At 48.2% G+C, this 72,089-nt stretch overlaps 1 protein-coding gene across 1 annotated transcript; it reads right to left on the reverse strand.

Moving 5' to 3' along the window:
* Positions 1 to 7,638: 7,638 nt before the first annotated feature.
* Positions 7,639 to 60,476, reverse strand: LOC140719872 (uncharacterized). Its single transcript, XM_073034797.1, has 8 exons — positions 60,374 to 60,476; positions 38,906 to 39,083; positions 38,508 to 38,579; positions 37,133 to 37,252; positions 35,074 to 35,190; positions 24,635 to 24,802; positions 7,996 to 8,138; positions 7,639 to 7,707 (listed from the first exon to the last, which is right to left on the reverse strand). Exons 2-8 carry the CDS (start codon positions 38,970 to 38,972, stop codon positions 7,639 to 7,641), a joined length of 756 nt encoding a protein of 251 aa, XP_072890898.1. The 5' UTR covers positions 38,973 to 39,083; positions 60,374 to 60,476.
* Between the last annotated feature and the right edge of the window lie 11,613 nt (positions 60,477 to 72,089).

Below are 72,089 nucleotides of genomic sequence, written 5' to 3' on the forward strand. Positions count from 1 at the left end.
TTGGTATATCACAACTCTTGGGCCGAAGGGTCTGCTCTGTTGTGTGATTTACGTTCTCTGCTCTGCAGAAAGAGCAGAGTGATTTGAGCTCATCGGCTGGGAAGAGCAGAGGCTTGGGCAGAACAAGGAAATCGACGATTTATTGACAAACAGAGGGAACGGCCAATTCACTGATGGTATAGTCCGTGAAAAAGACACACACCGACGCCATCTTCAAAGGGACACTGAAAAACCCCTTACAGCATTTCTGTGTCACCGACACAACCCTCGTCGAGATACAAACACGCCCCTCATAGTGACACCCACACACTAACAGACACTGCACTGCAACAAGGAAACTTCCTCGCTGTGTTCATAACACCTTCCCTCTACAAATTCCCTCCCCAAATCCGTAAAACACTCCCTCTCCAACACTACTCCTCGTGCCAGTCATACATTCCCTCCATAACACCACACCGTCACCCGTCCCTCCCTTACAATCTACCCCGTCTCCGTGACACAGTCCCTACATTGCACACATTCTCCGGCTGGGTCATCTACATCATTCACTACGTCCCTCCCCTTCCGCGTGATCCACCCCATCACTTAAACCCGAACCCGTCTTCGTCAACCTCTCCTTTACCTGCACTACTCCCTGTCTCTGTCACACACTCCTTACACATTATCAACTCACTTTCAGTAGCCCCCTACCCTTACAGGCTACCACGTCTCCGTGACCTATTCCCTCCCCTGCACACGTCCCGTCTCCGTTATCCCCTACCTTCCTGTGGCACCTCCCACGTCTCCGTTACCTCCTCAATCCCCTAAAACTATCCCCATCTCGGTCGCCGCCCCATTCGCCTCCCTTACTGCATTCACAGGCAATTGTGGGGTCTATGAGGGAGAGATGACGTCTGTTGCTACACCTCCTGCCTTTCAGCGGATATCTCTCACCCTTAGCAAAAGTTATATTACTGTGGATACTGTCGGAGAGGTGACCTAATGATGGAAAATGGCAGTGGGATCTTTCAAGGAGGGTGTGACATCTACAGGCGAGACTGTTTCACCGCATTTCAATTCAACTCAATTTAAGCTTTAGACATCAGAAAGCGGAATCAATTAAAGGAGGAGGGGTGAAAATCCTAGGCAGAGAAAATGTCACCGCCCTGCTCAGTCACGACAGACATGAAAACTCGTCTAAGTGAGGCCCTATGGGTGGAAATGAGGAATAAAAAATAAATGACCATTTCCTTGGGGCTAAATTCTATATTATTACGAGAGACACAGATAGACCAGACAACCGGTAAATTTTCCTGGAGCGGCGTAGTGTGGAAGGTGGACAGATACAGGTCTTTCTCATTTCGAAAGACATAGACAGACGATATTACCTGTACATTTCTCCCCTAGGATAGAAATTTCGAATGCAGCAGACTTTAAGGTGAGAAGAGTTTAAGGAGAGATGGGGTATGCTTATATGAGCTGTGATGGGCAAGGTCTTGTTTACACAGACAGCGTGGGTGACTGGAGTGCGCTGCCAGGATTTGTGGGTGAGACAGATCGATAGAGGGGTTTAATTGCTTCTTTGACAGGCGCGTGGATGTACAGGGAATGGAGGGAGATGGACATTGTGATGCCAGAGAGGATTTCATTCAACTCTCCCCACCCTCTCAGATTCAGCCCGCAGCCATGGAGGGGAGAGTTCGCCATGACAGAGCTGGTTGGGGAGAGGGACGTTAGAGGGGCTCGTTCACTGCCTATATCGAGACGTCGTTCCCTAAGTTTCTCAATGCAGCCTCATATTCCTTCAGCTACCCTGCCCCCTGAATTTCCCATCCCATGAGTTCAAAACACTTCTTGCCCCTCTTGTAGAGCCAGTGAAACGTCTCCATCGATCTGCCCTCCCCACCGTCTCTGGTAGCACAGTACAATCACCCACCAGTCTCTGTGTGAATAAAAAACTTGCCAACCTCATCTCCTTTGAACTTACCCCTCTCACCTTAATGCATGCTCTGTGGTATGAGACATCTTCATCCTGGGGTAGAAACACCCGCTGTCTGTTCCATCCGTGTCGCTTGTCGCGATATAATCATCTACCAGTTGTCCCCTCAGCCTTCGCCGCTACAGACAAAAATTCCGGCTACTGCCCACAGATAGTGCTCTGCATTCCGGGCAGCATCCTAATGAATCCCTTCAGGATCCTCTCCAAAGACCCCCACACATTTCCTTTATCAGAACGTCAGAAATTAATCAGCGAGCTCCGAAACTTCAAACCCAGTCCCAACTGCTATCTGTTCCGCCCCGGGGTTTCCCGGCACTCTTCCCCATTCACAGTGTGTGAACCCCAATCCTCTACATTAAAGTCCCTCTCTCCTTCAACACCTCCCATTATTAAATTACGGGCCCTTCCCTTCCACACTGAGGTTAAACAGCGACTGGGCTCCAACGTAGCAGGTACATCTTTGCCAGAAAACAGCCTGGCCGAATCCGCACTTGCCAGATCATTCCGGACCCCAATAAAGTCGGCCTTCATTCAATTTAGAAACTAAACCCGGTCAGAAATATCCTTTTCCATAATTAACTTGTATCTAATGCCATTATCATCAACAGATGATAATGTGGTCGCCTGCACAAACTTCTTTCCCCTGCCTCCTCCCATTCTATCGCACCCTCCCGTTGGGAATTTTTACCTACTGATTAGGGAACTATTTGACAATCCATCCCACTGGTCCTTTCACAGTATGGGACTCACAGTCAATACCGAGAAGTAAAATCACCGAATATCACAACCTAACGTTTCTTTACAGATTTGTTCCTCTGAATCCCCGGGACTATTCGGTGATTTACAATATAATATATAATACAATTTATAATATAATATAATGTATTTATAATTTATAATATTTATAATATCGCTCCATTATTCCTCAGTTCCTCCCAAAAAACCTCACCGGGACGGGTTCCCCAGTCTGTCCTGGCTGAGCACCGCCGTGACATTTTTCCTGACTGCAAAGTTGCCTCTCACGTTTGCATCATTTGCGCATTAGCACGACAAGGATAGCCGAATCCCGGAGTATCAAGCGAACGGTCCTGCCTCTCCTGCAACAAGGTCTCACTATTGGCTGCAATATCATACTTCCAGACATTGGCCACTGTCCTGAGCTCATCCGCCTTTCGTACAATATTTCCTGCATTGAGAGGCACGCAGCTCAGAACATGGGTCCCAGCTGGTTCAATCTTTTTCTTCCTGAATTTGTCTGAGGTCTTAACTACATCTGTCCAACAAGCTTTCTTCTATCTGTGATGGCATTACAGTTTTCATCCCCCTGCATCTCTAGTTTAATGTCCACCCCATCCCTCTTTTATGGCAAATATTCCCGCTGAGATATTATTTCCACTCAAGTTGATGTGTAAACTGTGAGAGCCTTTAGCTGGCAGAGGAAGTGAAGGAGCTGCGCACGGCAGGCAGGTTTGGCGTGGCCTCCAGGCAGGAGTCTGTGCTGCCCCCCAGTGTTCGCTCGATAGAAGACAGGCTCTGTTGTGGTCAACTGCAGATATCTGAGGTATTCAGTTAACCCAGGGCCTCAAGATGCGTTGGTATTTTTCTCTTTTATCCATAATATTTGTGTTTTGTTCCGTGTTTGAATGTTTTGCACCTTGTTTCTGGAGTAACGCTGTCACCTTTGGATTCATGGATGGTCATATGTCGTCCTGACCTGGGCGACATACCTCGACTTCATCATTTTAACCTGTTCTCCCGCCCAGAGCATATAAACTGGTGAACCTGTTATTGAGCCGCTTGGCCACAGGGGGACGCTGTACTGTGCCTGGAAGTTTAACCCCTTTGAATCTCCGGACAGTCACCCAGTTTCCTGCGAACTGAACATTCGGTCTATTTTCCTCCCAATATGACCTGACAGAGAGTCATCGTATAACGACAAGATGATGAGAGGCATTGATCGTGTGGATAGTCAGAGGCTTTTTCCCGGGGCTGAAATGGTTGCCACTAGAGTACACAGGTTTAAAGTGTTGGGAAGTAGGTTCAGAGGAGATTTCAGGGGTAAGTTTTTTTCTCAGAGAGTGGTGAGTGCGTGGAATGGGCTGTCGGTAACGGTGGTGGAGGCGGATACGATAGCGTCTTTTAAGAGGCTTTTAGATAGGTACATGAAGCTTAGAAAAATAGAGGGTTATCGGTAAGCCTCGTAATGTTTTTTAGGTAGGGACGTGTTCGGCACAACATTGTGGGCCGAAGGGCCTGCATTGTGCTGTAGGTTTTCTATGTTCCTATGTTTCTATCTTTATTTTCTCTTGCTGATGAACCCGCCTTGCGGATCGGTTGTTGTTCAAACAAACGCGAGGCACTGGTTTATAATCCACACATTTCCCGTTCCCGAACTCTGATCGGAGGCTGTCCGAAGTGGAAAATATATATGAGTCTCTGACACCGTCAGTCAGACCCTGAGCGAGACTCCTCCATAGCATCCCATCATACACACCCGGAGTCAGACGCTGAGTGAAGCTCCCTCACCAACATTACATCACACGTTCGGGGTCAGACAAGGAGTGGAATTCCCTCCACGCTGTCCCAACGTTTTGGAAAAGGAGTGATGCTTCCACTCACAGTCGTATAACGCATTTCCGGAGTCAACATTGAATGAAGCTCCCTCCCCAAAGTCCCATCACACATTATGCCATCCCAGTCGTCTGGAATTCTGTCCCGGACACTGTGAGTGCGCGTGATAGGATGTGGATTATTCAGCGCGCACGTGCTCCCAGTTTCAATCACCGACTCCAAATCCCGGGCTGGTGTCCGTCCCTCTGCAACGGGATGATAGACTCCCTCATCCGGAAACCACAGTCGGTAGCAACGTTACCGAGCGACAGGTTTTGCTGAGGAAGCAGGGGGGCTGCAGAAGAGCTCAGAGAGATTAGGAGAATGGTAATATACGCGGCAGATAGAATACCGTGCCGGGAATTGTTTGGACAAGCAATTAAAAAAATAAATAAAAACGTAGACTATTTTCTAAATGGAGAGAAAAAGATATTTGCGGTGCATCAGGATTTGGGAGACTTCGTATAGCTTTCCCAGAAGTTTAACCTGCAGCTTGAGCCGGTGGTGATGAAGGCTAATGCGATGACAGCATTCATTTCGAGGGACTGTGACGTAAAAGCAAGGACGTCATTCTCAGGCTTAATACGTCACCGTTGAGGTCAAATTTGGAGTTTTGTGAGCAGGGTTTCTATCGCTTATCTCACAGGGGATGTGAGACATTGGGGAGGGTTCACGGGAATGAAAACGGGATTGGACGTCGTATTATAGGAGGAGTATTTGACAGCTCCGGGAGTCACAACACCCACACACAGCGATTCAGGAACAGCTTCTTCCCCTGCGCCATCACATCTTTCAACGCGTCAGTACTAAATCGACATTTCTGCGGTGTTTATTAATATTTGTAATTTACATTAATTGTACATCTTTGTTCCGTACTGATGCTTCAAAAGAACAAATCCCTGGGGTTATAAGCTTCAGATAATAATTGAAATAGCGATTTCTGTGGAAAACATCCGACAAGGTGGACAGGACACGTAGCACGCTGGCCCTCACCAATCAGGGCACTGAGTACAGGACTCTGGAGGTGACGCTGCCGTGGTACAATAAGTCGGTGAGGCCGCCCTGCTTTACGAAAAATGCCACTGAACTGGATATATTGTACAGGGAGTTCTACGGGGATATTGCGGGAACTCGGAGGACTGAGTTATGATGGGAGGGAAGGAAGATTGGCACTTAATTCCCTGGAGAGTAATTATAACCTTACAGAGTTCCATAAACCCGAGAGGGGCACAGACAGAGCGAATGCGCACAGACTTTCACCCAGGGTTGGGTTAGCGAGAACCAGACCGCACAGGATTGACGTGAGAGTCAGTGGAAAACAGAAAGAGAGAGAGAGAGAGAGAGAGAGAGAGAGAGAGAGAGAGAGAGAGAGAGAGAGAGAGAGAGAGAGAGAGAGAGAGAGAGAGAGAGAGAGAGAGAGAGAGAGAGAGAGAGAGAGAGAGATATCAGGGAGACGGAGGGTTTAGAGAGAACGGGGAGGGGAGATATAGAGTTCCTGAGGAGGGAAGGGGAGATAGGTGAAAGAAGAGTGCCGAGGGAGCAGAGAAAGTGCGGGCGGAGAAAGTTGGAGGGATTAAGGGGAGCTGAGGGGTAGAGAGGACGGTAGAGGGAACTAGGAAGAGCGGGACGGGGAGAGTGGAGAACGAAGGGGATAGACGGCGAGAGGGGTTTGTCGGTGTCTGGTGGGGAGCATATGGTTGCGACAAGAGGAAGAGATGTGGGTGGGAGGGCAGACAGGGTGCAGAGAGAATTTGACAGGATTTAGGAGCGACAGTGAAGGGGAGAAAATGAGGAGAAAATGGGGGGTAGTCACCAGATTCATGTCGACTCCACTGGCTGTTGACAGAGACCCTGGATCTTTTCAGGAACATCCGGGAACAAAGGTGCCGACTTCTCACAGATGAAACGCCGATCACTATCACAAGGGTTATACATTCCGCACTGACTGCAGGCGGGCATCGCAGAGGACACCTTGTACAGGAGACTCTGACCCACATTCCTATCCAGGAGGGTTTGAACAATTTCAACAGAGAAAAAAACAGCTTCAGTAGAGAACCTGAGCGGAGTCCGTCCCCAAGCTAATCCCATGAATTCGATCTCTCCTAATTGTCTGTGTGAGTCCCCGAACTAATCCCATTCAACCACTCTCCCCCCACGGCAGTGCCAGTACCCAGGCAGACACTACGGCCCCAATGTCTCCCCATAATCCTGTGTCAGTTCCCTAACTAATCGTACTGACCCAATGTCTCCCCAGAATCCCGTATCCCCCAAACTAATCCCACCGAACCGCTTTCTTACTAATCGAACAGGCCGACCCTCCCCACTCTGATCTGTTTCAGTCCCCGAACAAACCCCACTGTCCCACCGTTTCCCCACAGAGTTATGGCTGACCCGACATGAATCCCACTGTTCCACCCTCTTCCCTCAGTCCTGTGTGGTTCCAGGTTCATCTCGTTGCCCCTTCCTCTACCCAGAGCTTCGTGTCTGAATCCCAACATATCCCACTACACCGCGCTCTCCCCACCGCCTCTGGTCCGCCTCCAGGCTTATACCACTGGCACCCTCTGTCCCCCACATCCTTGCGTCAGTTCGCAAACTAATCCCGTTAACCCACTGTGTGCCAACGCCCTGTATCGGTCTCCAAACTAATCCAGTTGTCCTACTCTCTCCCCTCAGATCCATGTCACTCACTGAACTAATCCCACTGTTGCTCCCTCTCCTCACAGCCCGGCGACTATCTCCAAAATAATCCCACTGCACCGCGCTCTCCTCTCTGACATGCGTCAGTACCAAAATAATCCCTGTCACTGATCTCTCCCCACTGCCTGTTTCCGAAATATTCCCACTTCCTTGTTCTTCCCCGACAGACACGTGTCGGCCCCAAATTGTTCCCATTGTACCACCATACCCTCTACCACGTACAGTCTACAAACAAATCACAATGCCTCTCCCTTTTACGACAAAACTACTTCAGTCCGTAAACTAATCCCATATTCTCCCGTCAGGACGATGTCAACAACCAATCTTCACCCCACAGATTAGTGATAATCTCACCCGTTTTCGCATTTTTCAATCCAGTAAGCAAAGTTGTTGTCCAGAAGATTGTCGGATGCAAAGCGCTGTGAAGTTAAATTTACTTGATTAATGCCAAGAATTGAAAACTATCTACGTACCTTCCTTCTATTGATTATAACAGGATACTGTGATGGGACGGTGTGGAGGGAGATTCACTCTGAGTCTGACCCCGGGAGTGTGTGACGGGACGGTGTGGAGGAAGCTTCACTCTATGTCTGACCCCGTGAGTGTGTGATGGGACGGTGTGGAGGGAGGTTCACTCTGTCTCTAACCCCGGGAGTGTGTGATGATTCCTATGTTACTGTGGGATCTTCTCGTGCTGTGACACATACCGCTTCATCACTTGAATTGATTTCCATCAGCCTTGAATGACGGTTTGAACATTCTTGAATCGCTTTTTGGAAAGATGTTTCTATCGTGGATACGTAATAACTCCGGTCTTTATTTGTGACCCAGTTCTTGGAACACGTTTGCTCTGAAAATCAAGGACAAGGAACAGTGAGACAAAGAGTGAATCTCCCTTCACACTTCCCCATTACACACACCCGGTGTGACACACAGAGTGAAATTCCCTGCACGCGGTCCCATCACGCACAGCTGAGGTCAGGCACAGAGTGAATATCCCTCTGCAACATCCCATCGTAAATTAACAAGGATCAGACACAGTGAGGTTCCCTCCACACCATCCATCACACACTCCTGGGGTCAAGACACAGAGTGAATAGAACATAGAATAATTCAGCACAGTACAGGCCCTGTGGCCCACAATGTTGCGCCGACACTTAAACCCTGCCTCCCATATAACTCCCCCCCCCCCACCATAATTTCCTCATGAACCTGTCTAGTAGTCTCTTAAATTTCATTAGTGTATCTACCTCCAACACAGAATCAGGCAGTGCATTCCACGCACCAAACACTCTGTGAGTGAAAAACCTTCCTCTAATACCCCCCTTGAATTTCCCACCCATTACCTTAACGCCATGTCCTCTTGTGTTGAGCAATGGTGCCCTGGGGAAGATGCGCTGGCCAGCCACTCTATCTATTGCACTTAATAATTTGTTTACCTCTGTCATGTCTCCTCTTCAGGCATGCGTCACCGTTCCCTGTGTCAGACACACGCATGACCCCACACCCAATACCTCTCACCCACACCCCCTCTTCCCGCCATAGCTTCTCATCCCATGCGCACTGGGTCAAACACCGAATTCAATCATACATACACGGGGTGAAACACAAATTTAAGATATCTGCACCGTCCGATCTCACACTAGCACGGTCAGACGCAGATTGAATCTCCCGCTGCACTGACCCATCAGACACTCCAGGCGTCAGACGTGGAGTGAAGCTCCGTGCTCACTGTCTTTTATAAACGCCCGGGGTCAGACGTGGAGTGAAGATCCGTGCACACTGCCTTTTATTAACGCCCAGGCGTCAGACATGGAGTGAAGCTCCGTGCACACTGCTTTTTATAAACACCCGGGGTCAGACGTGCAGTGAAGCTCCGTGCACACTGACTTTTATAAACACCCGGGGTCAGACGTGGAGTGAAGCTCGGTGCACACTGCCTTTTATAAACGCCCGGGGTCAGACGTGGAGTGAAGCTCCATGCACACTGCCTTTTATAAACGCCCGGGGTCAGACGTGGAGTGAAGCTCCGTGCACACTGCCTTTTATAAACGCCCGGGGTCAGACGTGGAGTGAAGCTCCGTGCACACTGCCTTTTATAAACGCCCGGGGTCAGACGTGGAGTGAAGCTCCGTGCACACTGCCTTTTATAAACGCCCGGGGTCAGACGTGGAGTGAAGCTCCGTGCACACTGCATTTTATAAACGCTCGGGGTCAGACGTGGAGTGAAGCTCCGTGCACACTGCCTTTTATATACGCCCGGGGTCAGACGTGGAGTGAAGCTCCGTGCACACTGCCTTTTATAAACGCTCGGGGTCAGACGTGGAGTGAAGCTCCGTGCACACTGACTTTTATAAACCCCCGGGGTCAGACGTGGAGTGAAGCTCCGTGCACACTGCCTTTTATAAACGCCCGGGGTCAGACGTGGAGTGAAGCTCCGTGCACACTGCCTTTTATAAACGCCCGGGGTCAGACGTGGAGTGAAGCTCCGTGCACACTGCCTTTTATAAACGCCCGGGGTCAGACGTGGAGTGAAGCTCCGTGCACACTGCCTTTTATAAACGCCCGGGGTCAGACGTGGAGTGAAGCTCCGTGCACACTGCCTTTTATAAACGCTCGGGGTCAGACGTGGAGTGAAGCTCCGTGCACACTGCCTTTTATAAACGCCCGGGGTCAGACGTGGAGTGAAGCTCCGTGCACACTGCCTTTTATAAACGCCCGGGGTCAGACGTGGAGTGAAGCTCCGTGCACACTGCCTTTTATAAACGCCCGGGGTCAGACGTGGAGTGAAGCTCCGTACACACTGCCTTTTATATACGCCCGGGGTCAGACGTGGAGTGAAGCTCCGTGCACACTGCCTTTTATAAACGCTCGGGGTCAGACGTGGAGTGAAGCTCCGTGCACACTGACTTTTATAAACGCCCGGGGTCAGACGTGGAGTGAAGCTCCGTGCACACTGCCTTTTATAAACGCCCGGGGTCAGACGTGGAGTGAAGCTCCGTGCACACTGCCTTTTATAAACGCTCGGGGTCAGACGTGGAGTGAAGCTCCGTGCACACTGCCTTTTATATACGCCCGGGGTCAGACGTGGAGTGAAGCTCCGTGCACACTGCCTTTTATAAACGCTCGGGGTCAGACGTGGATTGAAGCTCCGTGCACACTGACTTTTATAAACCCCCGGGGTCAGACGTGGAGTGAAGCTCCGTGCACACTGCCTTTTATAAACGCCCGGGGTCAGACGTGGAGTGAAGCTCCGTGCACACTGCCTTTTATAAACGCCCGGGGTCAGACGTGGAGTGAAGCTCCGTGCACACTGCCTTTTATAAACGCCCGGGGTCAGACGTGGAGTGAAGCTCCGTGCACACTGCCTTTTATAAACGCCCGGGGTCAGACGTGGAGTGAAGCTCCGTGCACACTGCCTTTTATAAACGCTCGGGGTCAGACGTGGAGTGAAGCTCCGTGCACACTGCCTTTTATAAACGCCCGGGGTCAGACGTGGAGTGAAGCTCCGTGCACACTGCCTTTTATAAACGCCCGGGGTCAGACGTGGAGTGAAGCTCCGTACACACTGCCTTTTATATACGCCCGGGGTCAGACGTGGAGTGAAGCTCCGTGCACACTGCCTTTTATAAACGCTCGGGGTCAGACGTGGAGTGAAGCTCCGTGCACACTGACTTTTATAAACGCCCGGGGTCAGACGTGGAGTGAAGCTCCGTGCACACTGCCTTTTATAAACGCCCGGGGTCAGACGTGGAGTGAAGCTCCGTGCACACTGCCTTTTATAAACGCTCGGGGTCAGACGTGGAGTGAAGCTCCGTGCACACTGCCTTTTATATACGCCCGGGGTCAGACGTGGAGTGAAGCTCCGTGCACACTGCCTTTTATAAATGCTCGGGGTCAGACGTGGAGTGAAGCTCCGTGCACACTGCCTTTTATAAACGCCCGGGGTCAGACGTGGAGTGAAGCTTCCTGCACACTGCCTTTTATAAACGCCCGGGGTCAGACGTGGAGTGAAGCTCCGTGCACACTGCCTTTTATAAACGCCCGGGGTCAGACGTGGAGTGAAGCTCCGTGCACACTGCCTTTTATAAACCCCCGGGGTCAGACGTGGAGTGAAGCTCCGTGCACACTGCCTTTTATAAACGCCCGGGGTCAGACGTGGAGTGAAGCTCCGTGCACACTGCCTTTTATAAACGCCCGGGGTCAGACGTGGAGTGAAGTTCCGTGCACACTGCCTTTTATAAACGCCCCGGGTCAGACGTGGAGTGAAGCTCCGTGCACACTGCCTTTTATAAACGCCCGGTGTCAGACGTGGAGTGAAGCTCCGTGCACACTGCCTTTTATAAACTCCCGGGGTCAGACATGGAGTGAAGCTCCATGCACACTGCTTTTTATAAACGCACGGGGTCAGACGTGGAGTGAAACTCCGTGTACACTGCCTTTTATAAACGCCCGGTTTCAGACGTGGAGTGCAGCTCCGTGCACACTGCCTTTTATAAACGCCCGGGGTCAGACGTGGAGTGAAGCTCCATGCACACTGTCTTTTATAAACGCCCGGGGTCAGACGTGGAGTGAAGCTCCATGCACACTGTCTTTTATAAACGCCCGGGGTCAGATGTTGAGTGATGCTCCGTGCACACTGTCTTTTATAAACGTCCGGGGTCAGACGTGGACTGATGCTCCGTGCACACTGCCTTTTATAAACGCCCGGGGTCAGACGTGGAGTGAAGCTCCGTGCACACTGCCTTTTATAAATGCCCGGGGTCAGACGTGGAGTAAAGCTCCGTGCACACTGTCTTTTATAAACACCCGGGGTCGGACGTGGAGTGAAGCTCCGTGCACAATGTCTTTTATAAACGCCCGGGGTCAGACGTGGAGTGAAGCTCCGTGCACACTGCCTTTTATAAAAGCCCGGGGTCAGACGTGGAGTGAAGCTCCGTGCACACCGCCTTTTATAAACGCCCTGGGTCAGACGTGGAGTGAAGCTCCGTGCACACTGCCTTTTATAAACGCCCGGGGTCAGACGTGGAGTGAAGCTCCGTGCACACCGCCTTTTATAAACGCCCGGGGTCAGACGTGGAGTGAAGCTCCGTGCACACTGCCTTTCATAAACGCCCGGGGTCAGACGTGGAGTGAAGCTCCGTGCACACTGCCTTTGATAAACGCCCAGGGTCAGACGTGGAGTGAAGCTCCGTGCACACTGCCTTTTATAAACGCCCGGGGTCAGACGTGGTGTGAAGCTCCGTGCACACTGTCTTTTATAAACGCCCGGGGTCAGACGTGGAGTGAAGCTCCGTGCACACTGCCTTTTATAAACGCCCGGTGTCAGACGTGGAGTGAATCTCCGTGCACACTGCCTTTTATAAACGCCCGGGATCAGACGTGGAGTGAAGCTCCGTGCACACTATCTTTGATAAACTCCCGGGGTCAGACGTGGAGTGAGGCTCCGTGCACACTGACTTTTATAAACGCCCGGGGTCAGACGTGGAGTGAAGCTCCGCGCACACTGCCTTTTATAAACGCCCGCAGTCAGACGTGGTGTGAAGCTCCGTGCACACTTCCTTTTATAAACGCCCGGGGTCGGACGTGGAGTGAAGCTCCATACAGACTGCCTTTTATAAACGCCCGGGGTCAGACGTGGAGTGAAGCTGCGTGCACACTGCCTTTTATAAACGCCCGGGGTCAGACGTGGAGTGAAGCTCCGTGCACACTGCCTTTTATAAACGCCCGGGGTCAGACGTGGAGTGAAGCTCCGTGCACACTGCCTTTTATAAACGCCCGGTGTCAGACGTGGAGTGAAGCTCGGTGCACACTGCCTTTTATAAACTCCCGGGGTCAGACATGGAGTGAAGCTCCATGCACACTGCTTTTTATAAACGCCCGGGGTCAGACGTGGAGTGAAGCTCCGTGTACACTGCCTTTTATAAACGCCCGGTTTCAGACGTGGAGTGCAGCTCCGTGCACACTGCCTTTTATAAACGCCCGGGGTCAGACGTGGAGTGAAGCTCCATGCACACTGTCTTTTATAAACGCCCGGGGTCAGACGTGGAGTGAAGCTCCATGCACACTGTCTTTTATAAACGCCCGGGGTCAGATGTGGAGTGATGCTCCGTCCACACTGCCTTTTATAAACGCCCGGGGTCAGACGTGGAGTGAAGTTCCGTGCACACTGTCTTTTATAAACGTCCGGGGTCAGACGTGGAGTGATGCTCCGTGCACACTGCCTTTTATAAACGCCCGGGGTCAGTCGTGGAGTGAAGCTCCGTGCACACCGCCTTTTATAAATGCCCGGGGTCAGACGTGGAGTAAAGCTCCGTGCACACTGTCTTTTATAAACACCCGGGGTCAGACGTGGAGTGAAGCTCCGTGCACAATGTCTTTTATAAACGCCCGGGGTCAGACGTGGAGTGAAGCTCCGTGCACACTGCCTTTTATAAACGCCCGGGGTCAGACGTGGAGTGAAGCTCCGTGCACACCGCCTTTTATAAACGCCCTGGGTCAGACGTGGAGTGAAGCTCCGTGCACACTGCCTTTTATAAACGCCCGGGGTCAGACGTGGAGTGAAGCTCCGTGCACACTGCCTTTTATTAACGCCCAGGCGTCAGACATGGAGTGAAGCTCCGTGCACACTGCTTTTTATAAACACCCGGGGTCAGACGTGCAGTGAAGCTCCGTGCACACTGACTTTTATAAACACCCGGGGTCAGACGTGGAGTGAAGCTCCGTGCACACTGCCTTTTATAAACGCCCGGGGTCAGACGTGGAGTGAAGCTCCATGCACACTGCCTTTTATAAACGCCCGGGGTCAGACGTGGAGTGAAGCTCCGTGCACACTGCCTTTTATAAACGCCCGGGGTCAGACGTGGAGTGAAGCTCCGTGCACACTGCCTTTTATAAACGCCCGGGGTCAGACGTGGAGTGAAGCTCCGTGCACACTGCCTTTTATAAACGCCCGGGGTCAGACGTGGAGTGAAGCTCCGTGCACACTGCATTTTATAAACGCTCGGGGTCAGACGTGGAGTGAAGCTCCGTGCACACTGCCTTTTATATACGCCCGGGGTCAGACGTGGAGTGAAGCTCCGTGCACACTGCCTTTTATAAACGCTCGGGGTCAGACGTGGAGTGAAGCTCCGTGCACACTGACTTTTATAAACCCCCGGGGTCAGACGTGGAGTGAAGCTCCGTGCACACTGCCTTTTATAAACGCCCGGGGTCAGACGTGGAGTGAAGCTCCGTGCACACTGCCTTTTATAAACGCCCGGGGTCAGACGTGGAGTGAAGCTCCGTGCACACTGCCTTTTATAAACGCCCGGGGTCAGACGTGGAGTGAAGCTCCGTGCACACTGCCTTTTATAAACGCCCGGGGTCAGACGTGGAGTGAAGCTCCGTGCACACTGCCTTTTATAAACGCTCGGGGTCAGACGTGGAGTGAAGCTCCGTGCACACTGCCTTTTATAAACGCCCGGGGTCAGACGTGGAGTGAAGCTCCGTGCACACTGCCTTTTATAAACGCCCGGGGTCAGACGTGGAGTGAAGCTCCGTGCACACTGCCTTTTATAAACGCCCGGGGTCAGACGTGGAGTGAAGCTCCGTACACACTGCCTTTTATATACGCCCGGGGTCAGACGTGGAGTGAAGCTCCGTGCACACTGCCTTTTATAAACGCTCGGGGTCAGACGTGGAGTGAAGCTCCGTGCACACTGACTTTTATAAACGCCCGGGGTCAGACGTGGAGTGAAGCTCCGTGCACACTGCCTTTTATAAACGCCCGGGGTCAGACGTGGAGTGAAGCTCCGTGCACACTGCCTTTTATAAACGCTCGGGGTCAGACGTGGAGTGAAGCTCCGTGCACACTGCCTTTTATATACGCCCGGGGTCAGACGTGGAGTGAAGCTCCGTGCACACTGCCTTTTATAAACGCTCGGGGTCAGACGTGGATTGAAGCTCCGTGCACACTGACTTTTATAAACCCCCGGGGTCAGACGTGGAGTGAAGCTCCGTGCACACTGCCTTTTATAAACGCCCGGGGTCAGACGTGGAGTGAAGCTCCGTGCACACTGCCTTTTATAAACGCCCGGGGTCAGACGTGGAGTGAAGCTCCGTGCACACTGCCTTTTATAAACGCCCGGGGTCAGACGTGGAGTGAAGCTCCGTGCACACTGCCTTTTATAAACGCCCGGGGTCAGACGTGGAGTGAAGCTCCGTGCACACTGCCTTTTATAAACGCTCGGGGTCAGACGTGGAGTGAAGCTCCGTGCACACTGCCTTTTATAAACGCCCGGGGTCAGACGTGGAGTGAAGCTCCGTGCACACTGCCTTTTATAAACGCCCGGGGTCAGACGTGGAGTGAAGCTCCGTACACACTGCCTTTTATATACGCCCGGGGTCAGACGTGGAGTGAAGCTCCGTGCACACTGCCTTTTATAAACGCTCGGGGTCAGACGTGGAGTGAAGCTCCGTGCACACTGACTTTTATAAACGCCCGGGGTCAGACGTGGAGTGAAGCTCCGTGCACACTGCCTTTTATAAACGCCCGGGGTCAGACGTGGAGTGAAGCTCCGTGCACACTGCCTTTTATAAACGCTCGGGGTCAGACGTGGAGTGAAGCTCCGTGCACACTGCCTTTTATATACGCCCGGGGTCAGACGTGGAGTGAAGCTCCGTGCACACTGCCTTTTATAAATGCTCGGGGTCAGACGTGGAGTGAAGCTCCGTGCACACTGCCTTTTATAAACGCCCGGGGTCAGACGTGGAGTGAAGCTTCCTGCACACTGCCTTTTATAAACGCCCGGGGTCAGACGTGGAGTGAAGCTCCGTGCACACTGCCTTTTATAAACGCCCGGGGTCAGACGTGGAGTGAAGCTCCGTGCACACTGCCTTTTATAAACCCCCGGGGTCAGACGTGGAGTGAAGCTCCGTGCACACTGCCTTTTATAAACGCCCGGGGTCAGACGTGGAGTGAAGCTCCGTGCACACTGCCTTTTATAAACGCCCGGGGTCAGACGTGGAGTGAAGTTCCGTGCACACTGCCTTTTATAAACGCCCCGGGTCAGACGTGGAGTGAAGCTCCGTGCACACTGCCTTTTATAAACGCCCGGTGTCAGACGTGGAGTGAAGCTCCGTGCACACTGCCTTTTATAAACTCCCGGGGTCAGACATGGAGTGAAGCTCCATGCACACTGCTTTTTATAAACGCACGGGGTCAGACGTGGAGTGAAACTCCGTGTACACTGCCTTTTATAAACGCCCGGTTTCAGACGTGGAGTGCAGCTCCGTGCACACTGCCTTTTATAAACGCCCGGGGTCAGACGTGGAGTGAAGCTCCATGCACACTGTCTTTTATAAACGCCCGGGGTCAGACGTGGAGTGAAGCTCCATGCACACTGTCTTTTATAATCGCCCGGGGTCAGATGTTGAGTGATGCTCCGTGCACACTGTCTTTTATAAACGTCCGGGGTCAGACGTGGACTGATGCTCCGTGCACACTGCCTTTTATAAACGCCCGGGGTCAGACGTGGAGTGAAGCTCCGTGCACACTGCCTTTTATAAATGCCCGGGGTCAGACGTGGAGTAAAGCTCCGTGCACACTGTCTTTTATAAACACCCGGGGTCGGACGTGGAGTGAAGCTCCGTGCACAATGTCTTTTATAAACGCCCGGGGTCAGACGTGGAGTGAAGCTCCGTGCACACTGCCTTTTATAAAAGCCCGGGGTCAGACGTGGAGTGAAGCTCCGTGCACACCGCCTTTTATAAACGCCCTGGGTCAGACGTGGAGTGAAGCTCCGTGCACACTGCCTTTTATAAACGCCCGGGGTCAGACGTGGAGTGAAGCTCCGTGCACACCGCCTTTTATAAACGCCCGGGGTCAGACGTGGAGTGAAGCTCCGTGCACACTGCCTTTCATAAACGCCCGGGGTCAGACGTGGAGTGAAGCTCCGTGCACACTGCCTTTTATAAACGCCCGCAGTCAGACGTGGTGTGAAGCTCCGTGCACACTTCCTTTTATAAACGCCCGGGGTCGGACGTGGAGTGAAGCTCCATACAGACTGCCTTTTATAAACGCCCGGGGTCAGACGTGGAGTGAAGCTGCGTGCACACTGCCTTTTATAAACGCCCGGGGTCAGACGTGGAGTGAAGCTCCGTGCACACTGCCTTTTATAAACGCCCGGGGTCAGACGTGGAGTGAAGCTCCGTGCACACTGCCTTTTATAAACGCCCGGTGTCAGACGTGGAGTGAAGCTCGGTGCACACTGCCTTTTATAAACTCCCGGGGTCAGACATGGAGTGAAGCTCCATGCACACTGCTTTTTATAAACGCCCGGGGTCAGACGTGGAGTGAAGCTCCGTGCACACTGCCTTTTATAAACGCCCGGGGTCAGACGTGGAGTGAAGCTCCGTGCACACTGCCTTTTATAAACGCCCGGGGTCAGACGTGGAGTGAAGTTCCGTGCACACTGCCTTTTATAAACGCCCCGGGTCAGACGTGGAGTGAAGCTCCGTGCACACTGCCTTTTATAAACGCCCGGTGTCAGACGTGGAGTGAAGCTCCGTGCACACTGCCTTTTATAAACTCCCGGGGTCAGACATGGAGTGAAGCTCCATGCACACTGCTTTTTATAAACGCACGGGGTCAGACGTGGAGTGAAACTCCGTGTACACTGCCTTTTATAAACGCCCGGTTTCAGACGTGGAGTGCAGCTCCGTGCACACTGCCTTTTATAAACGCCCGGGGTCAGACGTGGAGTGAAGCTCCATGCACACTGTCTTTTATAAACGCCCGGGGTCAGACGTGGAGTGAAGCTCCATGCACACTGTCTTTTATAAACGCCCGGGGTCAGATGTTGAGTGATGCTCCGTGCACACTGTCTTTTATAAACGTCCGGGGTCAGACGTGGACTGATGCTCCGTGCACACTGCCTTTTATAAACGCCCGGGGTCAGACGTGGAGTGAAGCTCCGTGCACACTGCCTTTTATAAATGCCCGGGGTCAGACGTGGAGTAAAGCTCCGTGCACACTGTCTTTTATAAACACCCGGGGTCGGACGTGGAGTGAAGCTCCGTGCACAATGTCTTTTATAAACGCCCGGGGTCAGACGTGGAGTGAAGCTCCGTGCACACTGCCTTTTATAAAAGCCCGGGGTCAGACGTGGAGTGAAGCTCCGTGCACACCGCCTTTTATAAACGCCCTGGGTCAGACGTGGAGTGAAGCTCCGTGCACACTGCCTTTTATAAACGCCCGGGGTCAGACGTGGAGTGAAGCTCCGTGCACACCGCCTTTTATAAACGCCCGGGGTCAGACGTGGAGTGAAGCTCCGTGCACACTGCCTTTCATAAACGCCCGGGGTCAGACGTGGAGTGAAGCTCCGTGCACACTGCCTTTGATAAACGCCCAGGGTCAGACGTGGAGTGAAGCTCCGTGCACACTGCCTTTTATAAACGCCCGGGGTCAGACGTGGTGTGAAGCTCCGTGCACACTGTCTTTTATAAACGCCCGGGGTCAGACGTGGAGTGAAGCTCCGTGCACACTGCCTTTTATAAACGCCCGGTGTCAGACGTGGAGTGAATCTCCGTGCACACTGCCTTTTATAAACGCCCGGGATCAGACGTGGAGTGAAGCTCCGTGCACACTATCTTTGATAAACTCCCGGGGTCAGACGTGGAGTGAGGCTCCGTGCACACTGACTTTTATAAACGCCCGGGGTCAGACGTGGAGTGAAGCTCCGCGCACACTGCCTTTTATAAACGCCCGCAGTCAGACGTGGTGTGAAGCTCCGTGCACACTTCCTTTTATAAACGCCCGGGGTCGGACGTGGAGTGAAGCTCCATACAGACTGCCTTTTATAAACGCCCGGGGTCAGACGTGGAGTGAAGCTGCGTGCACACTGCCTTTTATAAACGCCCGGGGTCAGACGTGGAGTGAAGCTCCGTGCACACTGCCTTTTATAAACGCCCGGGGTCAGACGTGGAGTGAAGCTCCGTGCACACTGCCTTTTATAAACGCCCGGTGTCAGACGTGGAGTGAAGCTCGGTGCACACTGCCTTTTATAAACTCCCGGGGTCAGACATGGAGTGAAGCTCCATGCACACTGCTTTTTATAAACGCCCGGGGTCAGACGTGGAGTGAAGCTCCGTGTACACTGCCTTTTATAAACGCCCGGTTTCAGACGTGGAGTGCAGCTCCGTGCACACTGCCTTTTATAAACGCCCGGGGTCAGACGTGGAGTGAAGCTCCATGCACACTGTCTTTTATAAACGCCCGGGGTCAGACGTGGAGTGAAGCTCCATGCACACTGTCTTTTATAAACGCCCGGGGTCAGATGTGGAGTGATGCTCCGTCCACACTGCCTTTTATAAACGCCCGGGGTCAGACGTGGAGTGAAGTTCCGTGCACACTGTCTTTTATAAACGTCCGGGGTCAGACGTGGAGTGATGCTCCGTGCACACTGCCTTTTATAAACGCCCGGGGTCAGTCGTGGAGTGAAGCTCCGTGCACACCGCCTTTTATAAATGCCCGGGGTCAGACGTGGAGTAAAGCTCCGTGCACACTGTCTTTTATAAACACCCGGGGTCAGACGTGGAGTGAAGCTCCGTGCACAATGTCTTTTATAAACGCCCGGGGTCAGACGTGGAGTGAAGCTCCGTGCACACTGCCTTTTATAAACGCCCGGGGTCAGACGTGGAGTGAAGCTCCGTGCACACCGCCTTTTATAAACGCCCTGGGTCAGACGTGGAGTGAAGCTCCGTGCACACTGCCTTTTATAAACGCCCGGGGTCAGACGTGGAGTGAAGCTCCGTGCAGACCGCCTTTTATAAACGCCCGGGGTCAGACGTGGAGTGAAGCTCCGTGCACACTGCCTTTCATAAACGCCCGGGGTCAGACGTGGAGTGAAGCACCGTTCACACTGCCTTTGATAAACGCCAAGGGTCAGACGTGGAGTGAAGCTCCGTGCACACTGCCTTTTATAAACGCCCGGGGTCAGACGTGGAGTGAATCTCCGTGTACACTGCCTTTTATAAACGCCCGGGGTCAGACGTGGAGTGAATCTCCGTGTACACTGCCTTTTATAAACGCCCGGGATCAGACGTGGAGTGAAGCTCCGTGCACACTATCTTTGATAAACGCCCGGGGTCAGACGTGGAGTGAGGCTCCGTGCACACTGACTTTTATAAACGCCCGGGGTCAGACGTGGAGTGAAGCTCCGCGCACACTGCCTTTTATAAACGCCCGCAGTCAGACGTGGTGTGAAGCTCCGTGCACACTTCCTTTTATAAACGCCCGGGGTCTGACGTGGAGTGAAGCTCCATACAGACTGCCTTTTATAAACGCCCGGGGTCAGACGTGGAGTGAAGCTGCGTGCACACTGCCTTTTATAAACGCCCGGGGTCAGACGTGGAGTGAAGCTCAGTGCACACTGCCTTTTATAAACGCCCGGGGTCAGACGTGGAGTGAAGCTCCGTGCACACTGCTTTTTATAAACGCCCGGGGTCAGACGTGGAGTGAAGCTCCGTGCACACCGCCTTTTATAAACGCCCGGGGTCAGACGTGGAGTGAAGCTTCGTGCACACTGCCTTTCATAAACGCCCGGGGTCAGACGTGGAGTGAAGCTCCGTTCACACTGCCTTTGATAAACGCCCAGGGTCAGACGTGGAGTGAAGCTCCGTGCACACTGTCTTTTATAAACACCCGGGGTCAGACGTGGAGTGAAGCTCCGTGCACAATGTCTTTTATAAACGCCCGGGGTCAGACGTGGAGTGAAGCTCCGTGCACACTGCCTTTTATAAACGCCCGGGGTCAGACGTGGAGTGAAGCTCCGTGCACACCGCCTTTTATAAACGCCCTGGGTCAGACGTGGAGTGAAGCTCCGTGCACACTGCCTTTTATAAACGCCCGGGGTCAGACGTGGAGTGAAGCTCCGTGCAGACCGCCTTTTATAAACGCCCGGGGTCAGACGTGGAGTGAAGCTCCGTGCACACTGCCTTTCATAAACGCCCGGGGTCAGACGTGGAGTGAAGCACCGTTCACACTGCCTTTGATAAACGCCAAGGGTCAGACGTGGAGTGAAGCTCCGTGCACACTGCCTTTTATAAACGCCCGGGGTCAGACGTGGAGTGAATCTCCGTGTACACTGCCTTTTATAAACGCCCGGGGTCAGACGTGGAGTGAATCTCCGTGTACACTGCCTTTTATAAACGCCCGGGATCAGACGTGGAGTGAAGCTCCGTGCACACTATCTTTGATAAACGCCCGGGGTCAGACGTGGAGTGAGGCTCCGTGCACACTGACTTTTATAAACGCCCGGGGTCAGACGTGGAGTGAAGCTCCGCGCACACTGCCTTTTATAAACGCCCGCAGTCAGACGTGGTGTGAAGCTCCGTGCACACTTCCTTTTATAAACGCCCGGGGTCTGACGTGGAGTGAAGCTCCATACAGACTGCCTTTTATAAACGCCCGGGGTCAGACGTGGAGTGAAGCTGCGTGCACACTGCCTTTTATAAACGCCCGGGGTCAGACGTGGAGTGAAGCTCAGTGCACACTGCCTTTTATAAACGCCCGGGGTCAGACGTGGAGTGAAGCTCCGTGCACACTGCTTTTTATAAACGCCCGGGGTCAGACGTGGAGTGAAGCTCCGTGCACACCGCCTTTTATAAACGCCCGGGGTCAGACGTGGAGTGAAGCTTCGTGCACACTGCCTTTCATAAACGCCCGGGGTCAGACGTGGAGTGAAGCTCCGTTCACACTGCCTTTGATAAACGCCCAGGGTCAGACGTGGAGTGAAGCTCCGTGCACACTGCCTTTTATAAACGCCCGGGGTCAGACGTGGTGTGAAGCTCCGTGCACACTGTCTTTTATAAATGCCCGGGGTCAGACGTGGAGTGAAGCTCCGTGCACACTGCCTTTTATAAACGCCCGGGGTCAGACGTGGAGTGAATCTCCGTGTACACTGCCTTTTATAAACGCCCGGGATCAGACGTGGAGTGAAGCTCCGTGCACACTATCTTTGATAAACGCCCGGGGTCAGACGTGGAGTGAGGCTCCGTGCACACTGACTTTTAGAAACGCCCGGGGTCAGACGTGGAGTGAAGCTCCGCGCACACTGCCTTTTATAAACGCCCGCAGTCAGACGTGGTGTGAAGCTCCGTGCACACTGCCTTTTATAAACGCCCGGGGTCAGACGTGGAGTGAAGCTCCGTGCACACTGCCTTTTATAAACGCCCGTGGTCAGACGTGGAGTGCAGCTGCGTGCACACTTCCTTTTATAAACGCCCGGGGTCGGACGTGGAGTGAAGCTCCATACAGACTGCCTTTTATAAACGCCCGCAGTCAGACGTGGTGTGAAGCTCCGTGCACACTTCCTTTTATAAACGCCCGGGGTCGGACGTGGAGTGAAGCTCCATACAGACTGCCTTTTATAAACGCCCGCAGTCAGACGTGGTGTGAAGCTCCGTGCACACTTCCTTTTATAAACGCCCGGGGTCGGACGTGGAGTGAAGCTCCATACAGACTGCCTTTTATAAACGCCCGGGGTCAGACGTGGAGTGAAGCTGCGTGCACACTGCCTTTTATAAACGCCCGGGGTCGGACGTGGAGTGAAGCTCCATACAGACTGCCTTTTATAAACGCCCGGGGTCAGACGTGGAGTGAAGCTGCGTGCACACTGCCTTTTATAAACGCCCGGGGTCAGACGTGGAGTGAAGCTCCGTGCACACTGCCTTTTATAAACGCCCGGGGTCAGACGTGGAGTGAAGCTCCGTGCACACTGCCTTTTATAAACCCCCGGGGTCAGACGTGGAGTGAAGCTTCTTTCTGCAATGTCGCATCAAACACTCTGGGAGTGAGACACAGACACTCATTCCAGCGGTCAGACGCGAAGTGATGTTTCTTGCACACCGTCCTGTCACACTCTTCCGTGGTCAGATTCTGAGCTTTACTCCTTGCACACAGCCTCTCACACACTCCCTGGATCAAACACAGAGTAAAGCTCCCTCAACACCGCCCCTCACACACTCCTGGTTCAGGGAACAGAATTCAGATACCCCACCATGTCCAATCACACACAGCTTGATCAGACATAGTTGAATCTCTCTCTCCACGGCCCCATCACACACTCCAGCGTTCCGACACAGAAAGAAACTCCCTCAGCGCACACGACGAATATCGGAGTGAGAGCGATTCTCCATCGTCTGCTTCTCAACGCACCACATAGAAAATTTCAGACACAGAGTGAAGCTGCCTCCACACGACCCCATCTCATACTCCCGAGTCTAACACAGTGTGAATCTCCATCCTTACGTCCCATCATACACTCCCGGGGTCAGTCACAGAGTGAATCTGCCTCTACACGACCCCATCTCACACTCCCGAGTCGAACACAGTGTGAATTTCCATCTTTACGTCCCATCACGCAATTCCTGGCAGATCACAGAGTGAGGCTCTCTCTGATCCGTTCCATCACACTCACCTGTGTTCTCACACAAAGCGAAACTCCGCCCGCACCCTCCCATGGCAAACTCACGTGGTCAGAATCCCACCACAATATCCAATCAGACAATCCGGTGTCACATAGACTAACCATCCATCTGCACTGTCCCATCATACACTCCTGGAATCAAACACAAACGCTCTCTCTCTCTACAATCCCATTACACACTCCGGGAGTCAGACACAGAGTGAAGCTCCCTCTGCAATGTCCCATCACTCACTACACGAATCAGACACATACTGTAGCTGTCTCTCCACGATCCCATCACACACTCCCGGATTCAGACGAAGATTGAAACCCCCTCTGCAACGTCCCATCACAAACTCCCGGATTCAGGCACAGACTGAATCTCCCTCCACACCGTTCCCATTCCACACGCCCGGGGTCAGACACAGACTGAATCTCCCTCCACACCGTGCCGTCAAACACTCCCGGATTCGGAGTAAAAATATCTCTCCACGGTGCCATAACACACTTCAGGGGTCAGACATGGGGTGTATCTCTCTGGGCAGTGTCCCATCAGATAATCCCGCTGTCAGACACAGAGTGAAGCTGGATCCGTACTGTCCCATCAGACACTCCCGGAGTGAGACATAGAGTGAAGCTGTAATGTTACGTCTCACACTCCCGTGGTCAGACACAGAGTGGATCCACCTCCACAACGTCCCATCACACACTCCTGGTTCAGTGATAGAGGGAAACGCCCTCCATGCAGCCCCATCACGCTCGCCGGGTCAAGCACAGAGTGAATCACCCTCCATACCATCTCTTCACAAACTCCCGATGTCAAGCACAGAGTGACGCTTCCTCTCTCTATGCCTGCCCTGTGATGAGGAGCGGGTGAAAGAGGGGGATGATGCCTCACCTCGTCTGCTGGTCAATAATTCACAGATTTGAGCCTTGGTTTCGTTGACAGATCTGTACTTCGTTTCCATCTCCGTGAACTGGTGACGGAGATCGCTGTGCATTCGTTTGAGAACGGACAGATTAGAGTTCCGGTGACATGTTTCGTACGACTGACGAATCTGTGATACTGAGAGAGATGGTGAAGGATGTTTAGCGTTTACAGTGACGTGTGAATCAGCGTCATGCTACCGAACGGGTCACAGAGAGTGTTGTGTCAGTGTCACGGTGAAGCGTGTCACAGTAAAAGATGTGCTGGTGGCACAGTGGGAGGCGTCGGCGCCACCTTGAGGGGCGTGTCTGTATCACACTGTGTGGTATAGCAATGTCCTGGTGAAGGTTTTGTTGTTACCATGCGGGTCTGCATCAGTATCGTGCGGGGCATGTCCGAGTTTCAGTGGGGAACGTGTCGGTGTCACTGTGATAGGAGATTCTGTGCCCCGGCCAGAGTTGTGCCAGATCACAATGAAGTGTATCTCGATGTCAAGACGTGGAAAATGTCAGGGCGAGGGGGCTTGTTGAGACACGGTGGGTGGAGTGTCTGTGCCATGGTGTGAGGTGGGCTGGTTTCACAGAGAGGGGTGAGTCTGTGTCACGGTGAGAGACGTCATGGTCACGCTGTGTGTGAGAGGGTCACGGAGAGGTGTCACGGAGAGGACTATGTCGGTGTCATTGTGAATTTAGGTGTCGGTATCTGTTAAGGGGTTTGCCTGTGTCAGGGTGAGGTGAGGGTAATTGCCTCAGTGAGCGGTGCATTGGTCTTATGTTGAGAAGCTAAACTGTCTCGGTAAGGGGTGTTACAGTCACTTCTGAGTCTTTTTCACGATGCGGTGCGGAGCTGATCACATTGAGGAGCGTGAAGATGTCACGGTGTACGCAACCTCAGCGTCACGGTGAAGAACGTGTGGGTGTCATTGTGAGGTGGGTTTCGGTGCTTCCTTGAGGAGTTTATCAGAAACACCATCAGGGGCATATCGATATTACTGAAGGGTACCATGCGGTCAGTGTGACAGCCATAGGCGTGTCCAGGCGATGGTCGTGTCGGTGTCGGGTTAGGAGTGTGTCTGTGTCTCGTTAAAGGTCGTGACCGTAATAAGTTAAGAGGATTGTTGATGTTATTGTGAATGGCGTGTCGGAGTCAGCATGAGTCTGGATTGTGTTTTTAGTGTCCCTGTTATAGAAGATAGAGCATAGAATTGTACAGCACAGTACAGGCATTTCGGCCCACAATGTTATGCCGACCCGTAAACCCTGCCTCCCATATAACTCCCCACATACCTGTCCAGCAGCCTCTTAAAATTCACTGGTGCATCTGCCTCCACTACCGACTCAGGCAGTGCATTCCACGCACCAACCACTCTCCGAATAAAAAAAAAAACTTCCTCTAATATCCCCCTTCAACTTCCTACCCCTTACCTTAAAGCCAGGTCCTGTTGTATTGAGCAGTGCTCCCTTGGGGAAGAGGCGCTAGCTGTCCACTCTACCTATCCCTCTTAATATCTTGTATACCCCTATCATGTCTCCACTCATCCTCCTTCTTTCCAAAGAGTAAAGCCCTAGCTCCCTTAAACTCTGATCATAATTCAGACTCTCTAAACCAGGCAGCATCCTGGTAAATCTCCTCAGTACCCTTTCCAATGCTTCCACATCCTTCCTATAGTGAGGCGACCAGAACCGGACACAGTACTCCAACTGTGGCCTAACTTGAGTTTTATAGAGCTACACCATTACCTCACTTTCCTTTGGAAAGTGGTCTGTGAGTGAGTGGGCCAGTGAAGGTGTGTAGATTTGAGGCTTTGACTCGAGAGACATCGACGAGAAGAGGCGGAGGACGAGCTTGTTCCCAGTTAGTCTTTGCAATGCCTCCTGAGACGGTGATGTACCTCTCCTGTGAGATGTGGCAGTCTTGGGGGAACTCCCCTCTCCCGCAGAGTCACATCTGCCAGAGGTGCTTGCGGCTGGCCGTTCTGCAAGACCGTGTGAGGAATCTGGAGCAGCAGCTGGATGACCTTCGACTCATTAGGGAGAACGAGGCAGTCATAGCCGAGAGCTACAGGGAGGTAGTCACACCGAGGCCGCGGGAAGTAGGTCGTTGGGTGACAGTCAGAGGGAGGAAAGCGAAGGAGTTTAGACAGTTAGTGCAGAGCACCCCTGTAGCCATTTCCCTGAATAATAAGTTTACCGTCCTGGATGCTGTTGGCGAGGATGACTGACCAGGTGTGAGCCACGGTGGCAGGGCCTCTGGCACTGAGTCTGACCCTGTGGTGCAGAAGGGTGGGACGGAGAGGAGGAGAGCTGTCGTCATTGGAGACTCTATAGTCAGGGGAGCAGACAGGAGATTTTGTGGACGTGAGAAGGAAACCCGCATGGTTTGTTGCTCCCGGGTTCCAGGGTCCGGGATGTCTCTGACCGGGTGCACGACATCCTGGTACGAGAAGGAAAGCAACCAGAAGTCGTGATATATGTTGGTACTAACGACATAGGCTGAAAGTGTGATGAGGTCCGAAAGTGTGAGTTTCGGGAACTAGGCAGAAGGCTGAAGAATAGGACCTCAAGGGTGGCGTTCTCAGGATTGCTGCCAGTACTACGTGATAGTGATGGTAAGAATTGGAGGAGATGGCAGTTGAATGCGTGGCTGAGGAGTTGGTACAGGGTTTTAGATTTTTGGATCATTGGGATCTATTCTCGGGAAGTTAGGACGTCTGCAGATTAGATGGGTTGCACCTGAACTCGAGTGGGAGCAATATTCATGCAAGTATGTTGGCTAGCATGGTTCGGAAGGGTTTAGACTAATTTGCAAGGGGGATAGGACTCGGAGCAACAGAACAGTGAAAGAAGTGCATGGAGTAAAGCCAGATCTAAAATATAGAGCGACATTGAGGAAAGAGAAGCAGAATAAAGGGTGTAAAGGTAGTAAGGCAGAAGGGCTAAAGTGCGATACTTCAATACAAGAAGCATCAGGAACAAAGTTGATGAACTGAGAGCTTGGATACATACATGGAATTCTGATGCAGTGGCCATTACAGAGACATGGCCGACACCAGGGCAGGAATGGATTCTCAATATTCCTGAACTTCAGTGCTTTAAAAGGGCTGGAGATGGGGGAAAGGGGGAGGAGGGGTGGCATTGCTGGTCAGGGATACTATTACAGCTGAAGAAAGGGTGGGTATTGTAGCAGGATCCTCTTTTGAGTCAGTATGGGTCAGTCAGGAAACGGAAGGGAGCAGTTGGTGATAAGTGATGTGGAAAATCTAGACAGGTAGAAGAAGGCAGCATACATGAGGTTTAGGAAGCAAGAATCAGATGGGTCTATTGAGGAATATAGGGTAGCAAGAAAGGAGCTTAAGAAGGGGCTGAGAAAAGCAAGAAGGGGGCAAGAGAAGGCCTTGGCGTGTAGCGTAAAAGAAAACCCCAAGGCATTATTTATCATGTGAACAAAAAAAGAGTGACAGAAGTCAAGATAGGACCGATTCAACGTAAAGTGGGAAGATGTGCCTGGAGGCTGTGGAAGTGAACGAGGTCCACAATGAATACCTCTCCTCGGTATTCACCAATGAGAGTGATCTTGATGACGGAGAGGACAATATGAGTGAGGTTGATGTTCTATAGCATGTTTATATTAAGGGAGAGGAGGAGTTGGATTTGTTAGAATGCATTAGGACGGATAAGTTCCCGGGGCCGGACGGAATATTCTCCAGGCTGCTCCACGAGGCAAGGCAAGAGATTGCCGAGCCTCTGGCTAGGATCTTTATGTCCTCGTTGTCCACGGGAAAGGTACCAGAGGATTGGGGTCAGGCGAATGTTGACCCCTTATCCAAAAAAAAAAAATAGCAGGTATAGGGATAGGGTAGTAGGGATATAAAAAACTGCTTAGGCCACACATGGGGTACCGTGTCCAGTAGGAAGGATGTGGAAAGTGTGGAAGCACTGGAAAGGATACAGAGAAGATTTACCAGGGTGCTGCCTGGTTTAGAGAGTATGGATTATGATCCGAGATTAAGGGAGCTAGGGATTTACTCTTTGGAGAGAAGGAGGATGAGAGGAGACATGATAGAGGTGTACAAGATATTAAGATGAATAGACAGAGTGGCAGCCATAATTATATTAATTAAAGAACAGTGAGACATACGACTGTGATTGGAAAGCTGTTGGAAAAGATTCTTAGAGGTAGGATCTATGGGCATTTAGAGAATCATGGTCTGTTCAGGGACTGTCAGCATGGCTTTGTGTAAGGCAGAAAGCGTCTAACAAGCCTGATAGAGTTATTTGAATTGGTGAGCAGGCATGAGAGTACTGCAGTAGATGTGATCTACATGTATTTTAGTAAGGCATTTGTCAAGGTTCCACACGGTAGGCGTATTCAGTAAGTGAGAAGGCATGGGATCCATGGAGGTTTGGCCGGGTGAATTCAGTATTAACTTGCCTGCAGAAGGCAGAGGGTCGTGGTGGAGGGAGTACATTCAGAATGGAGGGTTTTGACTAGTGGTGTACCACAAAGATCTGTTCTGGGACCTATAATTTCCGTGATTTTTATTAGCAACCTGGATATGGTAGTAGAAGTGTGGTTTAGCAAGTTTGCAGACGACACAATGGTTAGTGGTGTTGTAGATCATGTAGAGGATCGTCAAATATTGCAAAGAAACATGGATAGGATGCAAGAGTGGGCTGAGAAGTAGCAGATGGAGATCAACCTGGAGAAGTGTGAGGTGGTTAACTTTGGAAGGATTGACTCCAAGACAGAGTACAAAGTAAATGGCAGGATGCATTGTAGTGTGGAGGAGCAGAGGGATCTGGAGGTACATGTCCACAGATCCCTCAAAAGTGCTTCACAGGTAGATAGGGTGGTTAAGAAAGCTTATGGGGTGTTAGCTTTCATAAATCAAGGGATAGAGTTTAAGAGACGCGATGTAATAATGTAGCTCTATAAAACACAGCTTAGGCCACACTTGGAGTACTGTGTCCAGTTCTGGTCACCTCACTATAGGAAAGATGTGGAAGCATTGGAAAGGGTACAGATGAGATTTACCAGGATGCTGCCTGGTTTAGAGAGTATGCATTATGATCAGAGATTAAGGGAGCTAGGGCTTTACTCTTTGGAGAGAAGGAGGATGAGAGGAGACATGATAGAGGTGTACAAGATATTAACAGGAATAGATAGAGTGGACAGCCAGCACCTCTCCTCCAGGGCACCACTGCTCAGTACAAGAGGATATGACTTTAAGGTAAGGGGAGGGAAGTTCAAGGGGGATATTAGAGGAAAGTTTTTCACTCAGAGAGTGTTTGGTGCGTGGAATGCACTGCCTGAGTCAGTGGTGGAGGCAGATCCAAGAGAGAAGTTTAGGAGACTACTAGACAGGTATATGGAGGAAATTAAGGTGTGGGGTTATATGGGAGGCAGAGCTTGAGCGTCGGCACAACATTGTGGGTTGAAGGGCCTGTAATGTGCTGTACTGTTCTATTTTCTATGTTCTCACCACTCTTAAACGCTATCCCTCGACTTTTGAATGCTAATACCCCATAAGCTTTTTTAAGTACCCTATCTACCTGTGAGGCAAATTTTAGGGGTCTGTGGACTTGTACATCTAGATCCCTCTGTATCCTCCACACTACCATCTGGCCTGGCATTTACTTTTTACACTGCCTTGGAGATTGTCCTTACAAAGTGTATCTCCTCACACTTTTCCGTTTTGAACACCAACTGCTACTTCTCAGCCAACTTCTGCATCCAATAAATGTCTCTCTGCAATTTTTCACAATCATCGACATTATCTACAAGGCCACCAAACTTTGTGGCGTCTCCAAACTTGCCAATCCACCCTTCTACCCCCACATCCAGGTCGATAATGAAAATCACGAAAGGTAGAGGTCCCAGAACAGATCCTTGAGGGACACCACTGGTCACAACCCTCCAATCTGAATGTACTCCCCCCACCACAACCCTCTGTTTTCTTCAGAAAAAAATAAATACCGCATTCACCTGGCCAAAAGTCCCTGTATCCCATGCCTTCTCATTTTATGAATTAGCCTACAGTGTGGAACCTTGTCAAACGCCTTACTAAACGCCATCTATATCATATCTACTGCACTACTCTCATCTGTAAGTTTGGTCAACTCCTCAAGTAAATCTATCAGGTTTGTTAGACACGATCTGTCTTTCATAACGCCATGCTGATGGTCTCTGATCAGACCATTATTCTCTAAATTCTCATAGATTTTCTGTCTAAGAATCTTTTCCAACAGCTTTCCCACCAGCGACGTAAAGCTCACTGGTCTATAATTACCCGGACTATCCCGACTACCTTTTTCGAGCAAGTGGACAACTTTCGCCTCCCCCCAATTCTGCGGTACCATTCCGGTGGAGAACGAGGACATAACGATCCTAATCAAAGGCTCAGCAATCATTATCCTCACCTCGTGGAGCAGCCTGGGGAAAATTCCGTCAGGCCCCTTTACTTACCCGTTCTCATGAATTTTAACAACTCCAACACTTCATCTCCACTGCAATCAACATGCTCCAGCACATTCAACGACCTTCATATTGTCCTCACTGTCATCAAGTTCTATCTCATTGGTGAATACCGAAGATAAGTATTAATTGAAGACTTCGCTCTCTTCCGCATTCTCCAGGCACAACTTTATCCCACCTTTATCTCTAATCGGTCCTTCCTTCACTCCTGTCTTCCTTTTATTCTTCACATAACGGAGGAATGCCTTACCCTACTCTCCAAGGCCTTCTCATGTCCGCTTCTGGCTCTCCTGAGCCCCCTCTTAAGCTCCTTTCTTGCTGTCTTATATTCCTCAATAGACCCATCTGTTCCTTGCTTCCGAAACAACATGTATTCTGCCTTCTTCCACCTGCTAGATTTTCCACCTCACTTGTTACCTATGGTTGCTTCACCCTACCATTCTTTATCTTCCTCACCGAGACAAATTTATCCCTAACATCCTGCAAGAGATCCCTAAACATCGACCATATGTCCTGTGACTAGTTGTGTGCCTGTGACTAGTGGTGTGCCACAGGGATCAGTGCTGGGTCCATTTTTATTTGTCATCTATATCGATTATCTGGAATATAAGTAAGTGAATTGGATCAGCAAATGTGCTGATGATACAAAGATTGGAGGTGTAGTGGACAGTGAGGAAGATTTTCAAAGCTTGCAGAGGTATTTGTACCAGCTGGTAAAATAGGCTGAGGAATGGCAGATGGAGTTTAATACAGACAAGAGTGAACTATTGCACTTTGGAAGGGCAAACCAAGGTAGAACATGCAAGGTAAATCGTAGGGCACTGAAGAATGCAGTAGATCAGAACGATCTGGGAATACGGATACAAAATTCCCTAAAAGTGCCGTCACAGGTAGATAGGGTAGTAACGAGAGCTCTTGGTACATTGTCTTTATATATCAAAGTATTGAGTATAAGAATTGGAACGTTATGATGAGGTTGTATAAGGCATTGGTGAGGAAGAATTTGGAGAATTGCGTGACGTTTTGGTCACCGAATTACAGGAAAGATATTAATAAGGTAAAAATGCTGAGAAGGTTTACATGGATGTTGGCGGGACTTGAGAAACTGAGTTACAAAGAAAGTTTGAATAGATTTGACAAGATTCCACATGGAAGGTTAGTTAGGAAGTTTCAATCGTTAGGTATTAATATTGAAGTAGTAAATGTATTCAACAGTGGCTGGATGGGTGATGCCAGAGAGTAGTAATGGATAAATCTTTGTCAGGTTGGAGGCCGGTGACCAGTGGTGTGCCTCAGGGATCTGTACTGGGTACCATTTTATTTGTCATATACATGAATAATCTGGATGATGGAGTAGTAAATTGGATTAGTAAGTATGCAGATAATACTAAGATAGGTGGCGTTGTGGACAATGAAGTAGGTTTTTAAAGCTTGCAGAGTGATTTCAGAGAGGTTTAGTCTAGTTAGAAGAGTGGGCTAAGCGAAGGCAGATGAAGTTTAATGCTGATGTGTGACGTGCTACATTTTGGTAGGACTAATCAAAATAGGACATACATGGTAAATGGTAGACCATTGAAGAATGAAGTAGAACAGAGTGTTCTAGGAATAATGGTACATAGTTCCTTGAAGATGGAATCTCAAGTCGATAGAATGGTAAAGAAAACTGTTGGTATGCTGTCCTTTATAAATCAGAGCATTGAGTATCGGAGTTGGGATGTATGGTTAAAAATGTACAAGGCATTGTAAGACCATATTTGGAGTATTGTGTACAGTTCTGGTCACCGAATTATAAGAAAGATGTCAACAAAATAGAGAGAGTACAGAGAAAATTTACTAGAATATTACCTGAGTTTCAGCACCTAACTTACTGAGAATGGTTAACCAAGTGAGGCCTTTATTCTTTGGAGCGTAAAAGATTGAGGGGGCCTTTGATAGAGATATTTAAAATTAAGAGGGGGATAGATAGAGTTGACGTGGATAGGCTTTTTCCATTGAGAGTAGGGGAGATTCAAACAAGAGGACATGAGTTGAGATTTAAGGGGTAAAAGTTTAGGGGAAACACCAGGGGGAACTTCTTCACTCAGAGAGTAGTAGCTGTGTGTAACAAGCTTCCAGTAGAAGTGGTAGAGGCGTGTTCGATATTGTAATTGAAAGTAATATTACAGAGGTATATGGACAGCAAAGAAATGGAGGGTTATGGGCTGAGTGCAGGTCGGTGGGTCTAGGTGAGAGTAAGCGTTCGGCACGGACTAGAGTGACCGAGCTGGTCTGTTTCCTTGCTGTAATTGCTTAATGGTTATATAGTTTAGATTAGGAGTGTGCGTTCCCTGGTGCGTAGAAGAACGAGGGGAGATTTGATAGAGGTATATTCAATTATAATGGGTATAGATAGAGTGAATGCAAGTGGGTTTTTTCCACTGAGGCCAGGGAAGGAAAAAAAACAGATGACATGGGTTAAGGGTGAAGGGGGAAAAGTTCACTTTTAACATTTAAGAAAATCCTGGACAGGTACATGGATGAGAGGTGTATGGCGGTATATGGTCCAAGTGTAGGTCAGTGTGACTGGCCAGAAAAATGTTTGGGCACAGCCAAGAAAAGACACAAGACCAGTTTCTGTGCCTCAATGTTCTGCGGTTCTATGTCCATAGTTCATTTCCCTGCAAATTATCATCCCAATTCACACCCGCAAATTCTATTCCTATAGCTTCATATTTTCCCTTCCCCAATTAAAATATTTACTGTCCTCTCTGATTCTAGCCTTTTCCATGATAATTCTAAAGGCCAGGGAGCGGTGGTTACTGTCCCCCAGATGTTCCACCATTGAGAGATCTGTGACCTGACCCAGTTCGTTTTCTAATACTAGATCTAGTTGGGCATTACCCCAGTCGGCCTGTCAACACAATGTGACAAGAATCCGTTCTGGACACATTTATCTAACTCTGCCCCGTCTAAACCGTTGGAACTAATCAATTCCCAATCAAAATTCGGGACGTTAAAGTCATCCATGATAAAAACCCTCTTAAATTTGCACCTTTCCAAGATCTGCTCCTCGCTATCTCTACTGCTACCAGGGGGAATATAGAATACTCCCAATAGAGTAGCTTCTTCCTTCCTGTTCCTGAATTCCACTCATTCTGACACAAAAGAGGATAGTGCTACATTACCCACCCTTTCTGCAGCTGACCAGTCATGCCACTCCTCCACCCCTTCCAGAAATATTGAGAATCCATTTCTGCCCTGGTGCCAGCCAAGTCTCCGTAATAACCACTACATCATAATTCCATGTATGTATCCAAGCTCTCAATTCATCACCTTTGTTCGTGATGCTTCTTGCATTGAAGTGGACGCACTTTCGCCCTTCTTCCTTACTACCTTTACACACTTTATTCGTCTTCTCTTTCCTCAATGCCTCTCTATATATTAGATCTGGCTTTATTCCATGCACTTCATTCACTGCTCTATCACTCCGGGTCCCATCCCCCTTGCAAATTAGTTTAAATCCTCCCGAACCATGCTAGCAAACCTACCAGCATGGATATTGCTTCCCCTCGAGTTCAGGTGCAACCCGTCTAATCTGTACAGTTCCCACCTTCCTCAAAAGGGATCCCAATGATCCAAAAATCTAAAAGCTTGCCCCTGCACCAACCCCACAGCCACACATTCAACGGCCATCTCCTCCATTTCTTACCATCACTATCACGCAACAGAGGCAGCAATCCAGGGAACACTACCCTTGCGGTCCTGTGCTTCAGCCTTCTGCCTATTTCCCGAAACTCACAATTCAGGACCTCATCCCACTTCCCTATGGTGAGCTTTTTTTAATCGGTGTTACCGTAAGGGGGAGGGGGATGGTTTCACTGTGGTGTTTTACAATAACAATTTATTCCACTCTCTTTATTTATGGTCTGACTCCACCCGGAGACCGTTCCACTCACCATGAATCGAGAGACCGGCCACTATCACGATGAAGGCGGATGTAACTAGGCAGAGTAGGCAGATCAGACGGTACGGTCTATTTCCGATCTTCACTTTCGACTCCTGTTCTTGCGCCGCTGCGGAGAGACCATACAACCATAAGACCATAATATATACTTTATAAATCCATAGGAGCTACTCAATGAATAGTTCACTTCAGTAACATAGTGACTGTAGTGATACTTGCTACAGACTGAAAAGCTTGACGATGTAGATATTCAGAAAGGATGTGCTGGAGCTTTAGGAGAACTTCACGTTGGATAAGTCGCTTGAAACGGACGAAATGTAAAGGAGGCTATAGAGGGAGCCGAGGGAGGAGATTGCTGAGCCTCTGGCGATGATCTCTGCATCATCAATAGGGACGGAGAGGTTCCCGAAGATTTGAGGGTTGCGAATGTTCTTCCATTATTACACAAAGTGAGTAGAGATAGCGCAGGGAATTATAGACCAGTGAGTCTTACCTCAGTGGTTGGTAAGTTAATGGAGAAGATCCTGAGAGGCAAGACTTATGAACGTTTGGAGAGGTATAAAATATTTAGGAGTAGTCTGCATGGCTTTGTCAAGGGCAGGTCGAGCCTCACGTGCCTGATTACATTTCTGTGAGGATGTGGCTAAACTCTTTGACGAAGGAAGAACAGCAGATGAAGTGTATATGGATTTAAGCAATTCATTTGATAAGGTACCCCATGCAAGGCCTATTGAGAAAATAAGGAGGCATGAGATCCAATGGGATATTGCTTAGTGGATCCAGAACTGGCTTGCATACTGAAGACAAAGAGTGATTTTAGACGGATCACATTGTACATGGAGGTCCTCAGTGGATTACCTCAGAGATCTGTTCTGTGACCCTTATTCTTCGTGATTTTTATAAATGACCTGGATGAAGAAGTGGAGCGATGGCTTAGTATGTTTGCTGATGACACATAGTTTGGAGATGTTGTGGATAGTGTGGAGGGTTGTCACATGTTGCAGCGGGATATTGATAGGATACAAAACAGGACTGAGAAGTGGCAGATGGAGTTCAACCCAATAAGTGTGAAGTGGTTCATTTTGGTAGATCAAATATCATGGCAGAATATAGTATTAATGATAAGACTCTTGGCAGTGTGGTGGATCAGAGGGATCTTTGGGTCCGAGTCCATAGGAAGCTCAAAGCAGCCGAACATGTTGACTCTGTGGTTAAGAAGGCATATTGTGTATTGGCCTTCATCAATCGTGAGATTGAATTTAGGAGCACAGAGGTAATGTTGCAGCTATATAGGACCCTGGTCAGACCCCACTTGGAGTTCTGTGCTTGGTTTTGGTCGCCTCACTACAGGAAGGATGTGGAAGCCATAGAAAGGGGACAGAGGAGATTTACGAGGATATCTCCTGGATTGGAGAGCATGCCTTCAAATAATAAGCTGAGTGAACTTGGCCTTTTCTCCTTGGAGCGACGGAGGATGAGAGGTGAGCTGATAGAGATGTATAATATTATGAGAGGCATTGATTGTGTGGATAGTCGGAGGCTTTCCACAGGGCTGAATTGGCTCGCAAGAGAGGGCATGGTTTTAAGGTGCTTGGAAGTAAATACAGAGGAGATGTCAGGGGTAAGTTTTTTACGCAGCGAGTGGTGAATGCGAGGCGGTGGTGGTGGTGGTGGAAACGAGAGGGTCTTTTATGAGACTTCTTAATGGCTGCATGGAACTTAGAATAATAGAGGGCTATGGGTAAAGCCTAGGTTGTTCTAAGGTAGGGAAATGTGTAGTCAGTTTTGTGGGCCAAAGGGCCTATATTGTGATGTACGTTTTCTATGTTTCTATGTTTCTAACCAACCCATCTAGAATTTCATCCAGATCATGTATATACATCACAGACAGGGATTAATTGGTGAGCCGAGTGACAACGTTTTATTACACAGATGGTGGTCAGTCTGTGTGAGACAAAGGAAGTGGTCGAGGCAGATGCATTAGAAACGTGGACAATTGCGAGTATGACACGTGATCCCTCCAGACTGACATCATCACTGTGAATTCTGACCTGTTTGTTCAGTGGTTGACAACCCACCGGGTCCCGAGGCAATGGGAGGACCTTCGTCCTCATCGATGCGGGGTTCCTCTTTCCGAAAGTTCAGATCTGAGTAGGTGGAGTTCAGACCGTCTGGAAGAAAGAGAGAGAGAGAGCGGATAAGCAAGAGAGTGAGAGCGATAGAGAATGGGGGAGGGTGTCAGGAAGAGAGAGGAGAGGGGTGACAGAAGAGAGAGAGGCAAGTGAGGGAGAGAGAAGGGGTGAAAATTCGAGAGAGATGTTCAGGGAGAGTGGTAGGAAAGGCTCTCGGGGGCAGCAGAGGAGAGCGGTGGACAGAGAGGGGAAGGTAGCGACAGGGGCGATGGGCGGGAAGATGTAAGAGAAAGAATGCGGAGGGAAAATGGGGTGAGAGAGGCGGAGACAGTGGGAGGGACAGCGAAGAGAGTCGGGAAGAGTGAGAGGGCAGGGAGAGGTGTGAGAAGGGGCGAAAGAGAGGAGGATTGAGAAGAGAGTGTGAGGGGAAGAGAAAAGGGAGAGGGATGGATAAGCGAGTAGACAATTTGAGTGACAGAGAGAAGTGCGAGGGGAGACAGCGTAGGGGAAAGGGCGTGAGCCATGGATAGACAGGAGGAGAGGGCGTGAGGGGAGTTCAGGTGAAAATTTAGGGACAGAGCCAGGTTGGAAGACCGGAGGGGCGGACGAGGAAGGATGAGAGCGAGCGGAGAGAGAGGGAAAGGACGCGATGGGGAGACCGAGAGTGGTAGAGACCGTGACTGTGATAGAGGAGGAACGGGAGGGAGAAGGAGGGCAATGAGGCAGGGCGAAGAGAAGGGGACAGTGCGAGAGAGTGGGGAATGCGGGGAGAGAGGAGGGGAGAATGGGGGAGTGGAAAGGGTGTGAGGAGGTGAGGGAGCGGAGAGAAGGGGAAAGAGGGAAAAGAAAGTGGGGTTAAGAAAAGAGAGAGCAGTTATGGATTTATACAGCGCCTCCTCCTCAACATTTCTACCACTGCGTCCCTCCTCACCACACGGACACGGCGCTCACTCATCTGCGCACACCCATCCCACAGCGCTCGCTCCTCATCGCCCCTACCTCCATACAGCACATCCCATGCTAGCTCTCCTCACCGACCCACAGCACATCCTCTTCATACCATCCTACGGCGCTCCCTCTATACCGCCCCTCCCTTGGCGCTGACACCTCACGGTACCTTCCCCACCGTCCACCCTCCCACAAAGTCCTCCTACCCATTGTCTCTCCCACGCGTTACCTCCGTCTTCTGCTCAAAGAAGGAATCATTAGAATGACTGTACGCTTGCCCTGAGATTTCTCGACAGCATTGGACACGACAGCTAAACAGGGTCAAACCAACAAAGATGAAACTGACCTCTATCTGTCCAGGCCCGTGGCGGCGAGAGGGTCTTGAAATTAACTTCCGCGTACGATACATCAGGTTCAGCTGGGAACAGAACAGCGAGGGTCAGAGACTGACTGAAGTTGCCTCCACACAGTCCAATCTCACACTCCCGGGGTCAGACACAGAGTGAATCTCCCTCCACACCGTTCCATCACACACTCCCGGGGTCAGACACAGAGTGAATCTCCCTCCACACCGTTCCATCACACACTCCCGGGGTCAGACACAGAGTGAATCTCCCTCCACACCGTCCCATCACACACTCCCGGGGTCAGACACAGAGTGAATCTCCCTCCACAGCGTCCCATCACACACACCGGGGATAAGCTGCAGAATAGAACTGTCGCCTGTCTCTCTGCCCCACTCACCTCGGAAAGGAGACCGTGAGTCCGTGTTTCCCAACTTCACGTTCATGTAACTCTCGCTCCGGTCCATACTTCCGAGGATTCTCTGCGTCTCTGAGCTCAGATAGGTGAAGCAACCGTTGTCAGAGGAAGCCTGTTAACAAATGTGTCAGACCGATTCCAACCAACGAGGGATGAAGAGCTGATAAATAGAGGAACCGAGATCAGGGGGAGGAAGTGCGGGGAGCAGAGAGATTGAGGGTGTTGCAGAGGGTGGTCGTGAGAAATGAGAGTGGTTGTGGGAAGAGTAATGAGTGTGGGGAGAATATACAGAGGATTTGGGGTCGTGCAGAGATAGAGAGCTGGGTGACAATGGACAGACTTGGGAGAAGGGAACGAGATAAGGAGCATGAGGAGAGAGCAGGGAGGATGGAGTGATGGAGATGGGGGATAAAGCGCGGTGATGGTGAAACTTGGAGAAATGAAGGCCGCGAGTTGGAGAGTGATTGAAGAGAGAGGGTCACTGAACGGAGGTAAGAAAGTGAGATCAGGGTGGAAAAAGACAGCGGGGTGGAGGACAGGAAGAATGGAGATCGCGGTGGTCATGGAGGAGGAATTCCGTGTGGTCTGAGGAAATGTGGAAACAAAGAAGGGACAGAGAAAGGAAAGGATTTGGACGATGTGAGTTGAGACGGAGTGCAGGAATGAGGAAGGAGGGAACAATGAGGGATTTTGTCACACATACAGAGCCTCAATCCGGGACAGATGCACCCCCAGCTGGTTCCTGTTTTGAGAAATGGCCGTTCCCACTGTCCCTGCTCATGGCTGTGATTTAACCCCCTCCCTTAGAGTGAGGTGAACAATTCACCTCGAAACACGGTTCCTTCAGAGCGTTTCCTCGCTTTCCTGGTCCAGTGGCGCACTCTCTCTCTCTCTCCCTCCTTATTCCATGGCATTTTCTGTCTCTTCCTCTCGTTCTCCTTCGACAAGCTTCCCACACTCACCCCTTTTCATTCTCTCTTTCCTCCCACCATCCTCTCTCTCACTTTCTATCCTATCTTCCCTACTCAACCCTGTCTCTTTTCTGTACCTCCTCTCACCCTCCTTTGCCCCACTGTCTCCTCTTCCCCATTATCTTATTCCATTCTATCTCCCGTCTGCCCCTCTCTTTTTCTTCTCTCCACGCGCAACACTCCTGTCGCCCTGACACGCAGATGTGCTTAAACACCCACAGATGCTTTCCGTATTCCCCGTCCCTTCGGCCTTTCTACCTACTTCATCTCCTTCACCCCATCTCCCCCGTCCCTTCTCCACACCTCCTCCAATCAGCCTCCAAGCTGCCCGTTCTCTCACATCACACCTACCTCCTTCCATGTCCCTCTCTTCCTCTTCCTTTCGTTTCCCTCAGTCCCTCTCTTCCTTCTCCCACCCTCGCCTGGCACTGGCTCCTTCTGTTCTTTCCCCACCTCAACTGCTTCCCTATCACGCACCTTCTCTCTCCACTTCCTCTCTCCTCACAACCTTCTTTCTTTCTCGACCTTAACCGTTTTATTTCCTCCTCTTCCCACATATTTCCTCATCCACCTCACTTATTCCTTCACTTCTCCCTCCTGGGATCCCATGCTTCCTTACTTTCTCAATATTCCTTCCAGGGATACATTATCAAATGCCTTGCTGAAATCCATATACACTACATCTAATGCTCTTCCTTCATCAAAGTGTTTAGTCACATCCTCAAAAAAATGATCAGGCTCGTAAGGCACGGCCTGGCCTTGGAAAAACCATGCTGACTATTCCCAATCATATTAAACCTCTCCAAATGTTCATAAATCCTGCCTCTCAGTACCACTTACTAACCACTGAGGTAAGACTCACAGGTCTATAATTTCCTTAGCTATATCTAACCCTTTCTAGAATAAAGCAGAAACATCCGCGACCCTCCAATACTTCGTAACCTTACCCTACCCTATCGCCATAGGCTCAGCAATCTCCTCCCCCGCCTCCCACGGTAGCCTGTGGTACATCGCATCCGGTCCCGGTGACTTATCCAACTTGTTGCTTTCCAAACGCTGCAGCTCATCCTCTTTCTTAATATCTACATATTCGGGCTTTTCAGTCTGCTGCAAGTCGTCACTACTATCACCAAAATTATTTTCCATAGTGAATACTGAAGCAAAGTATTCATTAAGTACCTCTGCTGTTTCTTCCGGTTCCATTGCATTTTTCCACTGTCACACTTGATAGGTCCTATTCTTTCACGGCTTATCTCCCTACTCTTTACATACTTGTAGAAAGCCCTGAGTTTTTCCTTAACACTGCCCGCAAAGAATATCTCATTGCCCTTTCTGGCTCTCCTAATTTCCTTCTTAAGCTCTTTCCTGTTAGCTTTATAATCTTCTAGATCTCTAACATTACCTAGCTCTCTCAACCTTCTGTAAGCTTTCCTTTTCTTCTTGACCAGATTTATTATAGCTTTTGTGCACCACGGTTCCTGTACCCTACCATAACATCCCTCTCTCATTGGAACGTACTTATGCAGAAGTCCACACCAATGATGCCTGAACATTTGCCACATTTCCTCCGTACTTTTCCCTAATAACAACTGTTTCCAATTTAAGATTTCAGTCTCCGGTCTGATAGCTTCATGATTCTCCTTACTGCAGTTAAAAGCTTTTCTATCTTGTCTGTTCCTATCTCTCTCCAATGCTATTGTAAAGGAGATAGATCTGACCCTGACCAGGTTCATTTCCAAATATCAAATGAAGTGCAGGCTCTCCTCTTGTCGGCTTATCTACAAATTGTGTTAAGAAACCTTCCTTAACACACCTAACAAACTTCGCCACATCTAAACCCCTTGCGCTAGAGTGATGGAATATATAATCTCTCATCACGACATCTTTGTTATTATTACACCTTTCCATGGTCTGTTTCCTTATCTGATCCTCGATATCGCTGTTACTACTGGGCGGCCTATAGCAATGCACCCAGCAAAGTTACTGACACAGAGACACCGTAGAAAAATCCTCAATGGCGTCCACCTTTTCTGCAGTTGTGTCACTATCTCTGATCAACAATACCACGCCCCCAACTCTTTTACCTCCATCCCTGTCCTTTCTGACACACCTAAAACCCGGCACTTCAAGCAAACATTCTTCTCCCTGAGCCATTCAAGTCTCGGTAATGGCCATCACATCATATCTCCAAACGAGATAGTGATCACAATCCTATATCCTTTACCAAAGCATTGGAGAGCGATAGGAACAGACAAGTTAGCAAAGCGTTTAATTGGAGTAGTGGAAAATATGAGGGTATCAGGCAGGAAGTTGAAAGCATAAATTGGTGATAGACAATAGACAACAGGTGCAGGAGTAGTCTATTCGGCCCTTCGATCTATCACCTCCATTCACTGTGATCATGGAGCAATTATTGTTTAATTGTTCTCAGAAATGCACGAAAGAATTGTTCGAAATGTTCCGGGGATATTTGCGTGCAGTTCTGCACAGGTACGTTCCAATGAGAAAGGGAAAGGATGGTAGGGTACAGGATCCGTGGCGTAGAAAGGCTGTTTTAAATCTAATGAAGAATAAAAGAAGACTTTTTTTTTGAACGGAAGGTTAAAAAGACTAGTTGATGACGGAGAACTAAAAAGGTTATAAAGCTAGCAGGAGGGAGCTTAAGAAAGAAATTAGGAGAGCCAGAATGGGCCATAAGAAGGCCTGGCAGGACAGCATTAAGGTAAACTGCAGAGCGCAGTAGGCGTGAGGGAATAGGATGAATCAAGTGTAACAGTGGAAAAATGTGTATGCAACCGGAGAAGACAGCAGAGCGACATAACGGATACTTTGCTTCAGTATTCACTTGGATAAAGAATTCTGGTGATTGTAGTGGTGGCTTGGAGCATGTACAGATTAATAAAGACAGGCCACTTGTGCGATCCGAGGGAGGGGATTGCTGAGCATCTGCCGATGTTGCTTGTATCAGCAATGGGGACGAGAGACGATCCGAAAGATTTGAGGCTTGCGGATGTTGTTTCTTATAGAACATAGAATAGTACAGCACATTACAGGCCCTTCGGCCCACAATGTTCTGCCGACCCTCAAACCCTGCCCCCATATAAACCCTCACAATAAATTCCTCCATATACCTGTCTAGTAGTCTCTTAAACTTGACTAGTGTATCTGCCTCCACCACTGACACAGGCAGTGCATTCCATGCACCAACCACTCTCTGATTGAAAAACCTTCCTTTCTTTATTCAAGAAAGGCAGCAGAGATGGCCCAGGAAATTATAGACAAATGAGTCTTTCTTCAGTGGTTGGTAAGTCGATGGAAAAGACGCTGAGAGGGAAGATATATCAACATTTGAAGAGGCATAATATAATCAGTAACAGTCAGCATGGATTTGTCAAAGGCTGGTCGTGACAAACGAGCCTGATGATTTTTTTTTGAGGATGTGACTGAACAAATTGATGAAGGCAGCGATGTAGATGCATATTGATTTCCCCGAGCATTTGATAATGTATCCCATGTAAGGAGGCATGGACTCAAGGGGACATTGATTTGTAGATCCTGAACTGGCTTGCCGACAGAAGAGAAAGAGAGGCTGTAGACCGGTCGTGTTCTACATGGAGGCCAGGGAGCAGTGGCGTTTCTCAGGGATCTGTTCTTGGAACCCAACTCTTCGTTTTTTTATAAATGACCTAGATGAGGTTGTGGAGGTTGTGGTTCTTAAATTTGCGGATGATACAAAGGTTAGTGTGTATGAGGTCTGTCAGAGCTGGCAGCGGAACATTCATAGGATGCAAAACTGGGCTGAAAAAATTCAGATGGAGTTCAAACCAGATGAGTCTGAAGTGGTTCATTTCACTCAGGCCAAATATGATGGAATAATATAGTATTGATGGTAAGTCCCTTGGCAGTGTGTTTGATCAGAGAGGTTTTGGGTTCGAGTCCATAGGACACTCAACGCTGCGGTGCAGGTTGCCTCAATGGTTAGGAAAGCAAACGGTGCATTGGACTTCATCAACCTTAAGATTAAGTTTAGAAGCCGAGAGGAAATTTTGCAGCTATATAGGACCCTGCTCAGACCCCACTTGGAGTACTGTGCTGAGTTCTGGTCGCCTCACTACAGGAAGGATGTGGAAACGATAGAAATGGCGCAGAGGAGATTTACAAGGATGTTGCCTGGATTGGGGAGTCTGCCTAATGAGAATAGGTTGAGTGAACTCGGCCATTTTTCCTTGGAGCGACAGAAGATGGCAGGTGACCTGATAAGGAGTATCAGATGATGAGAGGCTTTTATAGTGTGGATAGTCGGAGGCTTTTCCCCAGGGGTGAAATGGATAGCACGAGAGGGCACAGGTTTAAGGTAGTATGTACTGAGGGGATGTCTTGGGTATTTTATTTTTGTCCGGAGTGTGTGGTGAGTGCACAGAATGGGCTGCCGGCTACGGCTGTGGAGGCCGATACCGTAGGAGAGGTACATGGAGCTCAGAAAAAACGGAGGGTTATGGGTAACCCTAGGTAATAACGAAGGGAAGAATATTTTCGCACAACCTCTGTGGGCCGAGGCTCCCGTATAGTGCTGTTGGCATTCAGTTGTTTCTACGCTTCTATGACTGCTGGACGGAGTGGACTGAGGAGCGTGGGTCCAAGAGTCGGGTAGGCTCGGAAGAGTTCGACGGGAACAAATGAACGACACTGTGAGCTCTACTGTTTGCACATTAGTCTGTTTCATGAGAATGTCCCCCTTTTTATGTTGGTTTACAAGTCATATAGTCAAATTATAAAGCTTAATCATTTACTCTCATGTTGTATACAGTTTGTAAACAGCCCAGAACATCCACCCATACGAGATTTTGTAAGGTTCTCGGGCCGGGGGCTACCATCACCCGGATGAAGCCGGGAGTCGAACCGATGATTGCATTCCCACGAATTGTTATTTTCTTTTATGCCCTTTCTTTAATTTTTACAAGAGCTTTGTGTTCCCTTTTCGGCCAGAATTGAATACTTCTTGAGTACTGATAACTTTTTCATGTTTGGAATACACATGTCCTGCACCTTCCTCATTTTTCTCTCAGAAATGAAAGCCATTGCCTCTCTGCTGACATCCCTTGCAGTTAAGCTGGAGAAATAACAGATAAAGTTCAACCCGGACAAATACACAGAGATAGCACATATAACCAATATGTGGATAAGTGGAGGGCAGGTTGTTTTGAGGATGTAGACAGGCTAGAGAAAGACATACAGAGGCCAAGGAAAAAGCAGATGTCCTGCTGTGTTGGACCCTGTATGGTTATTCACTTTGGGAGTGGAATCTCTGTGGATTTCTTTCCCACAGGCGGCCGTGGAGGACAAGGCTTTCTTTTTTGTATATTGGTGCCAAAGTTTCTTGATTGGTCAGCCAGGTCTTAAAGGAATGCTGGGAGAAGGCAGGGGATCGAGGTTGAGAAGTACATTGGATCAGCCGCGATTAAATATAGGAACAGACTCAGTGGGCCAAATGGTCTAATTCTGCTTCTAAATTTTACATTTTATGATAGGTTGCTTTGCTTTATTGTGGGAAAACTAAATGTTGTTGCAAAGCTTGGCTATCTGAAGATTCAGGTCACGAAGTTCACAGGATAAGACGCAGACGCGGCCTTGCATGTGGGAAAAAAAAACACATTTCTTGCTAAGAATGCGGTATTGATAACCTCTGTCCGACACTGTCTCGGTAAAAGAGGAACTGACTGTAGATGTGCAGTTCTCATCCTGTACACCGTCCGGAAGCATTCGTAGACTGTCTGATATCTAACAAGTGCTCCTTGAATCCATCACTATATTTGGCTGTTGGCCATTTCCCAAAATTCACTGTACAAATTTAAGAAATAACCTGAAATTGGCAGAGTCGTAAGGTAACGTGATCACCTACTGCAGGGTTAACCGTACACCGATGTCTGTGTCTTTACTTCTGTTCGGTCCCGGGATAAGTTATGTTACAGTCTGTGGGTAAGCCAGATCTGGATCCACAAAGCATTGACCCCTTGGATCCCATGCATCCTTTATTTCTTAATAAGACTTGCATGGGGTACCTTATCAAATGCCTTGCAGAAATCCATTAACACTAAATCTACTGTTCTTCCTTCATCAACATGTTTAGTCACATCCTCAAAAACTTCAATCAGGCTCGTAAGGCACGTCCTGCCCTTGACAAAGTTATGCTGTCTATTGCTAAGCGTATTATAACTCCCCAAACGTGCATAAATCCTGCCTCTTACGATCTTCTCCATCCGCTTGCTTACCACTGAGGTAGGAATCACTGGTCTATAATTTCCTGGGCTACATCTATTTCTTTTCTCGAATAAAGGCACAACATCATCAACACAACAGTCCTCCGGAACCTCGCCCGTCCCCATTGAGGATGCAAAGATCATCGCCAATGTCTCAGTAACCTCCTCAGTAAACTTCCCAGAGTAGCTTTGGGAACATTTCATCCGGTCCCGGCGACTTATCCAAATGATGCTTTCCAAAATCTCCAGCACAACCTCCTTTTTAATATCTACGTGCTCAAGCTTTTCAGTCTGCTGCAAGTCATCACGACGATCACCAAGATCCTTTTCTATAGTGAAATCCAACTGAGATCTAACACCTGACCAGGTTAGTTTTCCAATAACAAATCAAGAAGCTTCTCGTCTTACAGGCCTATCTACATATTGTGTCAAGAAGCCTTCCTGAACACACCTAACAGACTCCAATCCATCTAAAACTCTTGTTCTAGGAAGATGCCAATTGATATTTGGGAAATTATATCTCCCATCGCGACTACTCAGTCATTATCATAACTTTCCAAGATGTGTTTCCCTACCTGCTCATCGATATTCCTGCTACTATTGGGCGGCCTATAAAAAAACACCCGCTAAAGTTATTGACCCTTTCCAGTTCACAATCTTCACCCTAAGAGTTTCCGTAGAAAATTCCTCCATGGCGTCCACCTTTTCTGCAGCTGTGTCACAATCTATGATCAACAGTGCCACGCCCATAGCTCTTTTGCTCCCCTACCTGTCCTTTCTGAAACATCTAAAAGTCGGCACTTGAAGTATACATTCCTGTCTCTGAGATATCCAAGTCTCTGTGATGGCCACCACATCATATCTCCAAAGGATTACTCTTAAGTTTGAACGGGGCACGACTGCGCAAGCGCGTGAAAGTCTGCCCGTGAGGCAGCGGAAGAGTTTAAAAAGCGAGAAGATGAACAGGGCGGGGGACGTAGTGGATAGAGACAGGGTAGGAAGGCTTTGGTTCCAGAGGCTTCGGCGAGCATATGCTGAGGACTAGCTTGCTCCCAGTGAGGTAAGGCCGGGTAATCTCCTTTAATTAATCTAATTAGTTTAGGGGTAGGTAATGGAGGCAGCAGTTAGGGCAGTCGAGTGTTCCGTTAGCAGTATGTGGGAAATCCGGGCGAGCACAAATGTGCCTGATGACCACACCTGCAAAAGGTGCATCCAGCTGCAGCTCCTGACAAACCGAGTTAGGGAACTGGAGCTGCGGCTGGAGAAAACTCGGATCATTCGGGAAGCAGAGACAGAAATAAACAGGTGTTACAGGGAGACACTCACCCCTAAATGTCAGGAGGCAGGTAGCCAAAGTATAGTTGTGCCAAAGTTTCCTGATTGGTCAGTTAGGTCTTAAAGGAATGCTGGGAGAAGGCAGGGGATTGAGGGTGAGAAGTAAATTGGATCATCCACGATTAAATATAGGAACAGACTCAGTGGGCCAAATGGTCTAATTCTGCTTCTAAATTTTACATTTTATGATAAGTTACTTTGTTTTATTGTGGGAAAACTAAATGTTTTTGCCAAGCTTGGCTATCTGAAGATTCAGGTCACGAAGTTCACAGAATAACATGCAGACACGGCCTTGCTTGTGGGAAATAACAACATTTCATGCTAAGAATGCGGTATTGTTAACCTCTGACCGACACTGTCTTGGTAAAAGAGGAACTGACTGTAGATGCGCAGTTCTCATCCTGTACACCGTCCGGAAGCATTCGTAGACTGTCTGATATCTAACAAGTGATCCTTGAAATCCGTCACTATATTTAGCTGTTGGCTATTTCCCAAAATTCACTGTAGAAATTTAAGAAATAACCTGAAATTGGCGGAGTCGTAAGGCAACGTGATCACCTGTTGAATTGTTAACCGTACACCGATGTCTGTGTCTTTATTTCTGTTCGGTCCCGGGATAAGTTATGTTACAGTCTGTGGGTAAGCCAGTTCTGGATCCACAAAGCAATGACCCCTTGGATCCCATGCATCCTTTCTTTCTTAATAAGCCTTGCATGGGGTACCTTATCAAATGCCTTGCAGAAATCCTTTAACACTAAATCTACTGCTCTTCCTTCATCAATGTGTTTTGTCACATCCTCAAAAATTTCAATCAGGCTCGTAAGGCACGTCCTGCCCTTGACAAAGTTATGCGGTCTATTGCTAAACGTATTATACCTCCCCAAATGTGCATAAATCCTGCCTCTTACGATCTTCTCCATCCACTTGCTAACCACAGAGTTAGGAATCACTGGTCTATAATTTCCTGGGCTACATCTATTCCTTTTCTCGAATAATGGAACAACATCCTCAACCCACCAGTCCTCCGGAACCTCGCCCGTCCCCATTCAGGATGCAAAGATCATCGCCAAAGTCTCAGTAACCTCCTCCCCTACTTCCCAGAGTAGCCTTGGGAACATCTCATCCGGTCCCGGCGAATTATCCAAATGATGCTTTCCAAAATCTCCAGCACATCCTCTTGTTTTAATATCTCCGTGCTCAGGCTTTTCAGTCTGCTGCAAGTCACAACAACGATCACCAAGATCCATTCCATAGTGAGATCTCACTGAGATCTAACACCTGACCAGGTTAATTTTCCAATAACAAATCATGAAGCTTCCCGTCTTGCAGGCTTATCTACATATTGTGTCAAGCAACAATCCTGAACACACCTAACAGACTCCAACCCATCTAAAACTCTTGCTCTGGGGAGATGCCAATTGATATTTGGAAATTAATATCTCCCATCGCGACTACTCTATCATTATCATAACTTTCCAAGATGTGTTTCCCTATTTGCTCATCGATATTCCTGCTACTATTGGGCGGCCTATAAAAAAAAACACCCGGTAAAGTTATTGACCCTTTCCTGTTCACAATCTTCACCCGATGAGTCTCCGTAGAAAATTTCTCCATGGCGTCCACCTTTTCTGCAGCTGTGTCACTATCTCTGATCAACATTGCCACGCCCACACCTCTTTTTCCCCCCTACCTGTCCTTTCTGAAACATCTAAAAGTCGGCACTTGAAGTATCCATTCCTCACTCTGAGCCATCCATGTCCCTGTAATGGCCACCACACCATATCTCCAAAAGATTACTCTGAAAGTTTGAACGGGGCACGACTGCGCAAGCGCGTTAAAGCCTGCCCGTGAGGCAGCGGGAGAGTTTATAAAGCGAGCAGATTAATGGAGCGGGCGACGTAGTGGATAGAGACAGGGTAGGAAGGCTTTGGCTCCAGAGGCTTCGGCGAGCAGATGCTGAGGACTAGCTTGCTCCCGGTGAGGTAAGGCCGGGTAATCTTTAATTAAACTAATTAGCTTAGGGGTAGGTAATGGAGACAGCAGTTATAGCAGTCGAGTGTTCCGTTAGCAGTATGTGGGAAATCCGGGCGAGCACAAATTTGCCTGATGACCACACCTGCAAAAGGTGCATCCAGCTGCAGCTCCTGACAAACCGAGTTAGGGAACTGGAGCTGGAGCTGGATGAACTTCGGATCATTCGGGAGGCAGAGGCAGAAATAAACAGGAGTTACAGGGAGACACTCACCCCTAAATGTCAGGAGGCAGGTAGCTGGGTGACTGTGAGCGGAGGGAGGGGGAATAGCCAGAATGAGTAGAGCATCACTGCGGCCGTTCCCAAAAATAATAAGTATACCGTTTTGGATACTGTTGGTGGGGACGTACCCTCATGGAGTAAAGCCAGATCTGCCCCTGGTGTCCCTAGATACCAGGGACAATCTGTAATGGTCACGTCTCTGGCACTGAGAATGTATCTTCAGCTCAGAAGGGAAGGAGTGAAAAGCGGAGAGCAGTAGTGATAGGGGATTCGATGGTTGGGAGAAGAGATCGGAGGTTCTCTGGGAGATATCGAGAATCTCCGATGATCTGTTGCCTCCCTGGTGCCAGCGTCGGCGATATCTTGGATCAAGCTCTCAGTGTTCTCAAGAGGGAGGGTGAGCATCCGGATATCGTGGTCCATGTGGGGACCAATGACGTGGATAGGAAGAAGGAAGAGGTCCTGCAAAGAGTGTTTAGGGAGTTAGGTGCAAAGTTGAAGGACAAGACCTCCAGAGTTGCAATCTCAGGATTGCTACCCGTGCCACGAACGAGTCAGGCCACGAATATGAAGATAATGCAGCTAAATACGTGGCTAAGTAGTTTGTGCAAGAAGGATGGCTTCATGTTTCTGGACAATTGGGCCTTGTCCCAGGGAAGGTGGGACTTGTACCGACGGGACGGGTTGCACCTGAACTGGTTGGGGACTAAAATCCTTGCGGGAAGGTTTGTTACTGCTGCACCGGGGGGTTTAAACTAGACTTGCAGGGGGAGGGAAACAGATAGTGAGGTGGAGAAGGATAAAGGTCACGCGAGAGCTGCAAGTACAGTGCATGGAGTAAAGCCAGATCTAGCATTTGAGGAAAGAGAGACAGAATAAAGGGTGTAAAGGTAGTTAGGTAGAAGGGCCAAAGTGCGTGTACGACAATGCAAGAGACATCATGAACTGAGGTGATGACAAATTGCCCTTATTATCGATCAGTTCAATCCATACTGACTCTACATCTCCTGATTCTATGTCACACCTCGCAAGGGACTGAATTTCATTCCTCACCAGCAGAGCCAACCCACCCCCTCTGCCCACCTGTCTGTCCTTCCGATAGGACGTATACGCTTGATTATTCATTTCCCAGTGAAAAGTGGCAGATGCGTTCACCTCGGAGAAGTGCGAGGTGGTACTTTGGAAGGACAAACTCCAAGGCAGAGTACAAAGTAAGTGGCAGGATACCTGGTAGCAGGGAGGAGCAGAGAGATCTGGGGGTACGAGTCCACAGATCCCAGAATGTTGCCTCACAGATAGATAGGGAAGACAAGAAGCCTATATGGTGTTAGTTTTCCTAAGATCAGGGATGGAGTTTTAGAGTCGCGATGTAAAGATGCATCTCTATAAAAGCCTGCTTAGGCCGAACTTGGAGTACTGTGTCCAGACAAGGATCCGCATGGAAGGTTAGTTAGGAAGGTTGAATCGTTAGTTATTAATATTGAAGTAGAAAATGGATTCAACTGTGGCTGGATGGGAGATGCCAAAGAGTAGTGGTGGATAACTGTTTGTCAGATTGGTGGCCGGTGACTAGTGGTACGCCTCAGGGATCTATGTCAAAGGCCTTACTGAAGTCCATATAGACAACATCCACTGCTTTACCCTAGTCAACTTTCGATTATATGGTTATGATTATATGATTATAGATCCCACCTTCCTTGCAAGGATGTAAAAGCATTGGATAGGTTACGGAAGAGATTTACCAGGATGTTGCCCGGTTTAGAGGGTATGCATTATGATCAGAGATTAAGTGAATTAGGGCTTTATTCTTTGGAGAGAAGGGGACGAGAGGAGAAATGATTGAGGTATACAAGATATTAATAGGAATAGATAGAGTGAACAGCCAGCGCCTCTTCCCCAGGGCAACACTGCTCAGTACATGAGGACCTGATTTAAGGTAAGTGGAGGGAAGTTCAAGGCGGATATTAGAGGAAGATGTTTTTACTCAGAGAGTAGCTGTTGTGTGGAATGCACTGCTTGATTCAGTGGTGGAGGCAGATACACTATGAAATTTAAGAGACTACTAGACAGGTAAATGTTAGAATTTAAGTTGCGGGGTTTTATGGGGGCATTGTTGAAGGGTCGGCACAGCACTGTGGACCTCAGCGCTTGTAATGTGCTGTTCTATTCTCTGTTCTATGTTGCAACATTGCCATACATTTCTTATTCGTCATTTCCACCCATAACGCCTCACTTAGACGAATTTTCTTGCCTGTCCTGACTGTCCACTGTGGTATTATTTTTTTCTCAGCCTTGTAATGTCACCACTCCTCCTTTAATTCCTTCCTCTTTCTCACGACTAAAAATAGGGAAACCCGAAATATCGTGCTGTCCTGCGTGCTCCTCCTGCACCCAATTCTCAGAAATGGCTACAATGTCATAATTCACTGTATTGATTCCTTCGCTGAGCTCAACGGACTTTTTAAAGCGTATTGCATTAGAATGCTCAGTGCTCCAGTTGCATTATGCATAAACTCTTGATATCTGACTTTTTCTGCGGTCTTAACAACATCTGTGCCCAGATCGACTCCGCTATCTGCTCTGGAGATCTGAATCCCATACCTTGCAACTCAACTTCAACAGGTCTCCCAAAAACTACCATGCACAGTACCTACAAACCTTCTGGCTGGGATATCAGTTTCCCTCTAGTTCAGGTGTAAACCGTCTTCCATCTCTCCTAAAAAGTGTTCTAAGAGTAAACCTAGCAATTATAGGCCTGTCATTTTGTCGCCAGTGGTGGGTAAATTAATGGAAAGTATTCTTAGAGATGGTATATATAATTATATGGATTGACGAGTCTGATTAGCAACAGTCAACATGGATTTCTGCGTGGAAGGTCATGTTTGACTAATCTTATTGAATTTTTTGAAGCGGGTACGTGGAAATTTGCCGAGGGTAAAGCAGTGGATGTTGTCTGTATGGACCTCAGTAAGGCCATTGACAAGGATCCGCATGGAAGGTTAGTTAGGAAGGTTGAATCGTTAGGTATTAATATTGAAGTGGTAAAATGAATTCAACTGTGGCTGCATGGGAGATGCCAGAGAGTAGTGGTGGATATCTGTTCGACAGGTTAGAGGCCCGTAACTAGTGGTGTGCCTCAGGGATCTATGTCAAAGGCCTTACTGAAGTCCATATAGACAACATCCACTGCTTTACCGTCGCATTATGTTTATATTGTTATACAGATCCCAACTTCCTTGGAAGGATGTAAATACATTGGATAGGGTACGGAGGAGATTTACAAGGATGTTGCCTGGTTTAGAGGGTATGCATTATGATCAGAGATTAAGTGAACTAGGGCTTTATACTTTTGAGAGAAGGGGGACGAGAGGAGAAATGATAGAGGTATACAAGATATTAATAAGAATAGATAGAGTGAACAGCCAGCGCCTCTTCCCCAGGGCAACACTGCTCAATACAAGAGGACCTGGTTTTAAGGTAAGGGGAGGGAAGTCAAGGCGGTTATTAGAGGAAGATGTTTTTACTCAGAGAGTAGTTGTTGTGTGGAATGCACTGTTTGAGTCAGTGGTGAAGCAGATACACTGCTAGAGACTACTATTTAAGAGACTACTAGACAGGTAAATGTTAGAATTTAAGGTGAGGGGTTATATGGGGGCATGAGTTAAGGGTCGGCACAGCACTGTGGACCTCAGCGCCTGTAATGCGCTGTTCTATTCCATGTTCTATGTTGTAACATTGCCATTCATTTCTTATTCGTCATTTCCACCCATGAAGCCTCACTTAGAGGAATTTTCCTGCCTGTCCTGACTGCCCACTGTGGTATTATTTTGTTCTCAGCCTAGTAATGTCACCACTCCTCCTTCAATTCCTTCCTCTTTCTCACGACTAAAAATAGGGAAACCCGAAATATCGTGCTGACCTGCTTGCTCCTCCCACACCCAATTCTCAGTAATGGCTACAATGACATAATTCACTGTATTGATTCATTCGCTGAGCTCAACCGCCTTTTTAAAGCGTTTTGCATTAGAATGCTCAGTGCACCAGTCGCATTATGAATAAACTCTTGATATCTGACTTTTTTCTGCAGTCTTAACAACATCTGTGCCCATATCGACTCCGCTTTCTGCTCTGGAGATCTGAATCCTATACCTTGCAACTCAAGTTCAATAGCTCTCCCAAAAACTCCCATGCACAGTACCCACAAACTTTGTGGCTGGGATATCAGTTTCCCTCTAGTTCAGGCGTAAACCGTTTTCCATTATTTCTAAAAAAGTGTTCTAAGCGTAAACCTAGCAATTATAGGCCTGTCATTTTGTCGTCGGTGGTGGGTAAATTAATGGAAAGTATTCTTAGAGATGGTCTATATAATTATCTGGATAGACGAGTCTGATTAGCAACAGTCAACATGGATTTCTGCGTGGAAGCTCATGTTTGAAAAAAATCTTATTAAATTTTTTGAAGAGGTTACGAGGAAAGTTGCCGAGGGTAAAGCAGTGGATGTTGTCTATGTGGACTTCAGTAAGGCAATTGACAAGGTTCCGCACGGAAGGTTCGTTAGGAAGGTTGAATCGTTAGTTATTAATATTGAAGTAGTAAAATGGACTGGATGGAACATGCCAAAGAGTAGTGGTGGATAACTGTTTGTCAGGTTGGAGGCCGGTGACTAGTGGTGTGCCTCAGGGATCTATGTCAAAGGCCTTACTGAAGTCCATATAGACAACATCCACTGCTTTACCCACGCATTAGGGTTATATGGTTATAAAGTTCCCACCTTCCTTGGAAGGATGTAGAAGCATTGGATAGGGTACGGGGGAGATTTACCAGGATGTTGCCTGGCTTAGAGGGTATGCATTATGATCAGAGATTAAGTGAACTAGGGCTTTATTCTTTGGAGAGAAGGGGGACGAGAGGAGAAATGATAGAAGTATACAAGATATTAATAGGAATAGATGGAATGATCTGCCAGCGCCTCTTTCCCAGGGCAACACTGCTCAATACAAGAGGACCTGGGTTTAAGGTAACAGGTGGAAAGTTCATTGCGGATATTAGAGGAAGATGTGTTTACTCAGAGAGTAGTTGTGTGGAATGCACTGCCTGAGCCAGTGGTGGAGGCAGATACACCAGTGAAATTTAAGAGACTACTAGACAGATAAATGTTAGAATTTATGTTGCGGGGTTATATGGGGTATGGTTGAAGGGTCGGCACAGCACTGTGGACCTCAGGGGCTGTAATGTGCTGTTCTATTCCATGTTCTATGTTGTAACATTGCCATACATTTCTTATTCGTCATTTCCACCCATAAAGCCTCAATTAGAGATGGTATATATTATTATCTGGATAGACTAGTCTGATTAGCAACAGTCAACATGGATTTCTGCGTGGAAGGTCATGTTTGACAAATCTTATTGAATTTTTTGAGGAGGTTACGAGGAAAGTTGACTAGGGTAAAGCAGTGGATGTTGTCTATGTGGACTTCAGTAAGGTCATTGACAAGGATCCGCATGGAAGGTTAGTTAGGAAGGTTGAATCATTAAGTATTAATATTGAAGCAGTAAAATGAATTCAACTGTGGCTGGATGGGAGATGCCAAAGAGTAGTGGTGGGTAACAGTTTGTCAGATGGGAGGTCGGTGACTAGTGGTCTGCCTCAGGGATCTATGTCAAAGGCCTTACTGAAGTCCATATTGACAGCATCCACTGTTTTATCCTCGCATTAGCGTTATATGTTATATGGTTATAAAGATCCTGTACCTTTTCCATTGCTTCCACATCCTCCCTATAGGGAAGCGACGAGAACTGGACACAAGTGTGGCCTAACTAGAGTTTTATAGAACTGCATCATTATTTCGCGTCTCTTAAACTCAATCCCTCGACTGATGAAAGCTAACACCCCATAAGCTTTCTTAACTACCCTACCTAACTGTGAGGCAAATTTCAGGGATCTGTAGACATGTACCCCCAGATCCCTCTGCTCCTCCACTCTACCAAGTATCCTGCCATTTACTTTATACTCTGCCTTGGAATTTGTCCTTCAAAAGTGTACCACCTCACACTTCTCCGGGTTGAACTCCATCTGCCACTTCTCAGCCCACTTCTGCATCGTATCAATGTCTCTCTGCAATCTTCGACAATCCTCTACACTATCTACAACACCACTAACCTTTGTGTCGTCTGCAAAATTGCCAACCCACCTACCCCCACATCCAGGTCGTTAATAACAATCACAAAAAGTAGAGGTCCCAGAACAGATCATTGTGGGACACCACTAGTCATAACCCTCTAATCTGAATGTACACCCTCCACAATGATCCTCTGCCTTCTGCAGGCAAGCCAATTCTGAATCCCCCTGGCCAAACCTCCCTGGATCCCATGCCTTCTGACTTCCTGAATAAGCCTACCGTGTGGAACCTGGTCAAAAGTCTTACTAAAATCCATGTAGATCACATCCACTGCACTACCCTCATATATATGCCTTGTCACCTCCTCAAAGAAATGATGTGGAAGCATTGGAGAGGATACAGATGAGATATACCAGGATGCCTCCTGGTTTAGAGAGTATGAATTATGATCAGAGATTAAAGGAACTAGGGTTTTATTCTTTGAAGGGAAGGGAGATGAGAGGAGAAATGATAGAGGTATACAAGATCTTCATAGGAATAGATAGAGTGAACAGCCAGCGCCTCTTCCCCAGGGCAACACTGCTCAATACAAGAGGACCTGGCTTTAAGGTAAGGGGAGGGAAGTTCAAGGCGGATATTAGAGGAAGATGTTTTTACTCAGAGAGTAGTTGTTGTGTGGAATGCACTGCCTGAGTCAGTGGTGGAGGCAGATACACCGGTGAAAGTTAAGAGACTACTAGACAGGTAAATAGATAGATGATAGATAGATAGATACTTTATTCATCCCCATGGGGAAATTCAACTTTTTTTCCAATGTCCCATACACTTGTTGTAGCAAAACTAATTACATACAATACTTAACTCAGTAGAAAATATGATATGCATCTAAATCACTATCTCAAAAAGCATTAATAATAGCTTTTAAAGAGTTCTTAAGTCCTGGCGGTAGAATTGTAAAGCCTAATGGCATTGGGGAATATTGACCTCTTCATCCTGTCTGAGGAGCATTGCATCGATAGTAACCTGTCGCTGAAACTGCTTCTCTGTCTCTGGATGGTGCTATGTAGAGGATGTTCAGAGTTATCCATAATTGACCGTAGCCTACTCAGCGCCCTTCGCTCAGCTACCGATGTTAAACTCTCCAGTACTTTGCCCACGACAGAGCCCGCCTTCCTTACCAGCTTATTAAGACGTGAGGCGTCCCTCTTCTTAATGCTTCCTCCCCAACACGGCACCACAAAGAAGAGGGCGCTCTCCACAACTGACCTATAGAACATCTTCAGCATCTCACTACAGACATTGAATGAGGCCAACCTTCTAAGGAAGTACAGTCGACTCTGTGCCTTCCTGCACAAGGCATCTGTGTTGGCAGTCCAGTCTAGCTACTCGTCTAACTGTACTCCCAGATACTTGTAGGTCTTAACCTGCTCCACACATTCTCCATTAATGATCACTGGCTCCATATGAGGCCTAGATCTCCTAAAGTCCACCACCATCTCCTTGGTCTTGGTGATATTAAATGTTAGAATTTACGGTGGGGGGTTATATCGGGGCATGGCTTAAGGGTCGGCACAGCACTGTGGACCTCAGCGCCTGTAATGTGCTGTTCTATTCCATGTTCTATGTTGTAACATTGCCATTCATTTCTTATTCGTCATTTCCACCCATAAAGGCTCACTTAGACGAATTTTCTTGCCTGTCCAGACTGTCCACTGCGGTATTTCTTTTTTCTCAGCCAAGTAATGTCACCCCTCATCCTTCAATTCCTTCCTCTTTCCCACGACTAAAAATAGGGAAACCCGAAATATCGTGCTGTCCTGCTTGCACCTCCCACGCCCAATTCTCGGTAATGGCGACAATGACATAATTCACTGCATTGATTCCGTCGCTGAGCTCAACCGCCTTTTTAAAGCGGTTTGCATTAGAATGCTCAGTGCACCAGTCGCATTATGCATAAACACTTGATATCTGACTTTTTCTGCGGTCTTAACAACATCTGTGCCCATATCGACTCCGCTATCTGCTCTGGAGATCTGAATCCCATACCTTGCAACTCAACTTCAACAGCTCTCCGAAAAATTCCCATGCAGAGTACTGACAAACCTTCTGGCCGAGGTATCAGTTTCCCTCTATTTCAGGTGTAAACCGTCTTCCATCTCTTTTGAAAAGGGTTCTAAGAGTAAACCTAGCAATTATAGGCCTGTCATTTTGTCGTTAGTGGTGGGTAAATTAATGGAAAGTATTCTTGGAGATGGTATATATTATTATCTGGATAGACGAGTCTGATTAGCAGCAGTCAACATGGATTTCTGCGTGGAAGGTCATGTTTGACAAATCTTATTGAATTTTTTGAAGAGGTTACGAAGAATGTTGGCGAGGGTAAAGCAGTGGATGTTGTCTGTATGGACTTCAGTAAGGCCTTTGACAAGGTTCCGCACAGAAGGTTAGTTAGAAAGGTTCAATCGTTAGGTATTAATATTGAAGTAGTAAAATGGATTCAACAGTGGCTGGATGGGAGATGCCAAAGAGTAGTCGTGGATAACTGTTTGTCAGATTGGAGGCCGGTGACTAGTGGTACGCCTCAGGGATCTATGTAAAAGGCCTTACTGAAGTCCATATAGACAACATCCACTGTTTTACCCTCGCATTAGGGTTATATGTTATATGGTTATAAAGATCCCACCTTCCTTGAAAAGAAAATGCAAAAAATGCAAAAAAAAAGGTGAACTGTGTCCAGTCTGGTCGACTCACTATGGATAGGATGTGGAAGCATTGGATAGGGTACGGAGGAAATTTACCAGGATGCTGCCTGTTTTAGATGGTATGCATTATGATCAGAGATTAAGTGAGCTAGGGTTTTACTCTTTGGAGAGAAGGGGGACGAGAGGAGAAATGATATACAAGATATTAAGAGGAATAGATAGAGTGGACAGCCAGCGCCTCTTCTTGCCCAGGGCACCACTGCTCAATACAAAAGGACATGGCTTTAAGGTAAGTGGTTGGAATTTCAAGGGGAATATTAGAGGAAGGTGTTTTTACTCAGAGAGTGGTTGGTGCGGGGAATGCACTGCCCGAGTTAGTGATGGAGGCAAATACAGGTAAATGGAAGAAATTTAGGTGTGGGGTTATATGGAGGGGGCATGTTTTATGGATCGGCACAACATTGTGGGTCGAGGTGCCTATACTGCGCTGTACTATTCTATGTTATAACATTGCCATATATTTCTTATCCGTTATTACCACCAATAAAGCCTCACTTAGACGAGTTTTCTTGCCTGTCCTGACTGTTGACTATGGTAATATTTGCTCAGCCTGGTAATGTCACACCTCCTCCTTTAATTCCTTCCTCTTTCTCACGACTAAACATAGAGATACCAGAAATATCGTTCTCTCCTACTTGCTCCTCCTACACCCAATTCTCAGTAATGTCCACAATTTTATAATTCGCTGTATTGGTTCATTCGCTGCGATCAAACGCCTTTCTTATAGTTTATTGCATTGAAATATATGGAGCTCAGTGCACCAGTCGCATTATGTATAAACTCTTGATATCTGACTATTTCTGCGGTATTATCAACTTCTGCCTCCATATCGACTCCGCTCTGCTCTGGAGCTCTGAATCCCATCCCCCTGCAACTCAAGTTCATTAACTCACCCAAGCACTCTCATGCACAGTCCTGACAAACCTTCCCGCTGAGATATCAGTTCCCCTCCAGTTTAAGTGTAAACCGTCTTCCATCTCTTCTATACAGATCCCAACTTCCTTGGAAAAAAAATACTATGATTCCAAATTTTGGGGCCCTCCCACTTACACCACGTGCTAAACCGTATGGTCGTCCTATATCTGGACACACTGGGATGGGCAGTGGTCCCGTACGTTAATTTAATAGCTAAATCCCTGACCTCAATTTGCAAAACCACCTTCCCATACATACAGTTTTCATTTGAACATATCTCCTGCTCACTCACTTACTTAAAAATCATAGAGAAGGAATGGTGTGCTGAGAAAAGAGAAAGGAAAGGGCGGAGAATGGGGACACAGAAAGGGTGTTCAGACTGCAGACTTTGGAGCAGGGTATGTGAGCTACCATTTTCATGCTCCCTATCTCTGATTGGAGTCTGTTAATACGCCGAAATCCACTGACCCATGACTAGGAATCAAAGACAGTGCAAGAATCCCTCCATACTATCCCATCACACACTCCTGGAAACATACACTGAGTAACGCTCCCTCCACAACGACGGTCCATTACACACTGCTGGGGTCAGACACAGAGTGCAGCTCCCTCTACATTGTCCCAACACACACTCCGGGGTCTTACAAGGAGTGAAGCTCAGTCCACACCGACCCAGCACACACTCCCGGGGTCAGAGAAACAGCGAATCTCTCTAAATATTATACCATCTCACTCTCTAGGTCAGACATGTGAAGTACCTCCCACACCATCGCAGCACATGCTACTGGAATGAGAAAAGGTACGAAACCCTCTCCCTCCTCCGTTCTCCCCACTCACCAATACCCAGCCTTTCGGCTTTCCAGCAGCCTCGAATTGTGTGTGTCTCTCGGAGATGGTGTGTCTGTGTGTGAGCGGATTGTGTGCTGCCGTTAGAGGAAGGAAGGGGAGGAGAGAGGAGGCCAGGGAAAGGGTGGTGAGAATGCAAACACTGATGCAAGTGGTGTGGAACACGTGACCGGCTTGTGCATGCAGAGTTGTGGAGAGATTCAGATCCTGGTGATCGATATCCATGGTACGGGGGGAGGTGAAACACCACCCATCATCTCCCCCTCATACTCCCCACAATTACTTGTGTCACAGAGCGGGAGGAGAGTGGAGAGACGACGTAGGTGGGGAACGTTTAGCACATGGAGTGTATCACCGAGACGGGGATGGGACGTATGGGTACTTACGGGATGATGGAGACGGCGAAGTGTGCAGGAGGGGGTTTGGGTCACGGACACGGGGTTGCTTGGAACTGAGTGATGGGTGACGGCGACGGGAGTGGTGTATTGCAGACAGTGTGTGACGGTGACGGGAATGAGTGTAGGGGAGAACGTTTGACGGGGCTTAGAGGGATTTTGCAGAGGGAGGGTGTTATGCACACGCAGTGAAGTGTTTTCGATTGTTCTGGAATTACATTGCAGGTTAACTTTCTCCCAATATGTCCTTCCTATCACACCCTCGGCATCCCGAGTGACCCTGAGATCATCCAGTTCCATTTCCAACTCCTCAACGCGGAGTGTTAGAAGCCGCAGCTAGATACACCTAAGACCATAAGACTCAGGAGCAGAGGTCGGCGATTCGTCCCATCGAGTCTGCTCCGCTATTTTATCATGAGCTGATCCATTCACCGATTTAGTCCCACTTCGCCCGCCTTCTCACCATAACCTTTGATGCCCTGGCTACTCAGATACCTACCCATCTCTGCCTTAGATACACCCAATGACCTGGCCCCCACTGCCGCCCGACACATCAAATTCCAGAGATTCAACACCCTCTGGCTAAATGAATTTCTTCGCATCTCTGTTGTGAATGGGCGCCCTTCAATCCTTCAGTCATGCCCTCTCGTAACAGATTCCCCCACTATGGGAAACAACTTTGCCACATCCACTCCGTCCATAACTTTTAACATTCGAAATGTTTCTATGATGTCCCCCCTCATTCTTCTAAACTCCAAGGAGTACAGTCCAAGAGCGATCAAACGTTCCTCAAATGTTACCCTCTCATTCCCGGGCTCATTCTCGTGAAATTTCTCTGAACCCTCTCCAACATCAGCACCTCCTTAATTAAATAAGGTGCCTAAAACTGCACACAGCACTCCTAGTGAGTTCTTACCAGTGCCTTATAGAGCTTCAGCATCGCACCCCTGCTCCTATACTCTATTCTTCTAGAAGTAAACAATAGGTGCAGGAGTAGGCCATTCGTCCCTTCGTGCCAGCACCGCTAATCAATGTGATCAGCGCTGAACATCCACAATCAATACCCTGTTCCTGCCTTCTCCCAATATCCCTTGACTGCACTATCTTTAAGAGCTCTATCTAACTCTTACTTGAAAGCATACAGAGAATTGACCTCCACTGCCTTCTGAGGCAGAGCATTCCATAGAACCACAACTGACTGGGTTATATTTTTTTCCCTGAACTCCGTTCTAAATGGGCTGCTCCTTAAACTGTGGCCTTTGGTTCTGCGCTCCCCCATCATCGGGAACATGTTTCCGGCCTCTGGCGTGTCCAATCCCTCCCATCCTTCTAAATTCCAATGTATACAAGTCCAGTACTCCAATCTTTCAACACCTGACAGTCCCGCAATCCCGGGAATCAACCTCGTGAATCTATGCTGCACTCACTCAATAGCAAGAATGTCCTTCCTCAAATTTGGAGACCAAATCTGAACACAATACTCTAGATGTAGTCTCAAGAGGGCCCTGTGCAACTGCAGAAGGACCTCTTTGCTCCTATACTCAACTCTCCTTGTTATGAAGGCCAACATGCCATTAGCTTTCTTCACTGTCTGCTGTACCTGCATGCTTACTTTCAGTATCTGACAAACAAGAACACCTAGATCTCATTGTACTTCCCTTTTTCCTAACTTGACACCATTCAGATAGTAAATGCCTTCATGTTCTTGTCACCAAAGTGGAAAACCTCACATTTATCCACATTAAACTGCATCTGCCATGCATCTGCCCACTCACCCAACCTGTCCACATCACCCTGCATTCTCCTAACACACTCCTCATATTTCACACTGCCACACAGCTTTGTGTCATGTGCAAATTTTCTAATGTTACTTTTAATCCCTTCATCTGAATCATTAATGTATATTGTAAATAGCTGCGGTCCCAGCACTGAGCCTTGCGGTTCCCCACTAGTCACTGGCTGCCGTTCTGAAAGTGACCCGTTAACCCCTACTTGTTGTTTCCTGTCAGCCAAACAATTTTCTATCCATGTCTGTACTCTACCCTCAATACCATGTGCTCTATTTTTGCCCACTAATCTCCTGTGTGGGACCTTATCAAAGGCTTACTGAAAGTCCAGATACACTACATCCACTGACTCCACTTGTCCATTTTCATAGATAGATCCTCATAAACGTCCAGAAGATTAGTCTTGCGGAGTCAGACAATAGAGCTGATCCCCACTACACCGACCCAACACGCATAGCCCAGAACACAGAATGAGTAATCCTATCTCTCTCTCTCTCTCTCTCTCTCTCTCTCTCTCTCTCCTTCCCCGTCTCTCCCCTCTATGTCTCTCTCTGTCTCTCTCCCGCCTCTCTCTCTGTCTGTCTCTGTCTCTCCCTTGAGAATGGGGTCCAAGCGGGTTGTGGAGGGAGTTTCACTCTGTCTGATCACGGGACTCTGTTAAGGGACGGTAAGGAGGAAGTTTAACTCTGGGCCTGACGGTGGGGCTGTGTGGTGGGACGATGTGACCGGTAATCCACACGGTCTCCGTTTGTTTGTTCGGACGGTCTAGTGGTACTTATCCACTCTCTCTCTCTCTCTCTCTCTCTCTCTCTCTCTCTCTCTCTCTCTCTCTCTCTCTCTCTCTCTCTCTCTCTCTCTCTCTCTCTCTCTCTCTCTCTCTCTCTCTCTCTCTCTCTCTCTCTCTCTCTCTCTCTCTCGCTCTCTCTCTCCTTGAGAGTAGGATCGGGGGATGGGGGATTTTACCTCACCTTTCCTGCTGGTCAACGTTGGCAGAATAATTTGCTTTCGGGGCTAGAGCTGTTGTGGTTGCGGATGCACGCATTCCTGAAACAGGTGGTCTGGCAGAGATCCTGAAGGGAATTCGCGATTGTCCTGGATTCAAGGGTCGAATACAACTCAAGGACTTTTCGTCGATATTGGCACCGGGTCCTGTTCATCTCCTGATATTGTTACACAACAGACAGCTGGTCTCGTTCGGAAGAGATCAGGGAGAGGCGAAACTCTGTCAAGAAGAAAAGAGAAATTTACAAAAGTGTCGGAAGGCTAGGTAATATCTAAAAGATTATAAGGCTAGCAGGAAGGATCTTAAGAGGGAAATTAGATGAGCCAGAATGGGCCATCTGAAGACTTGGCGGGCAGGATTAACGAAAACCACAAGACTTTCTACAAGTACCTGAGGAGCAGGAGGATAAGACGTGAAAGAATAGGACGTATCAAGTGAGACAGTGGAAAGGTGTGCATGAGACCACAGGAAATAGCGGAGGTACTTAATGAAAACGTTGCTTCAGTGTTCACTATGGAAAATGATCTTGGTGATAGTAGTGATGACTTGCGGCAGACTGAAAAGCTTGAGCGTGTGGATATTAAGAAAGAGGATGTGCTGGAGCTTTTGAAAAGTTCCAGTTGGATAAGTCCCCGGGACCGGATGAGATGTACCCCAGCTGCAATGGGAGGCGAGAGAGGAGATTGCTGAGCCTCTGGCGATGATCTTAGCATCTTCAATGGAGACGGGATAGGTTCGAGAGGATTGGAGAGTTGCGAATATTGTTGTTTTATTCAAGGAAGGGAGAAGAGATTGCCCAGGAATTTATAAACCAGTGATTCTTATCTCAGTGGTTGGTATGTTGATGGAGAAGATCCTGAGATGCAAGATTTATGAACATTTGGAGAGGATGATATGATTAGAAATAGTCAGAATGGGTTTGTCAAGGGAAAGTTGTACGAGCCTGATTGAATTTTATGAGGATGTGACAAAACAAGTTGCTGAAGGAAGAGCAGTAGATGTAGTGTATATGGATTTCAGCAAGGCATTTGATAAGGTACCCACGCATGGCTTACTGCGGAGTTAAAGTGGCATGGGATACAAGGGGTGATTGCCTTGTGGATCCCGAACTGGCTTGCCCACAAAAGAGTGGGTGTGTACGGGTCATATTCTGCATGTGGGTCGCTGACCAGTGGGGTGCCTGAGGGATCTGTTCTGGGACCCTTACTGTTCGTGATCTTTATAAATGACCTGGATAAGGAAGTGGACGGATGCGTTCGTAGGTTTGATGATGACACAAAGGTTGGTGGTGTGTGGATAGTGTAGAGGGCTGTCACACGTTACAACGGGACATTGATTGGATGTAAAACTGGTCTGAGAAGTAACAGATGGAGTTCAACCCAGACACTTGTGAAGTGGTTCTTTTTGGTAGCTCAATAATCTGGCAGTACTAATGGTAATACTCTTGGCAGTGTGCTGGATCAGAGAGACTTTGGGGTCCGAATCCAGAGGACGCTCAAAGCAGCTGCGCAGGCTGACTCTGTGGTTAAGAAGGCGTATGGTGTATTAACCTTCATCAATCGTGGAATACAAATTAGAGCCAAGAGGTAATGTGGCAGCTATATATGACCCTGACCAGGCCCCACCTGGAGTACTGTGCTCAGTTCCGGTCGCCTCACTACGAGAAGGATGTGGAAGCCATAGAATGGGTGCAGAGAAGATTTACAGGGATGTTGCCTGGATTGGGGAGCATGCCCTATGAGAATAGGTTGAGTGAACTCGGCTTTTTCTCCTTGGAGTGACAGAGGATGGGAGGTGACATGACAGAGGTGGAAAACATGCTGAGAGGCATTAATCGTGTGGATAGTCAGGGATTTCCCCCCCCCCCCCCAGGGCTGAAATGGCTGACACAAGAGGACACAGGTTGACCGATCTGGAGAGTAGGTACAGAGGAGATGTCAGGGGTATGCTTTTTACTCAAGGAGTGGTGACTACGTGGAAATGGCGACTGGCAGCAGTGGTGGAGGCGGACACAATAGTGGCTTTTAAGAGACTTTTAGATGTGTACATGGAGCTTAGTGAAGGGCTATAGGTAAGCCTAGTAATTTCTAAGGCAGGGACATGTTCGGCACAGAACTGTGGGCCGAACAGCCTGTATTGTGCTGTAAGTTTTCTATGATTCTATGAAAACTATGCAACATAGGACATGGGTCCCAGGAACATACCAACCAGGACTCTTGTTCTCTCCACAGAGTCTCCTTTTGTTACCCATATTAACGATTCCCCTGTCACGACAGCTCGCCTTTGCTCTCCCTCACATTCCCCTCTGTGTCACAGAACATTAAACAGAGCCACCAAACAGCTGTCAACAACGAGCACCACAAACACACACAGACACACACACACACACACACACACACACACACACACACACACACACACACACACACACTCACACACACACACACACACACACACACACACACACAGTAAATGTGGGGTGGAGGTTCAGAGGCCGGAATGGGAATATATTGCTGGTGATATAGCGGACACTAGAGGGCGGGGTGTCCACGCGGAGCCGTGGAGAGATTCAGAACCCGGAGGTCAATGTCCGGTGGAAAGGAGGCGGGGTGACAACTGGCACCAATATTACCCTTCCTCATCACACATCCCTCTGATCATAGAGAGTGAGTGGTGCTGCGGAGTGAGGTGCAGATATACTGAGGGGGTAGCGGAGGTATGGGAAGATGGAAATGGAGAGGGGTATAGGGGAGGACGGGGTGACGCATGCGAAGAAGAGTATGGGGAGGGAATTCGGTTTGGAGACATGGAGGTTTTTAAGGGAGGGAAGAGTGAATGGGACGGGAGGGAAGAGTGAAGGGGACGGGAGGGTCCCCTCTATTCACATTATGTATTCCCCAGCCTTGTACACCAAAATCCATCTCTCGTTCAACACTTCTCACTATTCACAGTATAGGACGCTCCCGGCTACAACGAAGTATGCACCGCTTGGTCTCCAAATTACCAAGAGCATATTTGCCAGAAAACATCTTCTCCAAATCCACACATTCCACATAATTTCTGATCCAAGGCAAACTTCGCCTTGTTCCAACTTAGAATCTAAACTTGAGGAACGTCCTATCGTTTCCGATAATTATTTGAAACTAATGACTTTCTGATCACTGGATACAATGTGTACCCTGGCATAAAACTCTGACACCTGCCTTGTCTCATGCCGCAGTAGCAGATCAGGTATTTCTCAGGTATGTGTTGGGGATAGTGTGGCGGGCTGTCAGACGTTACAGCGGGACATGCATATGATGCAAAACTGGGCTGAGAAGTGACAAATGGTGTTCATCCGAGATAAGTGTAAGGTGGCTCATTTTGGTAGGTCAAGTATGATGACAGAATAAAGTTTTAATGGTGAAACGCTTGTCAGTGGAGGATGAGAGAGATCTTGTGGACCGAGTCCTTAGGAAGCTCAAAGCAACTGCGCAGGTTGACTCTGTGGTTAAGAAGGCATACGATGTATTGGCCTTCATCAATCGTGGGATTGAATTTAGGAGCAGAGAGGTAAAGTTGCAGCCTTATGGGACCCTGTTCAGACCCCACTCGGAGGACCGTGCTCAGTTCTGGTCGCCTCACTATAGGAAGTATATAGGACGTTTCTTGGACCGGGGAACTTGTCTTATGAAAACAGATTAAGGGAACTTGGCCTTTTCTCCCTGGAGCGACGGATGATCAGATTTCACCTGATAGGGGTGTATAAGATGATGAGAGACATTGATAGTGTGGATAATCAGACGCTTTTTCCCAGGGCTGAAATGGTTGCCACAAGAGGACACAGGGTTATGGTGCTGGGGACTGGGTACACAGAAGATGTCAAGGGTAAGTGTTATACGCAGAGAGTGGTGAGTGTGTGGAATGGGCTGCTGGCAACGGTAGTGGAGACGGATACAATAGGCTCTTTTAAGAGACTTTTGTGCAGATACATGGAACTTTGAAAAATAGAGGGCTGTGTGTAAGCCCAGTAATTTCTTAGGTAGGGACATGTTGAGCGCAACTATGTGGGCCGAAGGGCCTGCATTGTGCTGTAGTTTTCTATGTTTCTATATTTCCACCCACAAAGCCCACAGCGGATGCAGAGTCAGTGTGAATAGAACTCAGAAATTCGAAGGGTAGAAACACCCTAATACAAGTTATCTACAGGCATGCAAACAGTAGTCTGGATGTAGGGTGTAAGCTGAATGAAGAGTTAAAATTGGCATGTCGCAAAGGTAATGATACAGTTGTCATGGGGGATTTCAACATGCAGGTAGACTGGGAGAATCAGAATGGTACTGGACCCCAAGAAAGGAAGGTTGTGGAGTGCCTCCCAGATGGATTCTTAGAACAGCTTGTACTGGAGCCTACTAGGGAGAAGGCAATTCTAGATTTAGTGTTGTGCAATGAATCGGATTTGATCAGGGACCTCGAGGTAAAGGAGCCATTCGGAGGTAGTGACCATAATATGATGTGTTTTAAACTACAATTTGAGAAGGAGAAGGGAGAATCGGATGTGTCTGTATTACAGATGAACAAAGTGAACTAAGCAGCTATGAGGGAGGAGCTTGCCAAAGTTCACTGGAACAATACCCTAGCAGGGAAAACAGTGGAACAACAATGGCAGGTATTTCTGGGAATAATGCAGTAGGTGCAGGATCGGTTCATTCCAAAGATGAAGAAAGATCCTAAGGGGAGTAAGGGGCAGCCGTTGCTGACGAGGGAAGTAAACGGCAGTATAAAAATAAAAGAGTAGAAGTATAACATAGCAATGATGAGCGGGAAGTCGGAGGACTGGGAAACTTTTAAAGAGCAACAGAAAATAACAAAAAAAGACAATGCGCAGAGAAACAAAAAGAGGTATGAAGGCAAACTAGCGAAGAATATGAAGGAAGGTAGTAAAAGCTTCTTTAGGTATGTGAAAAGAAAAAACAAGTAGTTAAGACCAAGATTGGGCCATTGCAGACAGAAACGGGTGAATGTATTGTGGGGAACAAGGAAATGGCAGACGAGCTGAACATGCACTTTGGATCTGTCTTCACTAGGGAAGAAACAAACGATCTCCCAGATGTAATAGCGACCAAAGGAACTAAGGTAATGGATGAACTGAAGGAAATTGATATTAGGCAAGAAAAGGTGTTGGATAGACTGTTGGGTCTGAAGGCTGATAAGTCCCCGGGACCTGATGGTCTGCATCCCACGGTACTTTAGGAGGTGGCTCCAGAAATTGTGGACACATTGGTAATCATTTTCCAATGTTCTATAGATTCAGTACCAGTTCCTGCGGATTGGTGGCTAAAGTTGTCCACGTTTCAAGAAAGGAAGGAAAGAGAAAACAGGGAATTATAGACAGGTTAGCCTGACGTCAGTGGTGGGAAAAATGCTGGAGTCAAGTATAAAAGAGCAAATTACGACAAATTTGGATAACAGTAGAAGGAGCAGTCCGAGTCAGCATGGATTTGCGAAGGAAAAATCATGCTTGACTAATCTTTTGGAGTTTTTTGAGGATGTAAGTGTCAAATTGGACAAAGGAGAGCCAGTGGATGTAATGTTCCTGGACATTAAGAAAGCCTTTGATAAAGTCCCACATAGGAGGTAATTTTGCAAAATTAAAGCTCATGGTATTGGGGGCAGAGTACTGACATGGATTGAAAATTGGCTGGCTGACAGGAAACAAAGAGTAGCGATTAATGGGTCCCTTTAATGGCTGATGCAGTTTAATGTGGATAAATGTGAGGTAATCCACTTAGGTGGCCAGAACAGGAGGGCAGATTACTACCTAAATGAAGTCAAGTTAGGAAAAGTGGAAGTACAACGAGATCTAGGTTTCCTTGTACATTAGTCAATGAAAGCAAGCATGCAGGTACAGCAGACAGTGAAGAAAGTTAATGACATGCTGGCCTTTATAACAAGGTAACTTGTGTATAGGAGTAAAGATGTCCTTCTGCAGATGTACAGAGCCCTGGTGAGACCCCATCTGGAGTATTGTGTGCAGTTTTGGTCTCCAAGTTTGAGGAAGGACATTCTTGCTATTGAGGGAGTGCAGCGTATGTACACAAGGTTAATTCCCGGAATGGCGGGACTGTCATATGTTAAAAGATTGGAGAGACTGGGCTTGTATGCACTGGAATTTAGAATGATGAGAGGGGATCTGATTGAAACATATAAGATTTTTAAGGGATTGGACAGGCTGGAGGCAGGAAGCATGTTCCCGCTGATGGGTCAGTCCAGAACTAAAGGCCACAGTTTAAGAATAAGGGGTAGGCCATTTAGAACAGTGATGCGGAAAAACGTTTTCACCCAGAGAGTGGTGGATTTGTGGAATGCTCTGCCCCAGAATGCAGTGGAAGCGAAATTTATTGATGCTTTCAAGAGAGGTTAGATAGAGCTCTTACAGATCGCTGGGTCAAGGTATATGGGGAGAGGGCATTAACTGGGTACTGATTGTGTATGATCAGCTATGATCACAGTATATGGCGGTGCTGGCTAGAAAGAGCCGTATGGCCTACTCGTGCACCTGCTGTCTATTGTCTATATGTCTATACTGTCTTCCATCTCTTCAGTAGTCATCCCACCTTCCTTGGAATAAACACAATGAATTCTGAACCCCTCCCACCTGCACCGTAGCTTGAGCCACGTGCTAAACTGTATGGTCTTCCTCTGTCTGGGCACACTGGGACGGGTGGTGGTCCTGCCTTTTAATTTAATAGTTAAATCTCTGACCTCACTTTACAGAAACACCTTCCCATGTATATCGATTTCATTGGTACATATATGGACCAAGACGTCGAGCTGCTCACTCACCCACTTAAGAATCATAGAATCTTTTTGCATTTGCAGTTGAGCCTCTTTCTATGGCACTTAAGTCAACCACATTACTTCAAGTTGTTAGGGGAGGGGTCAGAGAACATTCCCATTGAAATCCTGTCAATTCACATCTGAGCCTGTCGGGTTATCCACCCTCAAAATGTTTTATCAATTTCGCTGCTACTATACGTTCACATCAGTTCAGTTTTGGGTCCCGTTCACAGAAACCATCTATTTCTTCCCTCCACACTCGATTCAGTTTTTAGACAATGGGGTTTGAATGGCCTTATGCGCATTAAGGATTTGTGCACTGAAAATATATTTAATAGTTTTGAAAACCTGTGCAGTAAATATGGCCTTCCGCATAATCATTTTTTTTTCAATACCTGCATATTCTCCACTTTGTCAAGGAAAAAATTCCTTCTTTTCCTGATCTACTACGTGCTATGTTGTGGAACAAACTCACTCTTAGCTTTAATAATAAAGAGCTGATCTCCCTACTATACTCTCAGCTGATGTATTTGGAAGTTCATGATCTAAACAAAACTACGACTAGCTGGGAGGATGACCTTGGTGTGGATCTGGCTGAGGAATATTGGGCAAAAACACTGAATAGGGTTCATTCCTCATTATCATGTGGGAGACGAGGGCTCATACAATTTAAAGTTTTACATGGGACATTTAAGTAAAGCCAAACGTGCTGACATATATCCTGGGACGGACGCTGACTGTGACAGGTGTTCCTTCTCTTCGCCTGGTTTAGTGCATGCATTTTGGTCTTGCCCTCGGCTTGATAGCTACAGGACACTTGTTTTTAAAATTATCAGTGAGGTTTTGGGGGTGACACTGAGACCTTGCCCGCTTATAGCTGTACTTGCTGAGGCAGATGATGTTTTGGGTTTAAATGCAAACCAGTCGGATATCATTTCACTTACATCGTTTTTGACCCGTAGGAGAATCTTGCTGGTCTGGAAATCTGCCACTCCCCCATCTGCTGCTGCTTGGTTAGAGGACGTAATGTTTTATTCTGAAATTGGAAAAAAATAAATTCACTCTGAGGGCGTCTGTGAGAAAGTTCTATTCGAAATGGGGACCTTCCTTGTCGTATTTTGGGAGTCTTGAGGAATTACCTCTTAGCTGAGGGCATTTGATTGTACTTGGGAAGTTGCTTCCCTTTTAACACGCATATGGGTTACCTCACAGGGTGATTGATGAATTGTAATATGAGTGTATTCTGGATCATCTGAGATGTTGTAGATATGTGTGGGACTTCGTCTTGAAGTAGTGTGGGGGTATGGCTGTGAAATGCCCGTACTTGTATTTGTGAAGTGTTGTATTGTAAATACATTAGCTGTCATTGTATGTTCGGGGAGGGCGGGTGAGGGGAGGTTTGTTTAGGGGTAAGATACAAAAGCAAAATGGAGGAAAATATAATCCATTATGTATTCTATATTGTACCGTTCCTTCAGTAAAATATATTATAAAGAAAGAATCATAGAGTAGGACTGGTGTGCTGTGAAAAGAGGAAGGAAGGGGCGGAGAGTGAGGCCACAGAAAGGGTGTTCAGTTTGCAACCGTTGGAGCAGAACGTGTGAGGCACCATTTTCTTGCTCCCTGTCTCCGATTGGAGTCTGTTTAAACGCCTAAATCCACTGACCCATGGCAAGGAGACACAGACAGAGTGTTAATCCTTC

The sequence above is a fragment of the Hemitrygon akajei genome, unplaced genomic scaffold (genome assembly GCF_048418815.1).
Source record: "Hemitrygon akajei unplaced genomic scaffold, sHemAka1.3 Scf000033, whole genome shotgun sequence".
Taxonomy (NCBI): Eukaryota; Metazoa; Chordata; class Chondrichthyes; order Myliobatiformes; family Dasyatidae; genus Hemitrygon; species Hemitrygon akajei.

Coding starts and splice junctions, on each gene's coding strand:
- LOC140719872 (XM_073034797.1), bottom strand. CDS start 38,972: ATGGACCGGAGCGAGAGTTACATGAACGTGAAGTTGGGAAACACGGAC. Junction 24,803..35,073: donor GGCCGGTCTCTCGATTCATG/GTGAGTGGAACG, acceptor CATCTCTCTCAG/TATCACAGATTCGTCAGTCG. Junction 8,139..24,634: donor ATTATTGACCAGCAGACGAG/GTGAGGCATCAT, acceptor CTTGATTTTCAG/AGCAAACGTGTTCCAAGAAC.